The sequence below is a fragment of the Triturus cristatus genome, chromosome 6 (assembly GCF_964204655.1).
Source record: "Triturus cristatus chromosome 6, aTriCri1.1, whole genome shotgun sequence".
Taxonomy (NCBI): domain Eukaryota; kingdom Metazoa; phylum Chordata; class Amphibia; order Caudata; family Salamandridae; genus Triturus; species Triturus cristatus.
Genome location: NC_140589.1, coordinates 1859719364 through 1859791452, shown reverse-complemented (window position 1 = coordinate 1859791452; position 72089 = coordinate 1859719364). Strand labels below are relative to the sequence as shown.

General features: G+C 45.3%; 1 protein-coding gene across 1 annotated transcript; it reads left to right on the top strand.

Moving 5' to 3' along the window:
- Positions 1–24728: 24728 nt before the first annotated feature.
- On the top strand, positions 24729–61999 carry LOC146822215 (uncharacterized). The gene is made up of 5 exons (XM_085613368.1): positions 24729–24884; positions 35186–35323; positions 46405–46563; positions 48987–49142; positions 61166–61999. The coding sequence occupies exons 1-5, from the start codon at positions 24797–24799 to the stop codon at positions 61171–61173; spliced, it is 549 nt and encodes a 182-aa protein (XP_085469494.1). The 5' UTR covers positions 24729–24796; the 3' UTR covers positions 61174–61999.
- Positions 62000–72089: the final 10090 nt, after the last annotated feature.

Below are 72089 nucleotides of genomic sequence, written 5' to 3'. Positions count from 1 at the left end.
CAGTGCCACAGTGCAAGTGCTCCCTATGAAAAGTGTATACATTGATTGGTGTCCATGTTTGGCTTATTTGGTTTACTATCAGCCCCTAGTAAAGTGCACCAGGAGTGCCAGGGCTTGTAAATGCAAATGCTGCTGGTGGGCTTGCAGCACTGGTTGTGCCACCCATAGAAGCTGCCTAGTAAAATGTGTCTAAGGTCTGCCATTGCAGAACCTGCGTGCAGTCTGGTACTGTCATGCTGACTGCGCAAGTGCACCTGCTTGCCAGTCCCTAAACCTTCCCTTAACTACATATTAGTCACCCCTCTGGTAGGCCCAAGGGCAGGGTGCATTGTAGGTATAAGGTAGGACATGCCCTGATGTGTGTGGCATGTCCTAATAGTGAATTACAGCCATTTTCGTTTTTCACTATTGAATGCTACCTGCTCTCCATAGGCCAGAATGGGCTGCTGGAATTACTACACGCTGTATTCCCAGCGGACTCAGAGAGCATGGTAGAAAGTCAAGTTTAGTATGCCTGAACTCAGAATAATAAAATACTTCTTTTAGTAAAGTTTATTTTATTTTAATATCCTGTGTTTGTAAATACTACTTTTAGAGAGTTGGTATTTACTTGCTTAGCCATTTCAGTCCGCCTCTGCTTTGTGTGTGTGTGCTGCCTAGTTTCAGTGAGGGGCAGGGCTGGGGAATTCCAGGAGACAGGCTGGCTGCCAGGTGGTGGGTAGAGAGATTACACCAGGATGGGTGGGAGGAGTACACCTTGACTCCGAATAGACCTGTGCTCTGCCACCACAATGCTGGCTCCACCCCCTGTGGAGCGGCTCATGTCTCTGCCCTGTGCACTGAAAGGAAAGAGCAGAGTCACCACAACAAATTGCTCCAAAACCGGACTGAGCCAAGCACAGGCCCCCTGGCGACAAAGAACAAAAGAAACTGTGTATAAAAGAAGGAGCCCTGCTCCTAAGAAATCAGATCCTGTTTACGCCAAGAAGAAACTCTGCCTGAAGAGAAGGACCTGGGAAAGCTGCATGGAGGACTACTGTCTCTAAGCCTGAGAGACTGGCCTGTGGTGGGTGCCTTGCTGCAAGAAGGAGAGGAAAAGCCTAAGAAAGACTTTTGAATCAACTTGTGCTTTATGAACAATCTCCAATGGCTTGCTGGTGAACTTGCCCCCTGAACTGCGCCCCAGGAACAGTGGGCGCTACCCCTCCCTGGAAGAAAGGAAGCTGCTGTGGGTGGATTGCGAACGCTGACCCCAGAGAACCTGTGTAACCCCATCTCGCCGAGCAACGTGACCTCTGGCCGACTGTGCTGCTGTGAGCACCGTGAAGGCCTGCCCTGCCTGGCCTGAGCAAAGTGAACTGCTGCCCCCTCGAGCCGGAGCTCGCAACGTGAGGAAAGACTGTCTGACTCCAAGCCCCGAGCCTCTGCGACCCCAAGCCGTAGAGACCACTGCAAAGATCGACGACACTCAGTTTCGCCGCTTCTGGACGACGCTGCAGCGCTGCGCGCTGAAATCGCCCCCGAGCCGCCCCTCCTTCCACCAACCTCGGAGTGAGCCGTGAAAGTCCTGAGGCGCCCCACCAAGCACCGTCGTCCTCTGCCAAGCGGGACTGCAACGCGCCGTGCGACGCCCCTCCTGTGACTGCTGAGGCCGCCCCGAACTCCCCACCAACATCTGAGGTACTGTGCGCCCCGAATAATGATGTACGAAGCGTCCCCTCGACTGTACGGCACGCACGGCTCTGTACGAAGCGACCCCGTAAGCTGGCTCACGTCGGAAGCATGAGCTATTGAAGGGAACGTCCGGAAGAGTTTTCGGCACCGTACGAAGCATACCTACGACGGTACGGCCCGTACGGCTTGAATCCCCATACGCTTGCTCACGCGGGAAGCGTGAGGAGTAGCAAGAATCGTACCAGCCTCGTACGAAGCGTACCTATGACGGTACGGCCCGTACGGCTCGAGTCCCAGTACGCTTGCTCACGCGGGAAGCGTGAGGAATAGTATGAAGCGTACCAACGCCGGTACGACGCGTACGGAAGGCACTTCGAAGCGCACAGACCCCCAAAAGGTGCAGATTGCACCCAAATTGACTTTTTTAAAGAACTGTGGCATACTTGAACATTCTAAGCAAGTAACTGGAACCTTATTTAAAAGTAAAGACTGTAACTGAAGCCTGCTTGAAGAAATTATATAAAGAACTTTATTTTCATAACTACAGTCTGGTGTCTCTGTGTGATGGGTTGGTGGTTGTTGTGGGATGCCATAAATGCTTAACCTTATGCCCTCTGAAATTTAGCGTGACTGCTCGCGCCACGTTACCTAGAGGGTGAGCAGGGGTTATTTTTCAAGAGTAATCCTTTGCCCTGACTTAGAGGAAAGGGTCCCTGCTTGTCGCAAGTGCATACCTGCGCCAACCAGAGACCCCGGATTCTAACATTGGTGGCAGCGGTGGGATCTACGGATTTGCATTTTTGGTGTCTGCGCAGTGACTGCTAGCCATTGCACAGTGAGGACAGTCCAGTAGCTTAAGCCACAGAACTTTTTATTTTTGCTTGCCAAGAAAGAAGATCCCTTGTGTTTGGAGTCATGCCTGGCCCAAACAGCATTGAGAAATCGACCTCTGAAACCTCTGAAATAGCAGGAATTGAATGGGATGAGTCAAAACTGGACAGCTACACAAAAGTAGAACTCAAGCACTTCTGCAAGAAACTTAAGGTTCCACATGCAGGATGCAGGAACAAATCAGATCTCTACAAGGCGCTGAAAGCCTAGATGGAATGAAGGGGTGCAACTGAGGATGTTGTACCATTGGAACCATCGGAGAGCATTCACAGTTTTGGCAGATGCCTGTCGCCAGAGGAGCTGGCAGACAGACAGGCCACCAGGGATCATGAAATGAAGTTGGCAGAGCTGAAATTAAATGGCCAATTGGAGCTAGAAAGCAAGAAGATGGCTCTGGAAGAAAGAAAAATTCAGATGGAGCACAACATGAAAATGAGGGAGCTGGAGATAAAAGCCAAAAGTTTGGAAAACCCTCCCTCTGGTGGCAGCGCAACACCGGTGCAGGTAGAGTCAAGGGTGTACATGCCAAAAGATGTAGTTAAGGAATACTTTAAGAATGATGACATAGGGCAATGGTTCAAGGCCTATGAGGTAGCCATGTCTTCCCACTGGGTCCCTGAGAGAGATTGGGGAGCGGGGTTGTGGGGACGGTTCCTCAGTGAGGGGCGGGACACACTCTTAGATTTGCCCTCTGACATGTATAACTCTTACCTCCACATGAAGGAAGCTTTAATGACCAGATATGGGCTAACTCCTGAATTATATAGACAGAGGTTCAGGGGGTGTACCAAGATTGTTGGGAGTACGTATGTGGAGTATGTAACCTTTTTCTGCAGAGCACTGGATGGCTGGGTGAAGGGTAGCAAAGTGAATGATTACCAAGGTCTCTTTGATTTAATTGCATGGGAGCACTTGTCCCTTAATTGTTTTCCTGAGCTAAGCAAACACCTGATTGATAGCAAGCTGACTAACCCTAGGAAGCTTGCTGAAGAGGCGGACCGCTGGGTCAGCACCAGGGTCCACAAGGGTCAAGTGGGAGACTCCGCCAAGGGTGGGCAGGGTCCCCAGCAGAAGAGTGGGGGGGACAGGGGAAAACAGAAAGGGTTCTCAAAAGGCCCCCAAAGTAATACCCAAGGGAACCAGCAGAAAGGTTCTCAGCCTCCCCCACCCCCGAAGCAGACCGGGGCCCCGACAGTTAAACCTGTTCCCAAGGGGCCCCCTCAATGTTATAAATATGGTGAACTGGGTCACTTTGCCAGTGATCCCAAGTGTCGCCAGTATGTGAAACCAGCACCCACTGGTGCTTTCCCCAAGCAAGTGGCTACAGTAGCCTTTGGGGAGGAGATAGAAGCCCAAGGTGGGTGGGACCCCGTCCAGCTGACCCTAGTCTCATTGGGAGACAGTGAAATGGTCCCTGAAACCTACTTGTCCTCCAACACTAAGAAATATGGGCAAGTGGTGACCGTCAATGGGAAGAAGGTAGAGGTTCTTCGAGACACAGGCGCCAGTGTGACTGCAGTGCGGCAGCACCTGGTATCTCAAGAGCCAGTTGTACCCAATGCCTATTGTCGGGTTGTCAATGCTGACAACACAGAGAGCCATTGTCCAATGGCTCAAGTTCCCTTTGAGTGGGGGGGGGTCTCTGGTACTCTGCCAGTCGCTGTGAGAACTGCCATGCCTGTAGACTGTCTCCTAGGAAATGATTTGGAGAGCTCCCCTTGGGAAAAGGAGGAGAAGACAGCTCACCTACGGATGGTGGGTTTACCTGACTGGGCATGTGTGACCACCCGGTCAATGGCAGCCAGTAGGGGTGTCCAAGACATCCTGGAGCCTGAGGGAGAGGCCCAGGAACCGGCCTTAGGGAGAGGGCGCAGGAGGCGCGGGAAACCGGCCCCTAAAGCTCCCACGGCCCAGGAGGAAGCAGACCTTGAGGGGGATGCCCTGGAGCCTACCGGGGAACAGATAGCCGAACTGGGGGACCTGCCTGAGCTGACCCATTGGCAGCAAGAAGGAGGCCCCTCCAGGGAGGAATTCTGCAGGGAGCAGAAACAATGCCCCTCTCTCGTGGGTATGCGGCAGCAGGCTGCAGCCCAGGCCAATGGTGATCAGTCCGGTACACATTTCATCTACTGGGCAAATGACCTCCTGTACTCGGAGCCTAAGGTTGCTGAACCTGGGTCAGCCCATGCGCTGGTGGTACCCCAGAAGTTCAGAGCCTTCCTACTGGGGCTGGCTCACGATGTGCCATTAGCAGGGCATTTGGGGCAGGACAAGCCCTATGAGAGGCTTGTCACCCACTTTTATTGGCCTCAAATGCACAAGAGCTCATATGATCATTGTAGGACCTGCCAGACTTGCCAGGCAAGTGGTAAGAGTGGAAGGAAGCAAAAGGCTCCACTCCAACCTTTCCCTGTCGTCAGTATCCCATTCCAGCGAGTGGGGATTGACATTGTGGGGCCACTGGACCCCAAGACAGCCATGGGCAACAGGTTCATCCTGGTCTTGGTGGACCATGCCACCAGGTACCCTGAAGCCATCCCTCTGAGGACAGTGACGGCCCCCGTGGTGGGACGGGCACTGATGGGAATTTTCTCACGAGTGGGATTCCCTCTAGAGGTGGTGTCTGACAGGGGCACAAATTTCATATCGAAATATATGAAATCCCTTTGGCAAGAGTGTGGTGTAACCTACAAATTCACCACCCCTTACCATCCACAAGGAAACGGGTTGGTTGAGAGATTCAACCGAACCCTAAAGGGCATGATTATGGGCCTTGAGGAACCCATGAGGCGTAAGTGGGACGTCCTCTTACCATGCCTTCTCTTTGCGTACCGTGAGGTGCCACAGAAGTCTCTAGGGTTCAGTCCCTTTGAGCTTCTGTATGGCCACCCAGTACGAGGACCTCTTAGTCTGGTCAAGGAAGGCTGGGAGCAATCTCACAGGAAACCTCTCCAGAATGTATACAGTTACATGCTGGCCTTCAGGAACCAGACTAGGCGTTTCAGGCAACTTGCTGAGTCAAATCTGGAAGCCAGCCAGGAGGAAATGAAGCGGTGGTATGACCAGAATGCCACTCTGGTTGAGCTTCAACCTGGACAAAAGGTATGGGTCCTGGCCCCTGTGGAGCCTTGTGCACTCCAAGACAAGTGGACAGGACCCTTTGAGATTGTGGAGCGCAAGAGTTCTGTCACCTATTTGGTGAACTTGCAGTCTCCCAAGAACCCCTTGAGGGTCCTACATGTCAATCGACTAAAGCCCCACTTGGAGAGGTCCGAAGTGGGCATGCTCTTGGCCACAGGTGATGGGGAGGAAGAGGAGTCCGAGCCTCTTCCTGACCTCCTGGTAGCCTCAGAGCGAGACGGGTCAGTGGATGGAGTTAACTGCCGCCAGCTGCTGGGGCAGTTTCCTGACCTGTTCTCCCTGGTTCCTGGTGTCACAGATTGGTGCGTCCATGATGTGGACACAGGAGACAGCTTGCCTGTGAAGCACAAGGCTTACAGACTGACTGACAGGGTCAGAGCCTGCATCAAAGAGGAGGTCTCAAAGATGCTTGCTCTAGGGGTGGTTGAGTCCTCTAGCAGTCCTTGGGCCAGCCCAGTGGTCTTGGTCCCAAAGGCTGCAGCGCCAGGTGCCACACCCAAACTCCGGTTCTGTGTGGACTACAGAGGACTCAATTCAGTCACGAAGACTGACGCGCACCCCATCCCCAGAGCTGATGAGCTCATCGATCGGTTAGGGGCTTCCCGGTACCTCAGCACGTTTGATTTGACGTCTGGGTACTGGCAGATCGCCTTAACTGATGGGGCCAAAGAGAGGTCCGCATTCTCCACACCAGATGGGCATTTCCAGTTCCGGGTTATGCCATTTGGGATGAAGAATGCCCCTGCCACCTTCCAGAGGTTGGTCAACCAGGTGTTGGCTGGGCTGACCGAGTTCAGCGCCGCCTACCTGGATGACATCGCAGTGTTCAGTGGCACATGGAAAGAACACCTGCATCACCTCTGGGAAGTGTTGATGGCGCTGCTCAAGGCAGGCCTCACGATCAAGGCAAGCAAGTGTCAGATCGGGCAGGGTTCCGTGGTGTACTTGGGACACCAAGTGGGGAGCGGCCAGGTGGCGCCCCTCCAACCCAAGATTGAAACCATCCTGGCTTGGGAGCCCCCAAAGACCCAGACAGAGGTGAGGGCCTTTTTAGGACTCACAGGGTACTACAGGAGGTTTGTCAAGGGGTATGGCAGCATTGTTGCTCCCTTGACAGAGCTGACTTCGAAGAAGCAGCCCAGGAAAGTGATCTGGACTGACACCTGTCAGAAGGCTTTTGACACCCTGAAGACTGCCATGTGCACGGCGCCCGTGCTCTTGGCTCCTGACTTCTCCAAAGAATTCCTAGTGCAGACAGACTCATCAGAGCATGGTGTAGGGGCTGTTCTCTCACAGATGACTGAGGAGGGCTGGGACCAACATGGAGCCTTCATTAGTAGGAGGTTACTTCCACGGGAACAAAGGTGGAGTGCAATCGAGCGAGAAGCATTTGCCGTGGTCTGGGCGCTGAAGAAGCTAAGACCCTACTTGTTTGGGTCTCACTTCCGGGTTCAGACCGACCACTGGCCCCTCAGATGGTTGATGCAAATGAGGGGTGAGAACCCAAAACTGTTGAGGTGGTCCATCTCCCTACAGGGTATGGACTTTACGGTGGAGCATCGCCCTGGCACAGATCACGCCAATGCTGACGGTCTGTCCAGGTTTTTCCACCTTAGTGAAGAGGAACTCCCTAGGGTAGGGTAGTTCCCCCCACATTTCAGCTGGAGGGGACACATGTGTTAGACCTGGCACCTTGGCGTGAGTTTCCCTTCCACTTTTTGCTGATGTGCCTCATGTGTTTTGTTGGTGTTAGCTGCTCAGGGGACTGTGCCACTGCTAATCAGTGCCACAGTGCAAATGCTCCCTATGAAAAGTGTATACATTGATTAGTGTCCATGTTTGGCTTATTTGGTTTACTATCAGCCCCTAGTAAAGTGCACCAGGAGTGCCAGGGCTTGTAAATGCAAATGCTGCTGGTGAGCTTGCAGCACTGGTTGTGCCACCCACAGAAGCTGCCTAGTAAAATGTGTCTAAGGTCTGCCATTGCAGAACCTGCGTGCAGTCTGGTACTGTCATGCTGACTGCGCAAGTGCACCTACTTGCCAGTCCCTAAACCTTCCCTTAACTACATATTAGTCACCCCTCTGGTAGGCCCAAGGGCAGGGTGCATTGTAGGTATAAGGTAGGACATGCCCTGATGTGAGTGGCATGTCCTAATAGTGAATTACAACCATTTTCGTTTTTAACTATTGAAGGCTACCTGCTCTCCATAGGCCAGAATGGGCTGCTGGAATTACTACACGCTGTAATCCCAGCGGAGTCAGAGAGCATGGTAGAAAGTCAAGTTTAGTATACCTGAACTCAGAATAATAAAATACTTCTTTTAGTAAAGTTTATTTTAATATCCTGTGTTTGTAAATACTACTTTTAGAGAGTTGGTATTTACTTGCTTAGCCATTTCAGTCTGCCTCTGCTCTGTGTGTGTGTGCTGCCTAGTTTCAGTGAGGGGCAGGGCTGGGGAATTCCAGGAGACAGGCTGGCTGCCAGGTGGTGGGTAGAGAGATTACACCAGGATGGGTGGGAGGAGTACACATTGACTCTGAATAGACCTGTGCTCTGCCACCACAATGCTGGCTCTGCCCCCTGTGGAGCGGTTGATGTCTCTGCCCTGTGCACTGAAAGGAAAGAGCAGAGTCACCACAACAAAGTGCTCCAAAACCGGACTGAGCCAGGCACAGGCCCCCTGGCGACAAAGAACAAAAGAAACTGTGTCTAAAAGAAGGAGCCCTGCTCCTAAGAAATCAGATCCTGTTTACGCCAAGAAGAAACTCTGCCTGAAGAGAAGGACCTGGGAAAGCTGCATCGAGGACTACTGTCTCTAAGCCTGAGAGACTGGCCTGTGGTGGGTGCCTTGCTGCAAGAAGGAGAGGAAAAGCCTAAGAAAGACTTTTGAATCAACTTGTGCTGTGTGAACAATCTCCAATGGCTTGCTGGTGAACTTGCCCCCTGAACTGCGCCCCAGGAACAGTGGGCGCTAACCCTCCCTGGAAGAAAGGACGCTGCTGTGGGTGGATTGCGAACGCTGACCCCAGAGAACCTGTGTGCCCCCATCTCGCCGAGCAACGTGACCTCTGGCCGACTGTGCTGCTGTGAGCACCGTGAAGGCCTGCCCTGCCTGGCCTGAGCAAAGTGAACTGCTGCCCCCTCGAGCCGGAGCTCGCAACGTGAGGAAAGACTGTCTGACTCCAAGCCCCGAGCCTCTGCGACCCCAAGCCGTAGAGACCACTGCAAAGATCAACGACACTCAGGTTCGCCGCTTCTGGACGACGCTGCAGCACTGCGCGCTGAAATCACCCCCGAGCCGCCCCTCCTTCCACCAACCTCAGAGTGAGCCGTGAAAGTCCTGAGGCGCCCCACCAAGCACCGTCGTCCTCTGCCAAGCGGGACTGCAACGAGCCGTGGGACGCCCCTCCTGTGACTGCTGAGGCCGCCCCGAACTCCCCACCAAGATCTGAGGTACTGTGCGCCCCGAATAACGCTGTACGAAGTGTCCCCTCGACTGTACGGCCCGCACGTCTCTGTATGAAGCGTCCCCGTAAGCTGGCTCACGCTAGAAGCGTGAGCTATTGAAGGGAACGTCCGGAAGAGTGTTCGGCACCGTACGGAGCGTACCTACGACGGTAGGGCCCGTACGGCTTGAATCTCCATACGCTTGCTCACGCGGGAAGCGTGAGGAGTAGCAAGAATCGTACCAGCCTCGTACGAAGCGTACCTACGACGGTACGGCCCGTACGGCTCGAGTCCCAGTACGCTTGCTCACGCGGGAAACGTGAGGAATAGTACGAAGCGTACCAACGCCGGTACGATGCGTACCAACGCCGGTACGACGCGTACGGAAGGCACTTCGAAGCGCACAGACCCCCAAAAGGTGCAGATTGCACCCAAATTGACCTTTTTAAACTGTGGCATCCTTGAACATTCTAAACAAGTAACTGGAACCTTATTTAAAAGTAAAGACTGTAACTGAAGCCTGCTTGAAGAAATTATATAAAGAACTTTATTTTCATAACTACAGTCTGGTGTCTCTGTGTGGTGGGTTGGTGGTTGTTGTGGGACGCCATAAATGCTTAACCTTATGCCCTCTGGAATTTAGCCTGACTGCTCGCACCACGTTACCTAGAGGGTGAGCAGGGGTTATTTTTCAAGAGTAATCCTTTGCCCTGACTTAGAGGAAAGGGTCCCTGCTTGTCGTAAGTGCATACCTGCGCCAACCAGAGACCCCGGATTCTAACAACATGTATGTCAGTACAGCGATTGGATAGTCCCTATAATTGTAGACGGGAATCGAGTGTTCAACACTATCAAAAGCCATTCAATAGTCTATGAAAAAACAATCTACCTGCCATCACCTTCAGTCACTCATGTATTAGCATTGTGAGCCCATGTATGTACATCCCAGGCAAATATGGGCACCCACTTATTCTGCTGGATTCCTGTAAACGAAGGGCATGCTTGACAGATAGTTACTACAATTGCCATATGATGGGCATCCCTGGCATGTAATTGTTCAACATGGGCATGTGAGGCATGTTCTGCCTGTGAGCCAGTAAAACACACACACATGAAAAAGACTCACTAGTATTTAGGGATAATGCCTGGTAAATACACAGTTGGGGTTTGAGCCATTTATAAAAAGGTAAACACTTTACTGCGAGAGGGTTTAATTTATTTAGCTACAATAAAACCTATGTTTGGGAAGAAAAGTTTATCTTTTCAGAAAATGCCAAACTGGTGTTTGGGTGCAAATTTATGGATTCTCAGGATATATTTATAACTGGTGTTAGAGGCATAATTCATATTGAGCTGGGGACATACTTTGGTGATGATGTTTCCTTTGTGCCAGAGAGCAATTGCTGCTGGGCTGCTGTTTAATGACTGGAGGTGCTCAACCATCGACTTTTTATCGCAGTAGCAGGAGGAGTCCAGAGTGTGCAAAGTTATCATAATGCTAAGGATATGTTTGCTCACCGAACCTGCTGCACCTTTGTAACCTGAGCAGTAGGTCTGTGAGATCTCTCTCACTTGGGGGAAATCCATACTCTCCTCTGATTTGACCTAACCCTTCATGTTTCATCCTATCCCCTTCAAGTAGCTTCTCTGTGATGCTGCCAGGACCTGAGCTGAGAGAGGGACTCGACTATCTAACAGAGAGAGCTTGCTTTCTGCATGGCTACAACCATCCAGGGAGCAGGTTTTACCATACTATGGGAATGCATGAGGCTAGGAGAGTGAAAGGAAATGGGCCTGAAAATTGGACCAGGAAAGAACGTACCGGATCCTAAAGATTGGGGAGCAATAGGGTAATGTTTGCAAAATACTTTAGTGGAGAAGAGACTGTAGAGATTACAAGAACCGAGGAAAAGGGCAATAACACAAACAATAAAACCAATATGGCAAGAGAACAATCGACTGATTGTTACATAAAGCTTGTCTGCCCATTTAAAAATACATAATCTCTCTGGAACGGAAAAGTAATCACAATTCGTTAGGGACATGTATCCATCCTTAAAGAGTCCAGGGAGACCCCAAGCAGCTCCGATAAAGGGGAAATGCTTCTCATGGCTCTGTGCATCGGGCACCAAGCCCACAGTCACCTTCTGGTAAGAATTACCACTTTTTAAAAACACAAACACAAGAGAGGACAGAGTGAACAGTACTTAGGGGGCAACACAGAACCAGGAAAGGCTGGACTGGATAGAACCAGAGCTCATGAAAGTCAGGACTGGATTCAAACAGAGATGGACTGAGGAAAACAGGGCACAATACAGAAAGATGACACAGACCAACCTAACTAACTGGGAAAACAGGAAAGACGCAGAAAGCTAGGAAAGGCAGTCATAAGGAGCAAGGAGGGTTATCGTGCAGAGAGAGCAAGCAGCTCTGGACTACAGGACCAGGAATCTGCCCACAAACAAGAGCAGGACTGGAAGAATGCAGCAGGAACAGGGCCTCGAGAGCAGAAGACAAGGAGCCTCTGTTACAAAGAGGAACAAGACCGGAGGTCTGGAGGCAGAACAGGAAACTCGAGATACAGGTCCAAGGCAGCTACAGCATCAACAGAACAGCATCCAAGAGCCAGGGGCAGGAAGAGGCTCAATGTAAAGGCAGCACAGCTGCTGACAAATCAAGAAATAATGAACGTGCAGCTGTCAGGGGGAGTCTCAGCAGCAACACGACTATGATAACTGGGCTCTGACCTCATTGGCACAGCTGCCAGGTCTACGTTTAATGGCATAAACATGACTAAAAGTTCCAGGATCCGAAAACAAACCTGTACCGGAGCAACACACCATGCAAGGACCTGGGGAACTTGGTAGGGCTGCATAGGGAGAGAGAGCGCCAAGGGAGAGAGAGCGCCAAGGGAGAGAGAGAGCCAAGGGAGAGAGAGAGCCAAGGGGGAGAGAGCACCAAGGGAGAGAGAGCCAAGGGAGAGAGAGAGCCAAGGGAGAGAGAGCGCCAAGGGAGAGAGAGCGCCAAGGGAGAGAGAGCGCCAAGGGAGAGAGAGCCAAGGGAGAGAGAGAGAGCCAAGGGAGAGAGAGAGCAACGGGAGAGAGAGAGTCAAGGAAGAGAGAGAGCCAAGGGAGAGAGAGAGCCAAGGGAGAGAGAGCGCCAAGGGGGAGAGAGAGAGCCAAGGGAGAGAGAGAGAGCCAAGGGAGAGAGAGCGCCAAAGGAGAGAGAGAGCGCCAAGGGAGAGAGAGCGCCAAGGGAGAGAGAGCGTCAAGGGAGAGAGAGAGCCAAGGGAGAGAGAGCGTCAAGGGAGAGAGAGCGCCAAGTGAGAGAGAGAGCCAAGGGAGAGAGAGAGCCAAGGGAGAGAGAGCGCCAAAGGAGAGAGAGAGCGCCAAGGGAGAGAGAGAGCCAAGGGAGAGAGAGAGCCAAGGGAGGGAGAGCGCCAAAGGAGAGAGAGAGTGCCAAGGGAGAGAGAGAGCCAAGGGAGAGAGAGAGCCAAGGGAGAGAGAGCACCAAGGGAGAGAGAGCCAAGGGAGAGAGAGAGCCAAGGGAGAGAGAGTGCCAAGGGAGAGAGAGCGCCAAGGGGGAGAGAGAGCCAAGTGAGAGAGAGAGCCAAGGGAGAGAGAGAGCCAAGGGAGAGAGAGCGCCAAAGGAGAGAGAGAGCGCCAAGGGAGAGAGAGAGCCAAGGGAGAGATAGAGCCAAGGGAGAGAGAGCACCAAGGGAGAGAGAGCCAAGGGAGAGAGAGAGCCAAGGGAGAGAGAGCGCCAAGGGAGAGAGAGAGCCAAGGGAGAGAGAGAGCCAAGGGAGAGAGAGAGCCAAGGGAGAGAGAGCGCCAAGGGAGAGAGAGCCAAGGGAGAGAGAGAGAGCCAAGGGAGAGAGAGAGCCAAGGGAGAGAGAGCGCCAAGGGAGAGAGAGCCAAGGAAGAGAGAGCCAAGGGAGAGACAGAGCCAAGGGAGAGAGAGAGCCAAGGGAGAGAGAGCGCCAAGGGAGAGAGAGAGACAAGGGAGAGAGAGCGCCATGGGAGAGAGAGAGCCAAGGGAGAGAGAGCGCCAAGGGACAGAGAGCCAAGGGAGAGAGAGAGCCATGGGAGAGAGTGCCAAGGGAGAGAGAGCGCCAAGGGAGAGAGAGAGAGCCAAGGGAGAGAGAGAGCCAAGGGAGAGAGAGCGCCAAGGGAGAGAGAGCCAAGGGAGAGAGAGCGCCAAGGGAAAGAGAGAGCCAAGGGAGAGAGAGAGCCAAGGGAGAGAGAGCGCCAAGGGAGAGAGAGCCAAGGGAGAGAGAGAGCCAAGGGAGAGAGAGAGAGCCAAGGGAGAGAGAGCCAAGGGAGAGAGAAACCCAAGGAAGAGAGAGCGCCAAGGGAGAGAGAGCCAAGGGAGAGAGAGAGCCAAGGGAGAGAGAGCGCCAAGGGAGAGAGAGAGCCAAGGGAGAGAGAGCGCCAAGGGAGAGAGAGTGCCAAGGGAGAGAGAGAGCCAAGGGAGAGAGAGCGTCAAGGGAGAGAGAGCGCCAAGGAAGAGAGAGCGCCAAGAGAGAGAGAGAGCCAAGGGAGAGAAAGAGCCAAGGGAGAGAGAGCGCAAAGGGAGAGAGAGCGCCAAGGGAGAGAGAGCGCCAAGGAAGAGAGAGCGCCAAGGGAGAGAGAGAGCCAAGGGAGAGAGAGCGCCAAGGGAGAGAGAGAGCCAAGGGAGAGAGAGAGCCAAGGGAGAGAGCGTGCCAAGGGAGAGAGAGAGCCAAGGGAGAGAGCGCACCAAGGGAGAGAGAGAGCCAAGGGAGAGAAAGAGCCAAAGGAGAGAGCGAGCCAAGGGAGAGTGAGAGCCAAGGGAGAGAGAGCGCCATGGGAGAGAGAGAGCCAAGGGAGAGAGAGCGCCAAGGGAGAGAGAGCCAAGGAAGAGAGAGCGGCAAGGGAGAGAGAGCCAAGGGAGAGAGAGAGCCAAGGGAGAGAGAGCGCCAAGGGAGAGAGAGAGCCAAGGGAGAGAGAGCGCCAAGGGAGAGAGAGCACCAAGGAAGAGAGAGCGCCAAGGGAGAGAGAGAGCCAAGGGAGAGAGAGAGCCAAGGGAGAGAGAGCGGCATGGGAGAGAGAGAGCCAAGGGAGAGAGAGCGCCAAGGGAGAGAGAGCCAAGGAAGAGAGAGCGCCAAGGGAGAGAGAGCCAAGGGAGAGAGTGAGACAAGGGAGAGAGAGCGCCAAGGGAGAGAGAGAGCCAAGGGAGAGAGAGCGAGCGCCAAGGGAGAGAGAGAGCCAAGGGAGAGAGAGTGCCAAGGGAGAGAGAGAGCCAAGGGAGAGAGAGAGCCAAGGGAGAGAGAGCCAAGGGAGAGAGCCACGTGTAAGGAGTCAGACAGGTGCTGGGACTCAGAGCTCTACCATGAGAGGGAAGGCTGCACCGGGACTTGGAGAAGCAAAGACTAAAGAAGCCAGAAGCCACAACAAGACAAACAAGGAAACCAGGACCGGAGTGTGGATCAGAGCTCAGGCGGAGGACAGTCCGAAAACCATATATGGATCAGTCCTTGGATCTGTAGAGTCCAGGAACCAAGATCAGAACCAGGGCTCCATCTCCAGAAGGTGGTGTTGGCAAAAACCAGAACTCAGTTTGGCTTCCTGAATACCAGGACTGGAGTTAAACAGTGGACTGAGGATTGCCGGTGTCTGGTGGCATTCTGTTGTAAACTGTGGCAAGGGAAGGACCTAGAAGGGCCTTGTGGTGGCCAGATGAAAGAATCCTGACAGGTAATCCATGCTAAAGGGAAAGAGGCGAGATGGGAAGACAGGAGTGAAGGAAAACGAATACGGGTCTCAGTTTATGTTGGAAACTGTAGAAGACCAGGCAAAGTTATATACCAGTGAATTCAAAAGAGGGAAAGGCCATGAACATCTGGGAAGACAGGAACCTGTCTGCTGCAACAAGAGTATTCAAATCCTTCTTTCCCCGTTGGTAAAGAAAATGGTGATGTACCATTCTCAGCGTGAAGGAGTGACCTCTGACCTCTCTGGGAAAGGTCAGCTTCAATGTGCGACTCTTGGTGGTTCCGATTATTCCCTGGGAGTCCACACTCAGCTCCCATTAGTGAGTGATTGATTGATTTTATTTGTTGATTAATTTAAACCATTACAAAAAGGACAAAAATAAATACAAACCAAACACTTTACCTAATTGAACATTCAAGAATACAATACATAAAATTGACCACAATCAATTAACTTTTTCCAGTTCAGGATAATTCCGAGTTATTATTTCATTTTTAAAATAATTTACAGGACGTCAAAATTTTCAGGGATAAAGTGCACGTGTGCCATTCGATAATAATAAAAAACCTTATAGATGGAACATTATCTAAGAATAGTACACTAAAAACAAACAAGTAGTACTTTATCTGAAAATAGTACTATAAAAGCAAATAATTAGAAAGTGCCATAAAAATAATTCATCATCACCTTAAAAACAGCAACATCGACAATTCACAGTCTTAGCAAATTTAACATATACTTTGGGTGTCAACCTTACATAATTTCTTTTCTACTATAAGCATAAATTTTACAAATTGGTGTATGATATAAACGTTGACACCACTTAAGCAAAATATTAATGCCGATCTACAAGTCCCATTTCTTTAAAAATAGGTTTTAAAATTATTTTCCGTTCCTTCATCATTTTTGGGAATAGTGTTACCATATGCAACAAGGTTTCGTCATACTGCCCACAAAGCCGACAAATATTTGATGCCCATTTGGACTCCCATTTAGGGGTTCCATCTTTGGTTGGATAAATGCCAAACCTTAAGAACATAAATTTCTTCTTAATTAAGTGTTTTTGGTGATAAAAAAGTAAATAAGGTTGGGCCATCATTTTGTCAAAGCAATTGGCAATAGACCAAAAGTGTTTTTTTTTTCTCAACTCATATTTATCCAACAATACTGACAGCAAGGCGACGGTTGAATTAATTATTTTTTTATAATCCATTTTACTCCTTGTTTCGTCTTCCAATTTGGGACAATCAAATTTTAGGAGGCACTCAGCTAAATAATCCTGCCAGCTTCTAGAGTATTTACTAGTCGAAATCTCGCTCCAACACATATTGGTCAGCGTGCCCTCCGTGGCTCGAGATAATGCCAATAGTGTTTTTACAAATGATGCATTACGCACCAAGAGCTGATTCCGTAAGCCAAATTCCAATCTTAAATTGGCACGGGAAGTCTGCCTAGGAATCCTAAAGACTGATTTATATGTCCTTGCAACTATGGCCTCCAATACTTTCACGTCTCTACCCTTAAAAATAATAGACCCATAGTCCAGGGAGGGAATAAGTTTTGCTTTCATGACTTTAAGTAGATGATCATAATTGGGGCATACTAATTTATCTCTTAATTTTCGAAATGCGAAGGAAAGCGAACTGCCTTTAGCCTCTTAGTTATTAAAGTGCTGTCTGAATGATAGTCGATCATCAAATGTAATTCCCAAATATTTGTAAGTTTTTACACAGACCACAGACAAACCATTGCAACTCAAATCCTTTACCCCAAGTTTGCCTTTTCCTATTAACATTATTTTTGTTTTTTTTATATTAATTGTTAACCCATTTTGGGTTACATATATATTAAAAGAATGTATTAATCTTTTTAGTCCTATCATAGTTTGGCTAAGTAAAATAGTATCATCAGCATACTGTAAGTATTTAATTTCTTTACCCATTACAGAAGGGGAATGTGAATTTACGTCATTAAAATGGATTGGGAGATCAGACATAAATAAGTTAAAAAGACAAGGAGCGAGCATGCATCCTTGTTTTAAGCCAAAATTTGTTTCAAGGCGGCGGATAGTATGTCTTCCATTGCCAGTTTTGACCTGCACCCAAGTATTTGAGTACAATAATTTATCATTTTTAAAAGAGTTTCTGATATACCCCAATTCATTAGCTTTTTCCAAAGAATATTTCTGGGTACAGAGTCAAATGCTGCTTTTAAGTCGATAAAACAAATATACAATTTTTGTTTCCTACATATTGCTCTTTCTCCTAGTAATGATAATAAAATCAAATTGGTTAGAGTCGATTCTCCCTTCCTAAATCCAGTCTGAAAGATTAGAATCAATTCTTCTCTTTCCGCCCAAGACTCCAACTCCTCTAACAGACATCATGCAAATATTTTAGCATCTACGTCTGTGAGGGTAGTTAAACGATAATTTGCAGGGTTCTCCTGGGGCCCACTTTTGTAGATCGGTTGTATTTTACTTCCCCTCCATGAGTCCGGAATACAACCTGTCTTACGAATTTAATTGAAGAGGACCGTTAATAGCTCTGGCCAATACTCAATTTTGAGTTTAAATATAGCGTTCGGCATTCCATTAGGGCCAGGTGCTCAATTTGATCTAATTTTAAGTAAAACTTTTTTGACTTTGTCTACCGACCATAACTTAGTATTAGTAGAGCCCGGTGTATCCCTTACACCAAGAGGGTCACACCCTTCAACTGGGTCCAATTTACATTTGGGGTCAAGACATTCAAACTCCTCTATCAGTTGGCTTCGGGGAATTAACTTATTATTAATAAAATGTATCCAGCTTAATTCATCTATATTGGCACTTGTATTTCTATTTTCTAAATTATTAATAATGCTCCAAAACAATCTCGGATCCTTAGATTTACATGCATAATGAAGTTTAGCCCAGGTCTCTTCATAATATAAATATTTAGCCCTCCAGATTTTATTCTTGTAACCCCTCTTTAAATTTCTGATTTTGAGCAATGTTAAAAAGTAGAATGAACCCTTTACTTTTCTGTACACCGATCTTATTGATTTATTAAGAGATCGTTTCAGATATAATAAGCGTTGGGAAAACCAACCTGGGTTCCTAGGATTTAGAATTCCACCCCCAGATGGTCCCCTATTGGGGAATTTATTCAATAGAGATTCACATATGGTGGGCCAAAGGGCAATCATCGAAGTTCTGTCAGAGTATTCGACCCGCGCATCAAGGATTAGATGAGTGAGAAAGTCAATAATGTCTTTCTCTGTTTTCTCATTCCATATTAGCCGTTTTAAGTTTAAAGCGACCGGGGCCATTCTTAATATTTTAGTCTCTGGTAAATACTCGAAGGGTAAATTAATCGTAATAACTTGCGGATTATGGTCGCACTCAATCCTTGGCACAACCTCATAACTTTGAACACGGTCTGCGAGTTTATCTGACAATATCGTATAGTCAATTATAGAAAGACAGTCGGCTTTATTAAATGTTGGAAAATGCTCCCTATCGTACAACATCGGTAGATTGTATTTAATAAATTCACACTTAGACCATTGGGATAAAAGATCTGATTGGGTTTCCCGCTTTTTATACGATAAAAGATGGGTATTAAAATCTCCCGAGATGATCATCTGTGCATCCCTATGATCATAATATAGCACTTTCACCATCTCCCATAACTCAATAAGTTGAAGTGATCGCACCTTTTTTTTCGAACTTAAATAAACATTTAAAATGATCAACGATTGACTGGCTATTAATTTAACACATTGAATCCATTTAACTTGAAGGTCTATTTCATAGTGTTTAACATTAAGATTTAAAGAAACATATATTGAGAGTCCCCCACTCGGTCGACCATATGCAGCTTCCCTGCACGCTGAATTCAAATATTCGTAGTAGCCGATCAGCGGCGTGCTAGCCAAATTCCACGTTTCTTGTAGAAGTAACATATCAAACAAATTTAAAAATCTTACAGCATTTACATCTTCTACAAGTGTATTAAAACCATTTATATTCCAAGAGCAAATTCTGACTGCTGTTGGAGCATTAACCCCTTCGCCGCGGCGGGAATTCCGCCGCGGCGCGGGAGGGTGCGGGGGGGCAGCGCGGCGGCGCTGTGCTCATGACGGAGCGGCTCCGTCATGAGCCACGGTTGAGCTGTGCTCATGACGGAACGGTTCCGTCATGACTCCGCCCATTTGCGTTGTCCCCCCGCACAGGCGGGGAAACATCGCCGCGTAGGCGGAGCGGCCGCCAACGGCCGTGACATGACGGAACCGTTCCGTCATGAGCACACGGCAACCGTGGCTCATGACGGAGCGGCTCCGTCATGAGCGGGGAAGGGGTTAAACAAAGTACCCCAACATCAATCAGTCTTTGCTGAATTTTTTCCAGATAGAATAGCCGGGAGCCAACTCCAATCATCAGCTGCAGCATGAACCCCTTTTGATTCCTCACACACTCGTGACCCTGGCTGACAGCTTTTGATTTTAATGCCACCTAGCCTATTTAGAGTGATGATGGACCTGAGGCACCTTTCAATACTCTAAATTGGTTAACAACGGTTTGTTTTGAGGCCTCCTTCTTCACAATGGGTATTAGTGGGGTAGGGTATTGCAGACCGTGTAGTCTCCATACTTTAATCCCCCAACTTTCAAAATTGTTAGAATTCGCGAATATTTTCTTTACAATATCATCCTTTAGCCAAGTCGTGATGGTTGTCTCCCTATTACCACCATCTATCTTAAACTCTATCGAATCCAGGTCTTCGGTTGCAACATCCTTAAGATCAGGAGTTGCTTTTAGTAATTTCAGAATATTCCCTCTATTCAAGATATCATGTGAACCCCGAGTCGAATATTGAGGGCAGAACACCACTTTTCGATTTTCAACTTGCAGTGATTCAATATTACTCCTAAACTTTAGACCGGATTGATCAATATTACTCCTAAGCCCTAAATCCGATCTAACCGTATTCCCAGAAGTCACCTACAGGGGACTATCCTGCAATTTGGGGGATTCAATATTACTCCTAAACCCTGGACCGGATTGATCAGTATTACTCCTAAGCCCTGAGTCCGATCGATCCGTATTCCCAGCAGTCACCAGCAGGGAATTATCCGGTTGATTTAAACGATTAGACTGCCCTGGCTTAGATTGAACCAGAATACGGGGACCCTCAACCTGTTCATTCTTATTAGGATGCAAAGGAGGGGGATTTACTAATTTTCCATGAGACAACTTCTGGTCATGTACACGGGGCTGAATCCTCTGACTAATCTGGTCCCTGTGCACAGGGGAAAGGTTTACAATTGTTTCGATGGCCATATGTTGTTCACTTTTAGAGACTTCTCCTTCGTCTCTGGACCCAACGGGCCCTATTTCTTTTGAATAGGTGTGTATATTACTATTAATTCTTGAACTGGGATAATCTCATTCTGGAAGAAGTTTTCAGTACCCTGATAAAAGAGTGAATCTTGCATAGGCTTATCTTGACCTACCTGGTTCTCTTGGATTGACAGTATCTGGGTTTTAGTCCCCACATTTAGAATAGACCCATCCTTTGACCCTTCACTTTCAGCTTTACTGCATGGCTTAACCTTTTTCTTGGCTTGAGGTGCAGTCGAAGATGTAAAAATTGGGAAGACAGCTATAGGACCAGAATTCAAATGTAATGGGCCGCTATAGTTTGCAGCCCCATTAGCTATTTTTTTTTTCTTTTTTATCCCGGGCCGCCTTGTTATGTGTTTTTCTCAATCTTTTCCTCGCCCTTTTTGATAATACTTCAGGTAATCCTGTTACTTCGGTGACCGTAGTTACTATTGAGCAACTCTTATTTGACTCTAAATTTATCTTTAGATTAGGGGAGTGTAGTGCCTCTAAGGGTACCTCAGTATTACCTGCTACAGGTCTGGGGGCCCCACTTTTAACACTAGCCTTCCGCGGGGGAGAACATTTTAAGACCAAAGGATTTTTTTCTATGGTTCCAGTCTTTCTTATGTCATCTCCCGTCCTAACTTCCCTACCGGATAATAATTTTACTTCGTGGACCATAGAGCTAACAATTGATGGCAGATCAGAGATTTTATCAATCAATTGAGCACACGTGCAGGATATTAACTGATTTTCTTTATCAGCTTGAACTTTAGAAATCAGCTTAGTTAGTTGAAAAAGCTTCGCATCAATTCCTACAACGTGAGTTGCTAAAGTATTTAAAATATCTACCTGAATGTCTAGCTTATCAGAGTGGAAATTTAGGGCTTTTGTTATAGAATGCATAGTATTAAGCATACAATCCCATACTCCACGCTCAGAATTACTAACATTATTTTCCAAGGTATCTGATTTTACCTGAAACTTTCCATGAAACTTTGTTAGGAAAGATAAATCTGCGGAGTTAAAAGACTTACATTTCTCATTAACATCCGACTTAACCTTATTACTCCTACTATCCACACCTGGAATCAATACAGACTTATTGATACAAAAGCAATTTTCCAAAATTATACTGGATTTATCCAAGTTAATAGGACGAGCCTCCCCAGTTAAGGGAAGATGTTCAATCGGACTTAATACTAACTCATCTCCGCCCCCCTTATTATGCGACTTAAACATGTTATAATCAGCCTCTACGGCCACATCACTGACGTTATGATTCAAACCCGAAGAGATTTCAATTACCGATCCTACAACAGTTCCACTTTCTGTAGATCTTTTGTTCGACTCTTCCGTTCCTAAATTTTGTTGGTTCTCCATCGCAAATAGATCAATAGGCTGTTCAATTAGCTGATCCACCATATTATCGCGGTGAATTTGTGCTTGTGCTTGCAGCCTTCCAGTATATACTGGTAAATTTTTCGATAGAATAAGCACAGGGTCTTGTGAGTCTTTAACCGGCATTGGAAGCTTTTCCATAGGGATACTCATTTCCAATGCCTTAAATTGTCCCGAAATAGCTTTAGAATCTTTCAATGGGGATGAATGGTCAACAATTAGGTTCAAAACCAAGAACACCGTCTCATCCCGGGGCCTTGGTGGAGACGGGGCAAAATTGGGCTCAAGGTCTTCACCCGGTTGAACACTATTTAAACACGGTGACAATACAAGAGAAGTAAATGAGGATGATCTGCAATCGACACCAGAGTTGCCATTATCCTTCTTAGGTTGTGTTCGATCTTGCTTTTGAGTATGGTACTTAAAAAAGTAACTCTTAATTGACGGTTGGACGTCAATGTTGGCAATCTTCTGAATCTTCCCTGGGACTACTGGGGATAAAGGTGGTACGCTCAGCTCATCTGATTCCGTCAAGCAGACCCTTGATGTAGTAGCCCCCTCATTTTTTTTTTCATCTGATTTTGGCTGTATCCACACTTTAGTTAATGCATCAAGATTCTGACGCTGTTTTAACTTTGGCAGAGCACCGCGTTGGCGTCCGGATCTCATCGTTAACCAGCGCCTTGGTGTGACTTCAACAAGTTTCAATGACGTAAATTAAGTTATAATTAAATTATACCAAAGGCGTCTAGGGGATCCTCACGCCCCCCAAACAGGACCCGTTGTTCCTTTGTTGCTCTTTTTGGCCACGTCCACTTATACTTTGGGGGACGCCCTTCACCACCACTTTACTTTTACTTTTATCACCACTACAGCTCACCTCCCAGGCCTCCCAGACCTGACCGCACCAAATCCTGCCGCGCCCCGAGCTCCGAAGACACCGAAGGCTCCGAAGACCCCGCAAACCGCCCAGACCTTCCACAGGGAAGACACACCAACAGCAGCGGCAATGCGATGGCAGCAGACAAGCACAGGGCCGGCGGTAGCAGCCGCCAGGGAAAGGCCGCAGCAGCAGCGAAAGCGGCAATGGCAATGGCAACTGCGGGCTGTAGGACCGCCAAACCTCACGGCGGCGGTGGCAGCAACACAACAAAACGGCAACACAGCAACACAGGATCCCCCGGCCGACCAGCCGCCCAGGTAGGGCTGCCCAGGTCTGCCCAGGTCAGGCGTACACAGGCTCTGGCCGCTGGGGAAAGAGTATTCGCGGCTCCGGCCGCTGAGGGGTATCGGTTGCTGGTCTGGCAAAAGAGTACTCCGGCCCGGCTCCGGCTACAAGCTCCAACCACGTGCTCCGAGTGACGAGTGAACGGAGCGAGCAAAGCAGTAATGTCAACAATGCCCAGTCCTGCTCCCAGGAGCCCCTGGGGCCTAGGGCCCATCTTCAGAGGTGGGCTGAGAAATGCACCAAGTGGAATTATTGTTCTAAAAATGGCTCCAAGGGGGGCAGAGAGAGGCGACCCACCAGACTGTACTCGGAAAGGCTGGGCAGGCTCTTTCCCTGCTCAGTGTCATGCAGTGAGCAGGGAAGTGTTAATGTATTGATGCATATTAATCCATATGTGGCTATAAAGTTCAATACAATCAGGCAGTGTCCTTATTCCAGAGTAACGCTGCTGCCTCCTCGTGTCCTGGGCTCTGTGCACCGTCACCTACGACAAGAATCTTTATTTAATGCTTCCTGCCACAGCTGTAAAGAGTTCTAGGCGCTGCACGTGGTCGCTGTTACTTTCATGTGTGGCTTCCAGTCAGAGTGTGTGTTGTATTGCCTGGCTGTCACTGGGCATGTTTTTGTGAACATGGCATTGGGTTCACAAAATATAAGAGCTGGTGGGCCCGATTCACAGAACTAACTTAAGACAAAATCCTAAACTTACTACCATTTTCGTATTCACAGAAGGCACTTACGCATTTTGGTATTCACAGAAGACACTTACTCATTTCGGTATTCACAGAAGTTTGTAGTCCTAAGTTTAGGACTCCTAAATGCCTTCTGTGAATACCGAAAGTCTTAAAATTAGGATTTTTCTCAGTTTAGGAGTCCTAAAGTTAGGACTCCTAACTTTACTACTACTAAACTGAGAAAAATCCTAATTTTAAGGCTTTCGGTAGTCGCAAAAGGCATTTAGGAGTCCTAAAGTTAGGAGTCCTAACTTTACTACTACTAAATTGAGAAAAATCCTAATTTTAAGACTTTCGGTACTCACAGAAGGCATTTAGGAGTCCTAAAGTTAGGAGTCCTAACTATACTACTACTAAACTGAGAAAAATCCTAACTTTAAGACTTTCGGTATTCACAGAAGGCATTTAGGAGTCCTAAACTTAGGACTCCTAACTTCTGTGAATACCGAAATGTGTAAGTGCCTTCTGTGAATACCAAAATGAGTAAGTGCCTTCTGTGAATACCAAAATGGTAGTAAGTTTAGGATTTTGTCTTAAGTTAGTTCTGTGAATTGGGCCCAGAGTCTCTCCAAGATATCCAGTAACTACACCTTCAGTTCCCACTGAAAAACACAACACAGAGAAATCTGGGCTGTTGCCAACTTTTGAGGTTTTCTTGCAGGCACTGGAGAGAGGGCATGGAGGCCTGGTAAACTGCTAATCCGAGAGTAGGGGGTGGGAGTGGGCACCAGAGGGGGCATTGCCAGGGTCCTGGAAGAATGGGCCGGGTGCAGGTGCCCTCCTCGCCCGTGCCTGTGAACACCTCTGGTTTGGGGGCCCAGCCTGTTTTCGCAGCTCTGCTCCCAACGTTTGACCCATCAGTAAACATGCGTGAATGCTTTGAAGGTTGCGCAGTCACTGTCTTCATTTTCTCATCCAAATCTCTTGAGCAATTTTAAAAGAGGGATATCCGCCATTGCAAAACACCTGTTCCTGCTGCAGGAAGGTACAATAGCCAACAAGAGAGATGCGTCGCCAGGAACATGCCTGGGGCTGTGACATGGACAGTCATTAAGTCATGATTGGAGGATGCCTGTGCTCCGTAGTGTCACATCCCCCTCCTCCCCCACCTGTAATAGCCCATAAATACCAGCCACAGGTGCAGCAGAGATTCAGATATCACTGGCCAGACAGGATGAAGACTGCAGCCGCCATCTTGCTCTTTGCCCTCGTCCTTTTGCTCTGCATGGCGCCCCTAGTGGAGGGACAGGAATCTCTTGCACGTGAGTCCACAGTCTTTGGGCCTTTAGGCCTCCCAGTATCTCTTTGGAGATTCTATTTCTTTGTTCAATTCCCAGAAATAATTGTCTTGTGTTCAGGCCTGGATCAAAGGTGGGGTGTGGGGGCTGTTTGGAGCAACCGCTCACAAGGTACTCTGACACCCACACAATGTCAGTTCACTATTGGAAAAACATCTGTTGTTTTTCTTGGTAATGAAACACATGAATACTTTTGTCTATTTCAAGGGTCTTGGATCGGTGCGAAGTCAGTGGGGTTGGGGCTATTATAATGCACATGCAGGGCTGCCTGTGGCACTCATTTATAGACTGCAAGCTTCCTTCACACACCATACAGTATACATATGTGTCTGATATATGTGTGTGATTGTGTGTGCATTGTGTGTGTGTGTGTGTGTGTGTGTGTGTGTGTGCGTGTGTGGGTGTGTGTGAGCATATTCCATGAAAAAAATAAAAGTTAAGAATAACATAGTTAGGAAACCTTTATTTATTATTTCAATAAAAACTCAATTTTAACAACACAAATATCAGAATGTAAGAAGTTATAGTTATAACTAAAATGTATAATTTACGCAGCACATTCAAGGTACTATAAGTCGCACGCCTCTGTGCACACGTTTACTTGTAACTTACGTTTGTACTTTACGCACTTTGATCAAATTACCATACATTGCGCACCTCCGTACACAGAATTGTCATCTCACTCGACATACTACATTAGCTACAACTCGCGACTCTACCGTGCACTGTGTTGATCAATCATTTCCTTTGAGATGTCATAAGTGTTGCTATGAAAGCTATGATTTCATATGCTCAAAGTGATGTAATATGTGCATGGAGAAGGGGCGAGGTATAGTTAATGTACATGAGGTTGTACTGGCACTAAACAGTAGAAATGAAGGCTATCCCCCTGGTGTGTGCCAGGTGAATATTACAACCCCTTGCTACATGTAGCTCATTAAAGCCCATGTCGAGGTAGCGCCAATGAACTCTCCCAGTGACACATTACAGTGTGAAATCGAACGTGCCATCCATCAGTCAATAAACCCGCACAAGACACGTATTACCAGAAAGAACAGTCCAGCAGAAGAAAGGATTCACAACTGCGCTGAACACACAGCTCCACAATGACATTCTACAAGTGACATTTTCCGCGGAAGTGTTTCTTTTAAGGTATCTCTGTCCAGGTTATCAGTGCAGAGAGAAAGTAGGGTCATTTAGATGCCCCCCCCCCCCCAATACACAGTGTATGAGTAAAAACGACCAAACGGTACACCCTGGGGCACCATATCTGAAATATGTTTGCAAATGAGGGATGAGTTTTAGAGATTATCCAGAAAAGTTCGCATGGCATATTTCATGCTTCAACATGAGGAGGGATGTCATGTTTTCAGCGGTCTAGTGACTTTCCACAAGGTCACAGGGTCACCCTCGCAGAACGGTCAGATTCAGCTCTTCACCATGCGCTATCTCTGCTCTCAGGGCTCCCTGTCCTACTGTTTGAAGGTTCTGAAAGAAGAGGAAAGAGCATTAAAACTTGCAGATTGGGGGGAGGAAGAAGAACAGGGACTGGGAGCAAAGAGCGAAAAAAGAGGCAAATAAAAGAGACAGACAGAGAAAGAAAGAGAAGAGGCAAGCAAACTCAGAGAATAGATGGAACATAAAAGGAAGGAAATGAGAACTGTGACAGAGTAAAGAGAGGCAAAAAATAGAGGCACATAGAAGGGAGACAGAGAGTGTTTAAGGACAGAAAGTGTGAGTTTGAATGGTAGAGGGGAATTAGCAGAGAGGCTGCTGAAAAAGATAAACTGAGAGAAGTATGGGTGAGAGGTAAGAGAACGGGAGTCAAATAGAAAGAAGAGAGGTAAGAGAAAGGGAGCAACGAAGAAAACTAAGGACTTGAGACACAACGCAAAGAGTAGAATAAAATAGGAGTAAAAAAGAAGAGAGGCACAAAGAAAGGAATCAAAGAGTGGAAGATAAAAGTAGACAAAACCAAAGGAAAGAAAAAAAAGACAGATAAGGGCAGACATGAATATAAGGTAACAGACAGGGAGGAGAGGGGAAGAGGCCCCAATGTCAAGGAAAGGAGTAACTCTAACGGCTAGACCTCATAGCACTATAAATGCATAAGTCACCATTCCACACTGTGCCAACTAGGATTCAATTCTGTGTCTTTCTGGTGTCACTCACTCACTCACGCACTCACACATACACACACACTCACCCACACACGCATATACACACTCACTCACCCACCCACACACACACACACCCACACATACACACACAAGCGCATACACACACACACTCACCCACTCACACACACACACACACTCACCCACTCACACACACACACACACACACACACACCTGCAGTAATCACATTACCCAAGGGAGGTTTCATATTTTCCACCAGTTCTTTTTTTTTTACCTTAAGGAATTGGGGCCCGGTGTATCCTCATTGTTATGGTCACAAACAGGCCAATTCGCAGAATCATCCTATATGCGACTGGGAAAATGCATATGTAAACTTTAACTTGTTACAGAATCGCAGTTTGGAATTGTGCATGCATACTAACTCAGTATTTGAAAAGGGAAGTGTCCTTTCCAAATACTGAATCTGAATGGCATATGTGAATGTTTTGTGGCCAAATTACAGTCACAAAACATTCGCACATTACCACTAACTCGAAAATAGTAGTACCCCATTCACAAATGGGAAGGGGTTCCTTGGGACCCCTTTCCCTTTGAGAATGTTAAAGAAAAAGATTTTTTAAGAAAAGCAGTGGTCCCAAATACTCTCAGAAATAAAAATGAAATTTTTCCTTTAAGGAAAACAGGCTGCATTTATATAAAAAAAGAATTGCTTCATTAAAATGCAATCACAGGCATCATGGGCTGCTGACCCCACCAGGCCCCATCCCTGCCATTCCTAATGGGTCGCAAATTGTTACCTACCTAATTAACATGCATGAGGTAGGTCAATTTGCAACCCACTTGGAATCACTAATGAAACTCAAAAGAGCCTAATACATTAGTAATACTGATTTCCTAATTGTGATTTGGAGGGAATCCCAATTAGGAAATCGGTACTCCTAATGTTAGTACATATGCCCCTTTGGAGTGCTTACAAGAGCACCAGTTACCTCAGTCATGGACGCATCAGTTTTTGGGCATGGGGAGATTGTACAAAGCATTTTTCTGGTCACAACCAGAACCAAGCTTTTTAAAATTTGCAAAATGCAATTGGGTGACTTCCGTATTTGTATAGGCATATTAGGGTAACGCATTCGGACCCCATCCCCTGTGAGAATGTAAATAATTTTATTTTTAAGAACTTGAAGTAGTCGCAGTGACCTCAGCCTATGCTTAAAAAATACAACTTCATGGGTTTATTTTTTTGTTTGTAAATGCCACATATTGTGCTTTAAGAAAATGGGCTGCACTGTTTAAAAAAAGATAGTTTCAATATAAAGCAGTCACAGACATGATGGTCTGCTGACCTCGCCAGCCCACCATCCCATTGATGGCTGTGATTCCTAATGGGTGCAAACTGCAACCCACCTTATTAATATTCATGAGGTAGGTCAATTTGCGACCCACAAGGAGTCACCAAATGAAACTCAATTTGTTCCATACATTAGTACTACAGATTTTCTTATTGCGATTTGGAGAGAATCACAATTAGTAGATCAGTATTCCTAACGTTTGTACATCTGGCCCTTAGTGATTTGCAACGGATCACAGGATGTTTAATTTGCATCATTTTTTCATTTCACTGTGTGCACATTGTATTATGTACAAAAAATAATAAAATATTCCAAGAATACTTTGTTCTTTTTAGCCTCGTCTTTGACTCTGTCACCATAATCTATGACCCCTGTGGCACTCTAGATCACAGTTCCCATGCTTATATGCACTTCAAGGTCTGTTTGTAAATGACAGTGGCCTGTAACCGGTCTTGCTTAGGCATTTGTGCCCCCCATAGGAAGGCAGATACGGACCACAAGGAGGATGCACCCATCTGTGGCTCCGCTGTGTGGGTTTGTGAATTCCTGAATGACGGTGAGGAGTTCCTTGGAGTTGGCGAGGATTTTGGTTTGGCTGAAGTTCCTCTTGGTAGTTCTGATTTGCTTGTGGTAATCTGTCATGGCATCCTTGTAGGTGGAGTAGTTTTCAGTTGTCTTGGTGTTTCTCCAGTTCTTCTCCAGGCGTCTGCAAGTGCACCTGGCTTCTTGGAGATTGGTGGTGAACCAGGCGACTTTCCTGGGGCGCTGTTTGTCGGGGTTGCGTAGTGGGCCGAGCTCATCTGCACAGTTGAAGATCCAAGTGTGGAGTTCTCTGGCTGCGATGTTTGTGTCGGATGCCCAGGTGTGGTTGTCTTGGGTGAGGGTGGAGCTAAGTTGCTCGTCCGTTACCTTGCTCCAGTTCCTTCGTGGTGGGCGTGGGGCTGGTTTGGGTGCCTTGGGTTTGTCGACGGCGAAGTGTACGCAGTGGTGGTCAGTCCATGGTGGTTGCATTGTTTGGCTGAAGTGGACACTGTTCCCTGCCACGAAGATGGGGTCGAGGGTGTGTCCTGCTCTGTGGGTCGCTGTGGTGACGAGTTGTTTAAGTCCAATGTTGGCGAGGTTGTCACAGAGGATGGTGGAGTTGGGGTCACTGGCATTGTCGAGGTGGAAGTTCAGGTCTCAAATGAGTGTGTAGTTCATTGAGGTGATGGTGTGGGGGCAATGAAGTCGGTGATGATGGTGGTGATGGTTGTCCGGGGGCCAGGGGGTCTGTAGACGAGGGTTCCTCAGAGTGTGGTGTTGGGTCTGGTCTGGATCTGGAAGTGCAGGTGTTCGGCGTAGGGGAAGGTTTCACTGGAGGTGGTGAGGCGAAGGGTGCTCTTGTGGGCGATGGTGAGGCCCCCTCCCGGGTGGTTGGGGTGGTCCTTCCTCTGGACATTGTATCCGTCCGGGATGACGGTGTTGATGTTCGGGGCGGAGGAGGCATTGGTCCAGGTCTCCGTGAAGAAGGTGATATCGGGTGAGAGAGAGTCGAGTAGGTTCCAGATTTTTATGGCGTGTTTGTACAAAGCGCACGTTGAGCAGGATGCATCTTAGGGTGTTGCCCGTGCTGGCGTCGGTGGTGTTGAAGGCTGGGGTGGTGGTGAAGGTGTGGCGGCAATGGAGGCAGGAGAACTGGCAGTGGGGCAGGTCCAGCGAGGCCTGTTGGCAGTCTCTCAGACTTCTGGGGTTGAGTGTGTGGAGGGTGGTGGGGTCGTAGTGATGGATGGTCTGAGATCCAGAGTTCCTGGTGCTGGCCATGGTCTGGTAGTAGACAGTCGCAGACAGGCTTGCCTTAGGAGCACCTCATGCTCCCGCTGCGTGCGACTGCACAGCAGTTGCCATTAAGTAGGGGAGGGGGGCGGGAGGCAGGTCGGGAGGCGGGAGCGGGCTGTGAGTGGGGAAGGGGCCGCAGGGGCAGCAGCGGTGGCGGGAAACAGGCGAGGAGAATAAGCTTGAATTTAAGCTTAATGTGGAAGTGAAGTAAGCTTAAGTAAAAGTAAAAGTAAGCTTAAGTGAGCTTAAATTAAATTTAAGGGGGACTAGAGGTGTCCAATGAGGACGAGGAGGGGACACAAGGTGGGAGGAGAGCAGTGGTAGTGATGAGGCTGGAGGGCGGAATGCTGGAGGCTGCCGGCGTGAACCCCCACCAGGAGGAGGACAAAGCGCTGCGGCAAGACGACTTGACTGCACAGCTGTGGGGGAAAGAGTTAGCCCAGACCAGAGGTCAGGGACTTGCTTGCGCTCCCCTGCAGCAGTCGCCATTAAGTAGAGGAGGGGGCAGGACATGGGTCGGGAGGCGGTAGCGGGGTGTGAGCAGGGGGCTGCAGGGGCTGCAGCGGCGGCGGGAAACCGTCGAGGAGAATACGTTTGAAGTAAGCTTAATGTGGAACTGCAGTAAGCTTAAGTAAAAGTAAAAGTAAGCTTAAGTGAGCTTAAAGTAAATATAAGGGGGACCAGAGGAGTCCAATGAGGGCGAGGAAGGGACACAAGGTGGGCGGGGAGCAGTGGTAGAGATGAGGCTGGAGGGCGGAATGCTGGAGGCTGCAGGCGCGAACCCTCACCAGGAGGCAAAGTATGAGATAGCGTGCAGACATACAAACAAAATAGTGTCTGAATTTCTAAGCAATCACAGCATGTCTTCCATATATCCATATCTTAATTAAACATTGTCTTTTGAAAAGTTTACTTTTATTTGGTGACTGTGTGCAATGAACTTCTGATGACAATAATGTGTTAATTAATAATGTTCGCCACTTCCTGCTCAACCATATCTAAACCCACATTGCCCACTTCAAACAAAGCCTCATTTAGGAGCCAAGCTAAAAGGGGGATGAATAAATGGCTAAATATTTGGATTCTTTTCTAAGAAATATTTATGTGGTACAGCAATACTCTACAGAGACCTATGCGAAATTCCTGCAGCACTTTGTATTTAAAAAAACAACATATAACCTTTCCAAAGCTTATTCTCTACATATCACCACTATACTGAACTAATAATTATTCAAAGTAGAAGAGGCAATTTCTTTTTAAAGTCATTGTTCAGGTGTATTACAAAATACTGTACAAAACAAAATGATTGCTTTCATGTTTTGCAAAAGAACACATTAGCCAATCAGTTAATCCCTTGTCATCACTATGTACCAAGGTAATGCTGCAGTACTACACAATAAGCATGCCTCATTAGTAAATTAGCTTCCTACTGGGAGAAAATGTGACACAGTGATGAGACTTTCTGAAGTATGTCTCCCTGTTGTTCTGGATAGGTATTTTTGCATTTGAAGAACTCAAGGATGAGTCGCGTAGTACTTCACGGTCAACCAAAAAAGTTAGCGTAAACAGCGATAAAAGTATCCCTGGAAGGGATCTTGATTCTTGAACAATAACCACCCACCCTGGAAGAGAATGGGTATTGTGGGGTTCATTGAGCTCCCCACAGCCCTGGGCCTAGCCGTCACTGCACTTGTTACACAAGTGATAGCTAACACTGGACATTGGGGTATGTCATTTAGATACCTGAGATGAAGTAACCCCATCGTCTAATGGAAGAGCGGTTCAATTGCTCTGCAACAGCAAGCTGTACAGGAAGCTAACTCCCAAAGTAACTCGAGTAAATGCATGCAATTTTTAGGTCAAGCATTTGAGACCTCTTGTATATACTTTAGTATATACTTATATGTGTATGTACTTTGTTGGCTCTGGAGATCAGCCCTAGGACTTGTCTGCTTCTGTTTAGGGACTTTTATTCTGTTCAACTGCCCCTATTTAACTGTCTTTATAGAAAACAACCATTAGAGGTCAGTAAAATACCAGAATTGCAGTTTGCTTATTTAACTGCCTCTATTTAAATGTCTTTATAGAAAACGCCCAGTAGAGGTCAGTAAAATACCAGAATTGCTTTCTGCTGAGGGGCTTTCTTTTTTTAATTTTTCTGGCAACTGCCTCAATTTCACTTTCTTGATAGAAAACGCCCAGTAGAGGTCAGTAAAATACCAGATTTGCTTTCTGCTGAGGGACTTTCTTTTTTAAATTTTTCTGGCAACTGCCTCAATTTCACTTTCTTGATAGAAAACGACCAGCAGAGGCCAGTAAAATACCAGAATCACTTTAGCATTCTCTAGATTCCAGTCCATAGGAATTGTCTTCCACGAGCACCCGTAGACAATAATATTTTTTCCAAAACTTATATTTTCAGTGATATGACCACAGAAGGGCCTGGTTTTATATTAAAAACAGAGCTTTGGACTATACCATTTACCCGCTGAAAGGCAATATTTCTTCCCATGTGTTCCCACACCTGGTGAGTCACGCAGTTAGGTGCTTACTTTCCCTCCATGTTAAAGTACAGTGGATGTTTCAGCAACCAGGCTAATGTGCTGCATAGTTAAATACATATAAGGTCCCAAAGGTGAGACCGATTGTATTGCAAATGCTTGTTTCTTGTTCACATGAGTAATCACAATATTCAACATTAACCACCAGATCAACTACTAACCACTCGCCCTATAGCGTTTCAACGACTCATCAGGGGTAGTACTCTACTCGCTATATAAATAGAAATTGCAATTACACAATCTAATTTTCCAAACATTGGATGCAGAATTCCACAGCAGATAGAAATCCTTAGATCGGGACTACTGCAACAGTTGGATACAGTTGCCCCGTCTGCATAGCTATGCCCAAACAGTTTGAGCACTCTAGCTGCGTGACAGCCGCATAATATTTGTGCTCTGATACTTTATGTGTTATACCTTTGCGTCACCAGAAGATGTTGTTGTACCCAAAACAATCATACACATGTTGAACAGTGTTCTTTCAACATTCAAGCTGAAAACACTTGGAGAATAACTTGCAGGCACTAGTGGGCCCAAAGAGGATTTCCAGTAGGATGCAAAAAGCCATTGAGTCACCAAAAGGCCATGTGTAGCAGAACTGATAGCACCCACTCTCTTTAACCATCTATGGCATCATGGTATTGACCCCTTGTCAGTAAAACCTTCCTCTTCGCTACTGAAGAGCTCAGTGTGCAAGGACTGCAAATTAAAGCAGAGCCTTGTTTACCATTTTCCTGGTGCTGCCTTCATGACCCATGTGGTCAGGGATACAAAAGAGCAAGTCAAGGGTAGTGACTGCTGTCCCTGACTGCCCTTGGCTGGTGTCCTTTAGAGAGACAGTTGGGGTCCAGAAGGCTCAGGCCAAGCAGAGATGCACGTAGTGGGTGTAGTCACAATAAAAATGAATGAGTTAGGTTTCAAACTGAAAGCAATTTCTCTCAGTTAAAATATTGTACTATTCTGCATTACACAACAACATAGCTCAAGGTGTGTTTTCCTTGAGCTAAAATAAGCTGACAATCTTCTGTGAAGCAGGATAGGTTGACACTGTGATAGAAGAAAGAGGGTTTAGCAGTCCTTGTTCATGGATTTTGGGATTAATGCACAAGTGTGGGTGCACTTGCAAAGCCTGAAATGCGCATGGTCACATGCTTTGCGATTTTATGTAGGAAAGGCATTTCTAACTTAGAATATAGACTTGCGACTCACTCCCACTCCTCTTACGCTAACCTACAAAGTAATGGAAGTTCAGGCAACAACTTAAAGCCTGGATCTTCAGTTTTTACCCTCACATTTTTCTGTGCGTTCCAGCATGCCTTGGCTGAGAGCTGTGTGCATTATAAATCTTATCTGATTGATTGATTCCGAATTGCAAATAGGAAGGCTCATTCTTCTACTTTAGAAAATTAGGATTGATTTGGAATGGTGGGAGTCAGTTTTTTGTGACCTCAATTCTGATTGCAAACCATCAGCTACTGTTCCCTGACTTGGGGATCTAGGAGACGGTCTCATCTTTGAAAACTGCAGCAGACGGTATCAACTGGGGCATAAAGTTGGTCTAGTGGTGCCTACTCATTTCTAACTTTTAGACAGAAATGTGCAACAAGTTATCATATGTCACAGTCAAGAGGTAAATGGCTAGCCCTTGGTTGCACCTACTGGGTGAAGTGATCAACACCCTCTAGGCATACATGATTTTTATAGCAATGGCCATGTTACTTGCAAAGAAGGGGGTGCCAATGGGCTAGGTACATGGTACCCCTCCAGATAACAATGGGTGGCTGCAGGGTATGGTCTATTACAATGGCAATTTAGGAGGATCCATGTGTAAGTAATATCACTGCTATCACTGTACATTTCTGGAACCCACTGCCAATTAGTTATTAGGTGTTCATGCCTATACAGCATGTCTACTACCTCGTAGACCAGTAAATTATATCACTCTTCCATATGTTTGGCTTGCCTTGCTACATTTTTTATTCCAAAGTTTGTCATCCGGCTGACTTTGGCATGTTGCGTACATTTTTCCCATATGCTCATTGTAAAACACCCCATATGCTATGCAAGGTGACTTGCTCTACATTACACAGAACTACCTAACCTCAAGGAATCATACGTGTGTGTGTTGTCTAATTCGTTACAAACACATAAGATTTAGTATTTCTCACCTTGTGTGATGTGTGTCCTTTTCAGTGTTAATGAAAGAAATAATAGTTGTAAATAAAAAGAAAATGAGCAAGGATAGAGAGAAGAGAGACAGTGAGGCAATATAGGTTGAACAAAGTCATGGAATCTAGTGACTTTTGTATGTAGAAATTGGTTTGAGAAATGCTAAATTGTATAAGTAACGTATAAGGTACTCTTGATATAAAGTACATTTCTTTTCTTCTTGTTACAGCTCATACTGGTCTCTGTACAGTGCCAACACCTGCTGATTTGAAGTGTTCTGAGATTGAACCAGCCTGCCAGGATGACTCACAGTGTCTCACTGATCAGAAGTGCTGCATGAGCATGTGCAAAAGAAAATGTGTAACAGGTCTACTAGCATCATTAAATAATGTATCCAATCAAATGCTTAATTCTGCATGCATATGTGGAATTTGTCCATGAACAGCTTTATAGGGGCTAAGGCAGCAGTGCAGCAAATACAGCAGTAACTAGATGAACCTAGATGTACAACAGATATCAGATTACACGTATATACAAGTGGAAAGCCTGGCATGGAATCAGCGCTCCATGGGGGTAAGGCTAAGGTGGCTGTGGAGTGGGATGGACTGAAGCTTAGACAGTATCAGAATGGGATGAAGAGAGGCTGGCATGGAATCATGATGAGACGGGGTAAAGCTAGGCTTGACTGGAGTGGGATGGAGTGAGGTTGGCATGGGAGCAGAATGAGATTAGGTGGAATTACAGAGGGATAGAGTGAGGCTGATGTAGGGTTGGAATATGATGGGGTAAAGTTAGGTGGGATGGGAGTAGGATGAAGTGAGGCTAAAATGGGTTCAGATGATATAGGATACAGCTAGATGTGATCCGAGTTGCTGCAGAAAGGGCATCACATTTAGAGGCAAGAACTTGAGGTGAGTGACTCAAGCCTGATGAGGACTACAAGCTGCATAAAGCCTGTTATGTTCTGCTTCTGATGCTTGTTTAGTCCTGCCGGCCACTGCTATGGCCTCCTAGCACTTGCTGGCTGTCTGGTCATATGTTGCCACTCTGTACATTCACAGGAAAGCTTAGTAGGTGTGATGGTCTGGTTCTTACAAGAAAGCTGGTGCAAGCAGGGTGGTGAATGAAGTAAAGATTTGTAAAGTGCTAGGGCTAGAGAGATGTGGGTTAGTAGCTTGAAGGATGAGGATGATTAAAGGTAGTTAAGTCATTTTAATGTGTCCATTACAGAGTTGGTGACTCGAGGGGGTAAGGGGTAGAAAGCAAAGAGTCAAACACAGACAATCCGCCTTGCCATCCATTAGTTTTTCATAGGTGTAAAACCATGAATGCCATTCATCTGCCTCCAAGCTAACTGCAGTCATTAAAGCCTTTCCCAGCACTGCTGCCTCAACAAGAGCAACACTAGGAGGAAGGCCAGGGCGTGGAATGATTACCCCTAAATACCAGGGTCATTGCCTCTTCACCCCAGTCCTAACTGACAGGAAGATGCACCCAATCTCATATATGAGGCAGACACTGTAACAGAACAAAAAGTTTGTAATAACCAGTGTAAGGTTTCACTGAGGAATACCAAAATATAGGTTTCGCTATTCAACAGAAGCTAGCACCTGAGCTCGAACATATTCACCTATTTGCAAGAAGTGTGCCTTAAATATATGAGAAGACCAACTTGTTGCCAACAAATATCCTTGACTGCAATCCATCTAAATGTTTCCAAGAAGTAGCTATTCCCCAGGGAGTCCTAACTTGATCAAGACCCAATGAGGCTCCCCCTTCGGAAGACTAGGCTAGGGACATTGTAAACCACAACTGACCACTAAGCATCATTGAGGATGGCTTAAGACTCCATTTCTATGGACCAAACGTAAAATATTATGGTGCCAATATTCATGAAAGCGGCTGTATACTCTAAATAAATTGACAGGACTCTGTGAACGTCCATTATATGAAGGGGTTTCTCTTCCTCAGGTGAAAGAGATAGGGGGAAAACGTGATGATACAGATCCTAATCACTGTGAGAAGTGGATAGAACTCAGGCCAAAATGACAGACCAAGCCTGAGAATAACTTTGTCCCAAAAAAAGAAAATGCAAAAAAGGAGAAGTAGAGCGAAGAGTCTGAGTTCTCGAATATGGCTTTCTGAACAAATGGCTACTAGGAAAAATACCTCAGCAGAATGGTATTTCAGATCAACTGATTTTTGACAGGCGAAAACCTACCAATCAGTTTTGAATCCAACTCTGAAATTGATCCGACATCTGCACCTCAAAAGGCTTGAATTGCTTCCTATTGGCATTTTAGCGTCAACACTTAGGGACTGATTTAGATCTCAGCGGATGGTGAATTTAAATCCCATAGGATGTAATGGGATTCATATTTTGGTGTGCGGGATATCAGTCACCATTGTGATGGAGTAACTCATCCGCCAAGAGATAAATCAGGCCATTAGTGGGACTCCATCATGAACAAAATTACGGAGGTTGAAAAGTTTGCCATATTTGAACAATTTTCAATGAACATTACCTATGAAATTTCTCTAATGCCATGCTTACACCATAACAGAGTGGAGCGGCATGATAACTGTTTATTTGATACTACTTTTTCAGTGTCTTTCAGCATTTATTCTTAGCCTAACAAACTCCATACACCCAACTGAGAGCCTCTGCAGGACTGTGGAGAGAGGGATATGCGGCTAGATTGACAGTTGAATGAGCAACAATTAACAAGGATAGTAATGCCAACAAGTGCCCTCCACATGATCGTCCTCCATTTTTCAGGAGAATCAGTCACTTCAGCATTGCAGAAATAATTTTAGCTATATCCTACACTGTTGTGGATAGGTTTAAAGGACACAAATTTTGGAGTGGCAACTTCTCTGTTGCAGCAATTTTGGACACAGACACATGATGACTGTTGAGGGAAATGTTTTGCTTAAATGATGTGCAAACACATTCACCCTCCCATGCAGTTTAATGGCTGTAAGAGGCAAGAGATGAGTATTTGCCCAAATACCGATCTCCTGTGTTAGGACTGCTAATTGTGGGGATTGGGCACCTGCTAGGCGAATTATGTAAGTGATCATCAATTTGTTGTGTTAGAACACAAATTGGATGTTTATCTGAAAGAGGGGCACAATCTCATAGGGTTTGAAGCAATGCTCGCCTAGCCTTCTAGTTGCAACAATTGGTCTTTTGTACATGATTCCACAAAACCTGACTGAAACTTCCCACAGCGTTGTTGCCAATGATAATACAACTTGCATCTCTTAGGATCAATGGGGGGTGACAGAACATCTAGGAGAAAATAGATTGTGTTGGTTTGACCACCACTGAAGCTCTTGTCTATCTGTGGTGTTACTGGAATCATGCCTTTCTAATCCTCCTTGCTGGATGACTAGACGTTGAACCAACGGCTGAATGTACAGACCGGCCCATGGAACTACTATCAAACTGACTGAAATCTCAATGTATCCATAAGAAATCTTGAGTTGAAGCTTCAATTTTTTTGAGCAGATAGTTTTTGTCTTTTAGACAGAAAAAGAAACAAAAGACCAAGGTTTGTGCAGAATTTTGCTCTAATGTATTGTAACTGCTGAGTCAGATCCAGGTGGGTCTTCTGCAGGTTGGGAAGAAAAAGGCTTTAGTGAAAAGTGGTGCATACTTCTTGAGCATTGTCGCATCAATTTGAAAAAGAAGAGTAGCAAATTAGCCAGTGAGTTAGGCGTAGATTTTTGTATGGATATACTTGCACAGCTTTAAAGAGTAGAATACTCACCAATGGTACTAGAACATTGGTGAACATCCTTGGTGCAGGCGTTATGCTGAGTGGAAGAACTTGAAACTAAATATATTCCCTCAGGACTTAAAAACATAGGCACGCTTAGAGTTTGGGGGAATTGCCACATGTGGCTATACATCCAAAAGGTCCAGTGATGTTAGAAAATGTATTATAGATTGGAGAGTATACGAACAATATAGACTAGAGTGCCTAGAAAGGCAGTGATTTTTTTTATATCTAGCACAAGTCAATAATCCGGAGGAAGTTACTGCACATGTAGTGGTTCTTGGAACTAAATTCGTGAAAAACAACTTATAATCTGCAGCGCACAGTTGTCTAGAACTATGGATACTGCAAACTTCAAACAACGAAAAACCTCAAGAGCCTCAGTTGCTTATGTGTTTGCTTTCATAGCAACATTTGTAGTGGAGCACAGCCACCTGTAGCTTCCAATCCACAGAAATGGATGGCGATGAATCCTCTACAGTAATAGTAGGAAGAAAGCTAGCTCACACAACTTCTTTCCAATCTCGAGCCAGAACATTATGTGCAGTGGAATTAATTCTAGATCTTTTCTTCTGTAACACTGAAAAAACTTCTTTTTCATCCTGGATTTGGAAAGGATAAGTGTTTGTGCAAATTGTATAGTTCCTCTATTAAAATTAATTCTCTGGGAAAAAAGTGTCCTCATGCTCCACCTCCCCTCCTGAAGGATTACCTTTAGCTTCCATAGGAATAGGAAACTAGTGTAGTAACTATTTTGACTTTTAGGGCTTCTGTTGCAAGGCTTAAGTTCATGATGTAAGTACTGGGCGAGGAAGACTAGGACTTGGAGTAATCAAGTTTACCAGTAAGAAACTGCGGCATTCTATTTACTACCATGACATTCCTTACCTGTGCAGCATATGTCTTTGTTTGTTTGCTAAGCACAGGTAAAGAAACCTTTGGACTCATGCTTGTTGCCCTTCCTGAGTTTATGCTGATGACAATATTGAGAGCAGCCAGGGGCATATGCAACTCTATTTCACTGAAAACCGAGCAGTGCTTAGAAGCAAATGTGTCTTTCTGTGCACAGACCAGTGATTTAATGTGTTCAGTGTTTCAAGAATATGGAGCCTCACAAATGTTTCAGAAACAGGCATCATGTGTCATCATGAGCTATCCCTTGAGTTCAGGTTTTGGATTTGGCTGAAAACAATGAGAGAAGGAGGTTCCTTCCTTATCTGTATTTTTGAAGATAACAACAGCAATGAAATGTGCACAACCTCATTTCATTGCTGTTGTTATCATGGAGGTGATTGACCTAATGGACATCGAAGAAATTGCAGGAGGGCTGGTGGGCAGAGACACTTCACAGGCCGTTAGGATGCATGCTACTGGAGTTCCTTAATGAACAAACCTAAAAATAACATTGAGTTTGAGGCTTGTGGGAAAGATACATATGTGTGGGGATTTGATGTCAATGGAGGGGAGGTGAATAGTGGTGAAGTTTGGTGGGTAAGCCTACACAGGTGTAAGTTGGGTTAGAATGCAAACATGCATGGGCTTACATGATTATATGCACAGGATAATACATTAGAGTTTCATAAATATAAAAGGACATGGCACAGGGAGAGGTCAATCGTCTTTATTTTTTGTGATTTTCTCTATTTGTTATTTCAAAATGTACAGCCAGCACATTTCGACTCCTGTTGGCCGGAGGCCTATGGCTTTTTGGAGGCTGAACACAATACATAATGAGATATTTGTTAGAATTATTTACACATCAGTATAAAATCAGCTTTTTGTAAAAATATTTGAACTAACTTGTATGTGAATACACACTGTGATTTATACTCAGTGAAGCATAGCAAACATTGAATATTCATGTAGGAGGTGAGAGGAAAGACAAGGCGATTGTGACTGGGTGAATAATGAAAACATGAAATTGCTTTCAATCCAGGTTATTATGACTTTGAGAAAAGCCTTTCACACAAAGAGAGGACGTGGGCAAAATAGAAGTCACCATAAGAAACAATGGCCCAGGAGTCATAGGTGGCTGTGATTATGACTTATGTGCTTGGTTCTAAATAGAAGATCAATAAATGAGGACATCATAAGCAGGAGGATTTGAAATGGTGAATTAGAAAACTGCAAGTGCTGGCAAAATATATAGTTAAACAGATAATGTATCATTCCAAATGTTTGGTGGCATTTGTGGTGGGTACGAAGTCATGGTGTTTCTTAAGGAGTGGATCACAGTAACAGCTATCAATATGTGGCTTTATAGGTAATGATATCCCAGACCCTGCAGTGTGGAATGTGCAATGGTAAGGTAGGATGGTTATCTAGCTCCCTTGAGTGAGTTAGCGCATGTGAATGCCCTGTCTACTAGAGGTTTAGGAGTTAGGACTAAGGATCCAACAGACAGGGGAGCAGATTCACAACTTGTGGTTTGTAAATGTGAGGCGGTAATGGTATTAATTTAGAACGCACTTGTGCGTAGTGGGGCCCGAAGGAGAATGTAGAAAAATAGGAGTTGTTAAATAAAAAAAGCCCTAAAAGGAAAAAAGTGGAAGGAGAATCAATCAATAAGTATAAACTAAACAACAATTGTGGTTGTTATGCTCACTTAAGGGTGCAAAGAGCATACCTGCTGTTCCTGCGGTCACGTCCAATATGCAGGATTAAAGTTGTAAAGGTCATAAATGCAGTCTGGAATTGCGGGACTACAGTGATGTATTCCATGTTTAGGACGTCAAGTCATTTTATGAGTTTGAGGTGCTATGTTAGAATTCTATGTTAGCACCAGAGGCTCCGGTTATGCTTTTTTTAATACTCCATTTCTAATATGTCTATCAGCCAATCAGGGGATCTAAACTCCTCTTTCTTTGCTGCTGCAGCCAACAGGGTTTCTTTTTTACAATTTTTTTGCCTGTTAATGCACTCTTGGAAGTGTTATTTTATTGATGTGGTACTGCTGAATGCTGCATTCTCCACATCCTGTTTTTTCCCAGTGCACCACCTTTCTTGCTCCTCCCCCTTCAGAGGGCCAATTCTTGTACCTGCTTACGCATGTGCTAGCCTTGTCTCCTCCTCTTTGCCGCATCCTTTCAGTTTAGGGGCCCACACAGTGAGATCAGAGCTCCTTTTCCTCATGTTGTCGGCTCTGTGCTTTAGACGATCCTGTGCCCGCAGCAGTGTGCTCTCCCGCAGCGTAATCGCACGAGCACCTCATGGGTGATTGGCTTGTGAGATTGACTGGTGTAAACTGTTGGTGGGTCTGTCTTTCCTCTCCCATCCTTCCCCCCCTTTCACATTGTTCGATCCCTGAATGGATTTTTCTGGTTTTCACTTGCCTGTTCCGACTTTACATCCCTGATATTGAGCTGAGGTCACGGTCCTAATTTTTGGAGCCACAGTTGATATGATGAGGTGCTGACCTCTAGACAATCCACAGTATTGGGATACCTGCTACCCTCTTGATTGTACTTGGTACACCTTTTTCCCTCCCCTTATAATTTTGGCACTCATTGTTATACTCAACTATGGATATGTCAGGCTCCAGAACTTCGGTGTGGCTTATATGGCGGAGAATTTCAGATTGAGAGAAGTTCTGGCTGAAGCTTTGGATTAATTGGTTCAGCATTCTATGAACGAAGCTCTGGTTATTGCCCTGCAACCCTTCACTTGTCAACTGTGCATGACTGTGGAGTGTGTCCATATCTTGCTCCTGCCTATCCCTCTGCATCTCTTTGAGCCCTCTCCAGGCCACTCCCTGTAGCCCATGCCCCAGACCCAGGGCACTGAGCTTCCTCACACTGACACTCTTGCCCATCTCTCACAATCCTCTTTGATGAACCACATTTACAGCACCCCCCGTCCCAGATCCCTCCTCTACTCCCTCTTTTAGTCCTCTTGCCCAAGACAGCAACACTCAGCCTGATCCTTCCACTCCCCAGGATGACAGCTCAGTCACAGCCAAGAAGAGCTGCCCTGATCCCTCGCAGGACTGACCTTAAGTTTGCCCAGGAGGACATTGTTCACCCCCGATTTAGTGATTGGACTTCGCGTCATGACGTTGTGGCATACCTACATACACACCTATGCAAGGGGTTTGACAAGAACTTTCGTCGTAGGCTCAGGTCAGAGTGACACCCGACTGAGCTTAGATGACAAGATCTCCAATACCCCAGAGGTGGATAACAATAGGAATACCTTCCTGAAAAATATATCTCTAAATACAGGCATTATTAGCGCTAAAGAAAGGCATTAATAGGGCCAGGTGGTATTATCAGGATCACTTGGCAGATTTTAATGGCCCGATAGCTTAGATCCTTGAGATGGTGGTAGACACTGTAGAATTGGGGAGTCCTGTTGATCCAGAGGTCATGGGGGGTGGGCCCAACGTGCCATCTGCCAATTGAAGAATGTTAACTGAGCATTTTTTGGAGTGCAGGAAGTCAATTCTGCTGTGTATTGACCCAAAGCTTTCTGAATAGGCTTCTGCAGAGGAGTACCCTGTGGCGAATTGTCTCCTTTTCTGGGATCCCTTTATCAGGGATCTGGGCAAATCTGTCAATATGTTTACAGCCTTGTACAAGGCCAATTCTCCCTCAAGAAGATCTTCCACTCAAACCTTTTTGTCAGGGTCGTCCTCCTGGCAGGATTATATCAGAGAAAATATCTTCTATTCTTCAGCAGAGGCAGGTACTACAAATTTAACTCCTGTGATGAAGCGCAATAAAGGAGCACAACTTTCAATTACCTGATATCCCCTTTCAATGTCTCTTTGGTGGATCGGATTTGTGATTTTTCTCATAACTGGACTCCAATTACTCAGGACTCTTGGGTCCTTCAGATGGTTCCTGTTTATCATAAGGAGTTTTTTGGGACCCTCTCTCAGCGGGTCCCTCCTCGACCTGTGTTTTTCCCTTCCAGACCAAGCTTTTATCGATGAGATTGGGAATCTTTTTTCCAAAGGTGCCATTACCCCCACATATACACATCCGAGGGGGTTTTGCAATACTGTCTTTTTGGTTCCCAAGTGGGGAGATAGTCACAGGTTAGTTCTCAACCTTAGAGATCTAATCAGATGGGTTTGTTTCTGCCACTTAAAAATGGAGGGCATCAATTTACTCAGCCATCTTCTCAGGCTGGATTGACCAGCTTGATCTAAAGGATGTCTATCTCTTGGTTCCAATCTTCCCTCCCTACCATCGGTATCTCCAGCTCCAATGGCGAAACTCCTCGTTTAAGAACTAAGCTCTTCCTTTCAGTCTGACGATCTTCTTCTCATGGCTCAGGAGCCAGACGTTCTCCTGTCCCATTTGAACATGGCTGTTTCACTTCTTCAGCAGTTGGGAATCCTTTTGAATATAGCGAAGTCTAGGTTGACTCCTGCACTGACTATAGTGTTCCTGGGGTTCCAGAAGATTCAGTGATGGACCATTTATTGTTGCCTCCTCACAAGATTAGGGAGGTCAAGAAGGAGCTGAGGTCCTTTATTTCCAAGGAGTTAGTATCTCTGAGATAGGTGGCTCGGTTTGTGGAGTTACATGCCTCCTCCAATCAGACCATTTTTCTGGGTCCCCTTCATTATCAGTCTCTCCAATGGCTCAAAATTTACTTCCTCTGGAATGGCCTGTCCTATTCAGACTTGGGGCCTGATTTAGATTTTGGCAGATGGGTTACTCCATCACAACAGTGATGCTTATCACATCCGGCGAAATATAAATCCCCTAATTTCCTACAAGATTTATATTTCAGAAAATAGAATTTACATCAGCGTTGTGATAGAGTAACCCATCCGCTGAAATCTAAATTTGTTCATCTGTCCCAGCACAAAGAAAGTGGAGAATGGAATGATAGTTGATTGAAATGGAGGCCTGGAACGGCCAGGCGATTTTCAGGTCTTAGCCAGACATAGTCATCGAGTCCAATGGGAGAAGTTGGGATCTGGTTTGGAGAGTGGCTAATTGGTCCTTTGACTCTACTTTCACACATTTCTATTATTAACCAATTGTAAATGTTGCGTCTGTGATGGTGGATCAGCTTTAAACAGGTATAACTGGAGCCTCTGGTCCTGACATAGAATAAAGAATTTTCAAGCATTTGCTCCAAGAATTTTCAATTCTATTAAGGACAAGGAGGCGAGGATTATCCCACCCATTGATCAATTGTGTTATAATGCTATAAGTATGTGAAGCTGTTCCCACCCTATGTAAGTAGTTGTTTGTTTTTGTGAAGATTACTCCTTTCTTTTTCTTGACAGGTTCAGACCAGATGCAGAGTTGAGCATTTTTGGAGCAAAAGGTTTAAGGTCTGGTTCCTGTTGGCAATGTTTTGTCGATGGTCAAGGTTTTGTGCAATGGCAGCTTCCTCTCTAGCGTTGGTTTGTTATGGAGGACTGTTGGAGCTTTTGCTGGTTGCAATCATTGGGCCTGTTCAGAGTACTTTGAGCTGTTTAGACTAGTTCTGCAAAGAAAGTGGAGAAGTCCTTGTAGGTTGTCCATGGTATAGGGTTTGGTGGATCCTGATAGGCTCATGGACTTATTGGAAATATAGTTTTTGTGTCTACTGTGTTTTGATTGGCTGCTGAAAGTTTTGAAGTAAAAATATAGAAGCAAAACCCTTACCTCCATGGCCTTAATTGAACTGAAAATTATTAACACGACTGCTTACAACGTTTTCTTACTCGTTTAATCAGAATTGGATGTGATATTAGTCATCAATAAAGTATGTTTAAAAAATAAAAATAAAACAGAGCCTTAATAATGAAGAAGAACAATTGTTCTCATTACAGTGGCCAGATTGGTCATGTCAGGGAAAGTATTTAATTTATGGATTTATTTCAGTAAAAGTAATTCCTGTGTAAGGAGCTGAGCGGGAAAACGTTTTAAGTTCATATTGTATGCGATGAACTGCTAATAGTATTTAGAGCAAGAGTTCTGTAGACGAAGGGCATGGATATTGGGTGAAATAGCGTAATATTTGATGACATGCACATCTGGACCATGATTCTCTTGTCAGCAAGAAAAGCATGCAGGGATCTACAGCGATCCCTGAAAAAGACTGAATAAAGGGCTGATCCCCTGTGGAGCAAGATATGCCAGATTATTGCTACTTTAATGAGGGATCAGGGATTATGAGCCTGATTTAGAGTTTGACGGAAGGGTTACTCTGTCAAGACGGTGACAGATATCATGTACGCTGATATATAAATCCCATAAAATAAAATGGGATTTATATTGTGACGGAGTAACTCCTGCGCCAAACTCTAAATATACTGACAAAGAGAAGCAGAGAGATGAAATAGGTGCATGTAGGAGAGAGATTAAAAAAACACAGGAAAGCACAGAGAAAAGCAAGATACAGAGGGAAAAGGCAGAGTGAAAGTGAGGTAGTCCAAACAGTAGAATAGAGAAGCACAGACGTTAGAAACACTGAGAGGCGAGGAAAGACACACAAAGCAGAATGAAAAGAGTAGAGTAGAAAGCAAGAAAGAAAATGGAGTGAGAACGTAAGCAAATAGAAGAGATGCTAGAGAACCAGGGTAGAAAAGGTAGAGGGAACAGAGCAAAAGGGACATAGCAGATAGAGAGTTCTGGGTATAGTATTTGTTTTATCGGTATTTGTTCAGGACATACAGTAATATACAATTTCCCTCCCTTTTTTCCTCTCCTTACAGTTCATGATGGTTTTTGCCCCTATCCTGGGAAGGATTTTGGTCTATGCTTTTTGCAGACCGAAAAAGTACAAGTCACATGCAACGATGACTCCAATTGTGCTGCTGACGAGAAATGTTGTTATGAAATGTGCGACAGGAAATGTGTGAAGTCTCTGCCAGGTGCGTGACTGGATCCTTCTCCATTCATTTATTTATTTATTTGCGTGTTACCAACTTTTTGCTAACCACTTCCTAAATCTTAAATTAAAAGTTCAGCAAATACAGATGCAGTATGTGAACCTACATGTGAACCAACATGTGAACATATATGTGAGCCCACATATTAGCCTACATATAGCAAATAGCATATTGTCTTAGAGCAGGAAATTCTAAGACAATATGTGAGGATGATGTAACACAGAGTAGGTTGGGATGAGGTTGACGTGGCTTGAAGTGGGTAAGGAAATGTGTGGGATTAGTGGGGGTCAAGGTGACGTTGATTAAAGTGGGTTAGTAGGAAGTAGAGTGAATGCGGGCGATGTGGGATTAGAGTGTGTGAGAACAAGGAGGAATCAGAGTAGGATGAGGTTAGGTTGATGTATAATTTGGATGGAATAGATTGAGGTATTATGAGGTTGATATAGGGGATGGGTGAGGGTAGGTGGGGTAAGGCTGACATGGGTTGGAGTAGCCTGGCATTAGTATGGACTGGAATTGAGTGAGGCTGAATGTGGATGGGATGAGAGTAGGTGGAGTAGAGTAGCTTGAACTGTCAGTGGGATGCAGCAGGATGGTCTGACTATGGTGGCAGCAGCTGGAGCCCTACCTGAGTCACTCTAGCACGTATTCAAGCTTGTTCAGGTCTCATACTAGCTGCAGTCTCTCAAGCCCTTGATGATATCAATTATTCAAAGTAAGCCACAGTGGTGACTGCCAGATATCCATCAAGGGATTAATCAGAAAAATAACTTCCCAAATGGCACTGAGCAACTTAGCTCAGCAGTCACTTTGGCAGACTGATCTTCCTGAGGGTATTCTTAGATCCTTTCTTTCTCTCCATCCTTCTTCCAACATTTTGTCAGTTTCCTTATGCCCTCCTGCTGTCTTTTGTCAACTTCATTTATGTTCTTCAAGCTTTACAACCTTCTTTCTGTTCTTTCTATATTCCTTCACCCTTCCATGTCTCCATCATTTTCCATCCATCATCCTCCATCCTCTTCATCCATTTAGCTTCCCATTTTTCTTTCTGTCCTGTCATCTATTTTTTCATTTCTCCATCCATCCACCCTTCCTTGAACCATCTCGCCATCTATACTTTATCCACCCTTCTCTAAAAAGTCTGTCTTTCATTGATCCATCCATTTCTGCTCCAATGTATCCATCTCCTATTCATCATCCCTCTATCCTTCTCTAAATCCTCCACCCTTCACTCTAATTATCTCTGCAGCAATACATTCATCTCCCCAATATCCTCCATCCATCTTTTTCTAAATCCATCCATCTATCTTTATCCATTAATGCATCCATCTCCCAGTATCTTGATTTTGGGGGGATGACAGTCTGTCCCAGTGTGTGTCTCCATGTCATCTGCAGGAACAGACAGCATGTGCTCAATGCTGTCCATGCCCAGGAGATGTGACTGTCCCACAGTAGGTGGGTGTATTCTTGTCCTTGCATCTGTGCCTCAGACCTCATTGTCTGGATTGATCCTGCCCTTCTGTGGTGCTGCTTCAGAAGAGGGGATCACTGGCGCCTTCATGGCACCTGGGACAGCTGTGTGAAAGGACTGGTCCGCACTCATCCAAGAGTGGTGCTTGCAAGTGTCTCTGAGTGTTTGGAGGGCAGTGTTCATCAGCCTTATTCGTTAGTTGGATTTCATTTATTTTGATTGTATTGTCATTGTTTGTATGCTCCTCCATGTTTTCCTTTGTAACTAGCATTTCCTAGTAATTTACTTCTTTTTGCAGGGTGTGTTTAACTTGCAAATTGCAGGTTTTCTCTCAAGTCATGACACTTTGTCACTGATGTGCTTTTAGTTGGGAATGCTCAAATGGGGTTACATTCTACCTCATTTGTAAATGTTTGCCCTGCTTCATGGGGTATTAGTATGTTGTCCTGGATTAGAACCATATTTCATTCAGGCAAAGAAAGGCAGAGAGGTGAAATGGTTGTGGAGAGGTGAGATACAGAGCTGATAGGCAGAGGGAATGGATGTACAGAGAAAAGCAAGAAGGAATGCAGAGGGAAAAGCATGACAGAGAATAGAGGAAGAGTAAAGGGGAAAAACGGCTGTAGGAAAAGAGGTAGCGCGAGTAGTGGTACCGAGACCCATGGGAAAAAAGAGACAGAGGGGTGGCAAAAAGACAGTGACGAGAGAAGAGGGAAAGAATGAAAAGAAAGGGAGAGGGTAGGCAAATGGAAGAGATGGAGAGAAGAGGCAAAGAGGAGCGAGCCAGTGAGGAAAGAGGCAGAGGGAAAAGAGGCCGAGAAGGGGAGGGAAGAGAGCCAGTGAAGCTAGTGAGTTCTGAGTCTGGCATTGGTTTTACTTGGTTTTGCACGAGGCACACAATGCTCACGTTTTATCCTCTTCCTCTTTCCTCTAGATACAGACCATGCTGGAGTCTGCCCATTCCCTATTATTCCATTTGTATGCTTTCCAGAGCTCCAACAAGACATGTGTGGCAGTGACTCAAACTGCGCTGCAGACGAGAAATGTTGCAATACAATGTGTACTATGATATGTAGGAAGTCTCTGCCCGGTAAGTTACCTTCTTCATTTATTTATATCATTCTGCTTGTGTGTGATGTTTTGTAAATCACTTCTTCCACCTTAAATCAACAGAAAAAACTGCTGAAATCTATGAACCTATAATGTGAACCGATGTGTAAGCCTACATGTAGCAAAGAGCATATTGTCTAGGAACAGGAAGTGAAAAGAAAAGTGAGGCTGAAGTAGGTGATGGTGATGTGGATTAGGGAGAGTGATGTGGGATTAGAGTACAGTGGCGTGGGACTTGAGTGGGTGAAGGTGAGGAGGGTTTAGAGTGGGTGAGGTGGGATTAGAGTGGGTGAAGCTGATGTGGGATTAAAGAGGGTGACACAAGATTGGAGTAGGGTGATATTGGATTAAAGTAGGGTGACATGGATCTAGAGTGGGTGAGGCTGATGTGGGATTTGAAAAGAGGAGGGTGTGGTTGATTTGGGATTAGAGAGGGTGACACAAGATTAGAGTAGGGTAACATAGGATTAAAGCAGCGTGACATGGATCTAGAGTGGGTGAGGCAGATGTGGGATTTGAAAACAATGAGGTGGAAGTAGAGTGGGTGTGGTTGATTTGGGATTAGAGAGGGTGACGCAAGATTGGAGTAGGGTGATATTGGATTAAAGTAGGGTGACATGGATCTAGAGTGGGTGAGGCTGATGTGGGATTTGAAAAGAGGTGGGTGTGGTTGATTTGGGATTAGAGAGGTAGACGCAAGATTAGAGAAGGGTAACATTGGATTAAAGCAGGGTGATATGGGGTTAGGGTGGGTGAGGCATGGGAGGGATCAGAGTAGGTTGAAGTTAGGTTGGCGTGGGATGAGTCTTGAGTTGGGCAGCATGGAATGTATGAGGCGACCATGAGATGGTCTGAAGGTAATTGGTGTGATGAGGCTGCCATGGAGTAGCCTGACGTGACTATGACGTGGAAGCAATGGAATATGGCGACGTGAGGCTATAACGATATAGGGTGAGGATAGGTGGGGTGAGACTGGCGTGGGGCTGAAGTACCCTGGGGATGAGACTGACCTGGGGTGGCACAGGATGCAGTGAGCCTGACATGGGATGGGGTGAGCTGCCAGGGTGGGGTGCAGCAGGATGCAGCAGTGGAAGTGGACTTGAATGATTGCATCACGCATTTGGGCTTCCCAGACTATCTGCAGGCCCTCAAGACCTCAACGACACTGTTGACTCAGGAGAAGATCAGAGAGAAGGTCCAGATGCCCATCAAGGGAATAACCAGAAAAATACCACAGACCCCACTTTCAGCCACATCGCAAATGGCTCTGAGCAAGTGAGCCAGGCTGTCATTCAGCGGACTGCTCTCCCTGAGGGAAGTTTCAGACTCCTTCCTTCTTTCCTTCCTTCCTTCCCTACAAACCAACAGAACCTATTCAGGCGGGAGACTCGCGATATTTTAAAGCAAAATTGTTTTTTTTGCTGTCTCCTGCATAAAAATGACTCTGCTTCAATATAAGTAAATTTTAAGAATAACCAATTTGTATTTTCAAAATATTCCATCTTCCTATTCTACAAAGTTTGTATGGTCTTTTGTTATTATTTCTTTCCTTCCATCCCACTGTCCTTTTCCATCCCTCTATCCTTTCTCCCTTCTTTCCATCCTTCTCTATGACTTTTCTATCCATCATCCCTGTTAGAAATGGCCCTCTCTGCAGGGTTACCCCAAACATTTCACCTCCTCACTGCCCCACTCTTTCCTGAATTAATTGTTGTTGCCCTTAGGACTCTCTGTACTTTCCCACTGCTAACCAGTGCTTAGGTGCTTGTGCTCTCTCCCAAAAACATGGTTTTCACTGGTATATACCTAATTGTACTGATTCGTTTTTAGGATGCAAGGATGGGATTTTACGCCATTTTAATAATTCGTTTTTAGGGAGAAGAGTACTGAAAATTGATACTAAGGATTTTGTAGGCTCTGGGTTGTGTAGAGAATAATGGTTGTATGGAGATTTTAGATTTCAGGCATTGGTAGAGAATAGAGCTAGTAAGTAGTTTTTAGGGCTCAGTGGTAGGTAGAGGATAATGGTAGCAAGGAGGCAAAATTAGTTAGGAATGAGTATTGTTTGGGTCCAGGGGGTGTCAGTGGGGGAATATTTTTTAAGATTGATAAATGGGTGTAAAAATTGTGGTATCGATATTTGTGTACCATGTGGTTTGTGGACTCACTCAGTAGATTTGGGAAGGGCGCAGGCTTTAGAGACTTGTGCTGGGATGATGTGTGTAGGGTTGAGGGAAGCAACAGGATGATGCAATGTATTTAAGTTTAAGGATTTATATGAGTCTGTGAGACGACAGGGGCTAACATATAACATCTGTGGCTTGCACCCTGCCTTGAGTATAAAGTGACCATTTAAATAAACAATGTTTACAGCTCCACTTATCTAGAACAGCGACTCTATTCTGCAAATAAAAGCTCAGGAATTCTTCTGTGCCAGAATATCAAATGCAGCTGTGGAGTAGGGGAAGAATTACAGGGATGGATGGAATTAGGGAAGGGTGACGAGAAGGTGGATATCGAGATACTTGTATGAATGCAGACATGGATGGAGGATTTAGAACAGGATTGAGGTAGGATGGATGGGGAAATTGATGAATAGATGCAGAGATGTATTGATCAATGAAGTTTGAATAGACGTAGAGAGGGCTGGACAGAGGATGGGTGAGTTCAAGTTTGGATGAATGACTAAAAAGAAGGATACATAGATAAAATGAGAGAGAGAAAGAAGTGAAGTTAGATGAAAGAAAGGATGAAGAGAATGAAGGAAGATGGATTGAAAGGAGAATGGAAACACAGTCAGAGGGATTTTTAGAAATTGGGTTTGGCAGATATATGGACCCTGTCAAAGCAGAAACCACAATTTTAGGTAGGGTAAGTTACGAATGCACACTAGGTTGACCTGTGCTCGGATGCTGGTAGCTTGATACAGAGCAGTAAGGCTTAACTTAAGAGGTAAGGTTTAAAGTATTTGTGCAATGCTTCAAACAGTAAAACATTAAAAATATACCACACCTAGGTTCACACATCCACTAAGGAGAAAGTGAGTTATACATTTTCAGAGAATAAACTGTAGAAAAGCACTTAGAAGCAAGAAGCAGCAATCAGGAATATATGATTGTGTCGGACTGTGACAACGTCAAGAGTTCACACTGACTGCGCTGGACCGTGGGCAGGATACAGGGATGCAGTTAGGCCTGTCTATCAAAAGTACCTTGTGTCGATGTCAAGGACGTTGAGAAGTGCTGCCGAGACAATGCATTGGTTCCAATACTGCAACAGAAGATCAGCTGTTTTTCTCCACGCAAAGTTGTTAATTCATCAGTTCTGAGAGCGATGCCCTGGGCCTAATGTGATCCGTTGGGTCTGCTCCTACAGCAGAGTATGCATCAATTCTGTGGGTAATGCTCTGGTTCAGAAGGCAATGGTTTGGGGCCACTCCATGAGGCGACGAGGAAGCACTGGTTCCGGTCCACACAGAGGCAAAGGTGCATCGGTTTTGATCCCTGCAAAAGCAAAGATGCACTGATGAGGATACATGGGTTAACTGAAGAAGCACCTTTGCCCTCAATTCCAAGGGTCCAGTACTGAGGTGGTACCACTTGGCAAGGAAAATTCACAGATGGTAGAGTCCAGGTGACAATGCAGGTAGATTGGAAGTCTTTTATGTCCCTGGGACTTCATAATACAGGAGACTAGTCAGCTGGCCCTGGGTCCTGGGATAGAGAGATGCAGGTCCAGTCTTTCTCACTCCCAGGCAAGAGGCAGCAGGTCAGCACAGCAAACCAGGAGTCCAGCAGAATAGCAGTCCACCAGAGTGGCAGTCCTTGTAGCAGCATAGTAGTCCTTCTTCCAGGCAGAGTATCCATAGGGTCCAGAAGGGTAATAAAGTGGTGGTGTCAGAGATGCAATGCCTATACCCAGTTGTTCCTTTGAAGTGGGTCTTTGAAGTACACCAAGGTCCTCCCTTCCTTCCTTGGTTCCAGACTCACTACACAGGAGTATGCAGCCATTTGTGTGCAGACAGGACACAGTCTATTCAGGTGTGAGGCTGTGCCATGATCCTCCCTCCTATCCTGCCCAGGATGGCCCATCAGGAGGTGGATGACCCTTCAAGTCACACCCAAGCTCCATTTGTGTGTGGCTGTCTAGAAGAAATGCACAAAGCCCAGCTGTCACCCATCCCAGACTTCTATTCAGAGACTAGCAAAATGCATAAAATGGCTAAATTAAGAAAATTTCAACTTTCTAAAAGTGGCATTTTTAGAACTGCAATATAATATGTGACTTCACCATACGTTGGCATTTTAAATTTTGCGTCCAGAGACACCAAATTCGAAGAACTAACCTCTTCCAGATTATGAATCACAAAGATGAAATAAGGTAATCCCAATGTCATCCAATGGGAGTAATAGGTCTTGTTGAAGTGAAAAACGACTTTAGGCGTTTTTCACCAACAGGACATGTAAAACTTAAAAGTACATGCCCTGCCTTCTAAATACATTGCCCCCCGGCCTCTGGGCTGTCCAGGGCCTATCTTTGGAGTGAAAAATGTTTAAAAAGGGCAGGTTTGGGCCCAGCAAGAGGCTTATTTTGGCACGTCAAAATGGCAGTGTAAACTTCACAGATGGGCTTTGCAGTTGCAGTCCTGGGCCATGGTTAGAGGGTGACTTAAGTGGGTGGTACAATGAGTGCTGCAGGCCCCCTAGTAGTATTTCATTTGCGGGCCCTGGGCACATCTAGTTCCCTTTATTAGGGACTTATAGGTATATTTAATTTGGCAATTAAGGATGAGCCATTATTACCATGTTTTAAGGAGTGAGCACAAGCACAAGCACTGGTTACTAGTGGTAAAGTGTACACAGTCCTAAAGCCGGCAAAAACAAGATCAGAAACATAGAGGAGGTAGGCAAAAAGTTGGGGAGAAGACCACCCTAAGGATGTCCGGTCTAACAGCGCTCAATTTTGCACCTCATATAGATTGATTTCTCACTCATGTTTAACACTGAGTCTTATTAATTTTGTCTATGCTGCTCACAAATTGGGTGCAGAGAATAAGGGTCTATGTAAAAACCTCTCCTGTTTGTCAGGCTTGTTTCCTTTTTGCTTTAAGCCATCTCTAAAATGTTGAAGGAGACATCAGTGCACTAATCATCTTGTCAGAATACCGTCTAATCTAGGGACAGAGTCTGCTGAGCCTTCACAGTAACCTCTCTATTCAGCACCTTGTTCATCCAGAAATGGGGAATGACACAATTCTCCTGCCTAATTAATTAAAATCTCTTAATAAAAATTCCTGTACTCTCGTGTGGTGTGTGGTCTAAAACCTTCACTAACAGGCACTCTGGGTGCTTACCTCAATGCTCAGTTTCAGCATATATCAATAGCTTTACTTGCAAAAACCTTGTCTTGAAGCTCCAAGACCCATGGAGGAGATGCAAATCAGCATGCCGTCATGTAACTGTTGCATATTTTACATTTCAACCTTTATTTTTGTTGCTTCTTGCTGGGTATATGAAAGTGATCACTTGATTTACAGAGCAACCTGCAAGAGATCTAAAAACAATATTGCAGCACTTTATCCCCATAGTGTGTGACAATTAGTGACCAATTAAAATGTGCCTAATGTCACACAGCTCAACTAGGATCCAAGCTCTACACCTGCGTGAGTTTTCTTCTATAGTCTCCTTTTTGTTCTGCATCCAACAGACCTAATTCTCTTCTTCACTAGTCCCCTCTTAACATTCTGATGTTACAGCAAGATCAATCCCATGCCCACAACAGCACCAGCCCTCCTGCAATTCAGGAAGAAGCTGAAACATCACCTCTTCTTTTAGATTGACTTCCCACCCTACCACTATTTATTTTATTTTTTGGATTTATAAAGCGCGTAGCTACCCGGGGGCATCCCAGCGCTGATGCTTAGCCTGCTAGATCCGGGAGGGGACCGAAAGGGGAGTAGGCAAATGTCGAGATACAGAAAGTGTTTTAAGGAAATAACCAAGTTTTCAAACGCTTACGGAAGGACAGCAGGTTCATTTCCGTTCGGATGGAAAGGGGAAGTGCATTCCATAGCTTAGGGGCGTTAAATGCGAAGAGATGGCCTCCTGAGCGTGCTCTTCTTATTCTAGGGGTGCTGGCCAGGGAAAGGGTATTTGATCTCAGCTGTCTAATGGATTGATGGGGAGTGATGAGAGGTCTCAATATGGGTGGGTCTCTGCCGTAGAAGATTTTATGCGTGATGCAGAGGGTTCTGAAGGCAATTTGTTCCTGAATTGGAAGCCAGTGAAGTAATTTGAGGGCAGGTTTTGCGGAGCACCTGCATTCTGGACTTGCTGCAATTTATTGATAACCGAGGTTGGGGCGCCCAAGTAGAGGGCATTTCCAAAGTCCAGTCTTGAGATAATCAGGCCTTGAATTAAAAGCTTTCTGGACTGGGGAGGGATCAGGGAGAAAATCTTCCTCGCTGTCCGCATAAGGCCGAAGCAGGTGCCAGCGGTATACCTTGCTTGGGCTTTGAAATTGAGATCTGGGTCCAACCAAATGCCCAGGCTCTTGATTTCCTTTTTTGGAGTGGGGGGAATCCCCATGCAAGGCGGCCATGAGAGAGAAATGGGGAGTTTGCGTGGATCCCCGAGTAATAGTATCTCAGATTTCTCTCCGTTAAGTTTAAGGCGAGAATCACACATCCATTTGGAGATGCTCTGAAGGCAAGAGGCCAGGTTCTCCATACAGTGGGCTGACTGGTTTAAAGAGACGACTAGTTGAGTGTCGTCGGCGTACATGACTACCTTTATTCCAAAAGGTGACACGATATCTTCAAGAGGGGACATGTACACGTTAAAGAGTGTGGGGCTCAGGGAAGAGCCCTGAGGAACCCCACACTGGAGGGGGAGCGCTCCAGAGTGTACGTGTCCATCGGCTACCTCGAAGGTCCTGTGTTCCAAAAAGGATTTAAGCCAGTCCAGAGCGGAGCCGATGACTCCTGCCCTGGAGAGCCGGTGGACAAGGATGTTATGGTCCACAGTATCGAAGGCAGCACTTAGGTCTAGGAGGATCACTGCCACTGATCCTCCTGTGTCCAAGATGGTTCTCGCTTCTTCGATCACGGCTAGAAGGGCGGTGTCAGTGCCCTGACCTGGTCTGAACCCTGTCTGGGAGTGCCGGAGGAGGTTGTTGGACTCTAGGAAAGACGAAAGTTGCTGGTTCACAACTTTTTCAGCCACTTTACTGATGCCTGGGAGGAGAGAAATTGGCCTAAAGTTCACCAGATCAGAAGTGTCGAGATGAGGTTTCTTCAAAAGGGCGCGAACTATGTCTCTTTTCCAATTTGAAGGGACGATACCTTGGGTAAGGGAGGCATTGATGAGTTTGGTGAGAAGGGGGTATACAATGGGGGCAACCAATTTTAGTTTATTTATGGGAGCTGGATCTGTAGGAGCTCCACTCTTTATTGAGAATAAGGTGGTAAGTAGTGTATCTGTGGATACTGACAAAAAGGAGCCGAGGCGAGGGGCGTCAGGACAAGTGGGAAAGTGTAGCGAGTCCGGTGGGGTGAACTGGGAGGGAAGTGTTTTTAAAATATTAGTGATCTTGGAGGAAAAGAACTCGGCTAATTGATTACATCTGGAGCCTGAGAGATCAATGGTGGGCAGAGGATCTGGGGCTTTCATCAAGGAGCGGATGATCCGGTAAGTTTCTTTGGAGGAGTTGGCTGCAACTCGTATTTTACCTTCATAGTAGGAGGCCTGGGTGTTTTTTAGTACTCTCCTTTGCTCTTTGTTTCCCAGTCTTTTCTCCAGAGGCGCTCACGTTTTTTACAGCTCTTTCTTAATTCACGCAGCTCAGGTGTAAACCAAGGAGATTTAAAAGTTTCCTTTTTACCAGGGAGTAATTTTTTTGGGTTGAGCTGCGTTGAGGGAGTTAACGATCCAGGAGCGAAATTGGTGGTCTGCCACAGTTGGGTCTGGGTCAAGGAGAGGAGTGGTGGATAATAGTGTGCTGCTCCAGACTTCTATATCCAGTTTTGACCTGGGGCGGGAATGAGCCTGGGGAGGGGAACTGGTTGGGGATTCCATGGAGATCAAGTACTTGAAGGGAACCAAGTGGTGATCTGATCAGGGAATAGGAAGGGGCTCAGAAGCAATCAGTTCGGGGATGTTTGTAAAGATGGGGTCCAGGAGATGGCCCTTAGTATGAGTAGGGTATTGGTTTTTCAGATTAAAATTCCGGGAGATTAAGTCTTCCTTGAGGTCTGCCGCTAATTTGTCTACCGAGTCATCAAAGTGGATGTTAAGATCTCCTAGAACCGTGAAGTTGGAAGAAAGGCAGGCTAGGGACATAATAGTTTCCACTAGAGAATAGGCGAACTGACCTTGTGGTCCTGGCGGCCGATATACAAGGATGCCTGAAAGTGTTTTAAGCGGGGAAAGGTGAATAGAAAAGTGGATATTTTCACAATCCTGGATAGGGCTGTCTCTAAAATGACAAGATATATGTGTTTTAAAAATGATGGCGACACCACCCCCTATCCGGGATGGTCTATCATGGTGTTTGATTAGATACCCCGGTGGCAGTGCTTGGACTATATCAGGGTCCGAGGCAGTGTTAATCCAGGTCTCTGTAAGGAACAGAACCTCAAGGTCTGTCTCTAACAGAAGTAAATTAATTTCTGCGCAGTGTTTGGGGAGGGATCTACAATTAAGTAGGGCCATCTTAGCCCAGAGTTTTTTTGGGGGGATGGGGGGTTTCAAGCTAAATGAACAGTGGTGGCAGCTTGTGTGTCGGTCGGTTGGGGAGAGCGAGTGGAGGCATGGGACCAAAGTGGGCCTCCTAAGTTGGAGAAGACTCTTTTGTGAGTAGCTAATTGGTGCAAGAATAGAGGATACCAGAGTCCCAGACCCGTGGCCCGGTCTGGTGCGGACGGGCTCAGACGGGCTTACCTTAGGCGCGCAGTCGACGCGCCCGCTGCGCTCGTCCGCTGCGCTTCCTGAGGGGTGTGGCCATTTATACTGTTGATTCGCGGGAGGGGCGAGCACTAGACTGCTGACCCACTCCTCCTCCAATATGGCGAACCCCACCCAACAGCAGCCCCAACTCGACTGCGTCAGTAAGAGGGAGGTGACAGCGCTTGGGGACCCGTGCGGCAAGACAAGGATGCTGCAAGGATCGTAGCAGCAGGTAGGATTTGAGCAGTACAAAATATTAAAATGATGGTGGTCAAAATGACAAAGCTTCCCCGGCTTCCGCCTCAGGGATACAATGCGGGCAAGTAAGAGCGCAGGTCAAACAGCGCGGCTTTTGTACTGTTGATTGGCGGGAGGGGCGAGCACTAGACTGCCGACCCACTCCTCCTCCAATATGGCGACCCCCACCCAACAGCAGCCCCAACTCGACTGCATCGGTAAGAGGGAGGTGACAGCGCTTGGGGACCCGTGCGGCAAGACAAGGATGCGGCAAGGATCGTAGCAGCAGGTAGGATTTGAGCAGTACAAAATATTAAAATGACGGTGGTTAAAATTACAAAGCTTCCCTGGGCTTCCGCCTCAGGGATACAATGCGGGCACCACTAGTTCTATGTCCTTCCTGCCTCTTGTACCCCCAAGAGAACCCCTGAAATATTGGATTCAGTGTAACTGATACATTTGCACTGCCGCTTCCTATGGTCACACCGCATTCACTGCAACATTACATTAAATTGATAACAAGTATATTATATATTTTTACAATAATAAGCATCAATTGATAATGCATTGTGCATTTACTTCTAAGGCCTGGTTTGCCTGAGGGTTAATGTTGAATATTATGGGCACAGTGTTTATGTAGAAAACTACACAAATATGCTAACCCTGTTCCCTCTCAGTTGAATGTTTAATTTAACCATGGCCTCTAGGTTGGAATTCAGATGTTGCCAGATGATGAGATCTGTTGCATGGTGGGTTTTGGGTGGGCACAGTATGGAGGACAGGGACCCAGAGAGTCATTGAGGATGGCAGCGTGCATGGTCCAGTCCATAGGCATTGGCAGTTGGTTGCTGAGGGAGATGTCATGGAGAAGCAGATAAGGCTCAATCGGTTGCTCGCGCTGCTGTTCGTGTTCTGTTGCATTTAGTGCTATATTCTTAGCGTAACATGCAGTGTCAAGTTAGATGCAAAGATGCATTTTCTACTAATAAACTAGCGCTAAATGTTAAGAGTAAGTTGGAGTAAAATTGTGCCCCAGGTGCACAGTTAGTAGGTGTGAGTGGGTGGACGCACTGCTGTTCATATTCTGGTGCATTTAGCACTACTTTGTGACGAGCAATGCATTGTCCATTACTTTTGGGCTCAAGGGGGGCATTTCTTCATTAAGAAAATAGCATTACATGCATAATTACTCTTCTTGAGTAATTCCACATATTCTTGCAGAATGTTTTGTTAATTCTACATGGTCATGCTACACAGAATTACGGGAGGTACACCTACCCCTCAGTAGTCATTGCCCACTATGAGTGGAGGTACTCTTTGACTGTGTCCCATTTCCAGATTAATGTAGTGCTCTATGGGAGAGAAGGAGTCAATCTAAAAATGCAAACCCAACTAAGCGGGCAAGATTTTATCGTAAACAATCCAAAGGGGCATGTCACCCGTAGCAAATAAAAAATACGCTTAAACCAGTTGGTAGGAAATGTCCTGCAGGCAGCTGCACAACAAACACTTTTAAGGGGTGTCAAACGAGTCGACTTCTGGGTAGAATTGCTTGGCTTTGTATGTAGAGACAGTAGATGGCATGTGGATTTTGTATTAGGTGCAGTCTGTATCTTGAAGCTGGGGAAGATATTCAGGTTAGAAGCTTATGGATTTGGTGCTGTCGATCAACTACGATCTCTGTTAGGATCAGCTAGAGAAGGGAAAAATACCACTTTGACTTGGAACACCATCTACCCCATTAGACTTCCTTGTGCCATCCTAGACAAGTCCCCCTGGGCTTATTTATTGGGAATTGGCATAGGGCAGCACCACAAGTCTTCTTGCTGCGCTGCTCTAACCAATGTGAAAGGATAGGGATCCACCATATTTAAGCAATACGTTGTATTCCTGTCCTTTCTCCCTGCGCTGGTGCTGTTTTGGATGCCTAGTGCCAATGTAGGCACCCTTGCACCAAGGTGCAAGAGTGCCTCCGTTGCATTCTGAATTGTGTTTGTGCTGCAGGAAGGGGCACCTTTCTGCGAAAAAACAGTCCTGAGCGGCATTTTTCTTTTTCCATGATGCATGGTGCAGAATGCAGCACACATGTAAAGAGGAAAAACTAGGTGAAATAAAAATATTTCTCCTTGTTTGCCTCACCCCTGGAGGCTTAAAGTTTTGACTCTTTTGCCCAGGATAAAGTGATTAAGTAAATCTGGAAATGTGTCAAAACCCATGGGAGTTACGTGCGAAAACCCACTGTAACACCCATGGAATCCCTCCCTGGTGCAGAATAAGGCTACGCAGCAATTTGCGCTGCTGTGCCTTACTTCATGTCTATGAGAGCATTCAGTGCCAAGGAAAGTGGCTTTGCATGGCCTCATAAATATGTTTGAGAGGTTTGAGCCCTCGGAGGGACATAACAATTGATGCTCCAGCAGTGCAAGCCTCTCATAAATATCCCCCTTATGTATGAGTCACATTATCTCTCAGAACTGGGAGAGCTTAGAAGCAGGTCACTCTCCCATATCTAGCACTATAGAGGCAATCCGTTTAGTTCTTGCAAGTTACAAAAAAATTGTAATCCATATTTTTATCCTAATCATGTCGATATTGCAAGAGTTTATGTGGCTTGTGACAAATATTAAAAGAAAGTATCAGAAAAAAAGTTTTGAAGAATGTTCTCAAGTGCTTTAATACATTTGGCTTCTAGTATTCTGTTTATTCTAACTTATTACAAGCCTATGTGTCAGGAAAGTTTTACAGTGAGATTTTATGGGTGTGTTGCTATGCACATTGCTAGATTTTCAACTCTTTCACTCTTCTTTTTTGTTTCCTGTAGCCCCATAATCTGCATCCAGCCACAACTGAAGTTCACGGTGCACTCATTGGTCCAGAAGGGTTGTGGTCCATCGTGTCCTTCTCTGCCGCAACAGGAAATGCACCATCCACAGAAAGAAGTCATGGCCTCCTTGGGATTTTGAGGGTGGACTTTGCTTTGAGTATCACACTGCTTCATAGGATAGAATTATGGAAGGATAATGTCTTAGGGATTTGTTTATTCATATGCTTGAGCAGGGGAGTGCAGAGTGAGGATGTGAGCAACATAGCATGGGTATTCCTGGCTTGGCCTTGTGATTTGCTGGGACAGTACCTATTAGTATGACATGATGTTCTTTTACCCATATGCTTCTGTCTTCCCTATGCTGTGTGCATGCATGCATGTATTTATGATGTATACGCACATATACACTTGTTATTACGCCAGTGGCTCACATTCTTCTTCAAATACTCTAGGACGACTATTACAATCGTAATTCGCCCATTCCTACAGTAATATTTGAATATGCATGTGTTTAGTATCTTAATATAGCAAACATTGTAATCATTTTAAAGATGTTTTTCTTATTTTCAGGGAGACCAGCTGAAGTGGTAGACAAGTTTAGAACACAAACACAGGCTGCCACTCTATTGTGTTTTTGTCAAACGACAGTGCATGATAGGTTAGGTCTAATGTTAATAGCATGAGTAACATATATTACTAGCAATCACCCATTCCATTGTCAATCTTCTCTAATAGTATTACTTCATGTCAATGATATGGCTTTGTGTGTGCACATCCTCTCAAATAAAAGGTGAATAAAGCAATGCATCGCAAATAAAGCTCTTACAATGGATACAACTTGTATTGTCTTAAATTTTCCGAAACTACTGCAGTTTAAAACACATTTAATACATCATCTATCAGTTAGGTAACAAGCACTGGCAAACCCAATAGGTCTCACTTGTAACTGAAAGCGTGTCTATAGTCACTGGTAAGTGTAGGCTCTTAATAGCTCATCGGACATGCAATTTGTTACTCATCCTTGGCCCTGGTCATCCAGTCATTAACCATAGGGTCATTTTTTCATTCACCCATTCATCCATGCAGAACAAAATGCATACAGCAACTCAATAAGTATATGCAAAATACATTTAAAAAGAAGACAAATGGGAAATTATTGGTGTTTAAACATGGTGATCCTATCATTGCAATCAAAATAGGTTAAAAACTGAACTTAGCAGTGAGTGTCCATCTTGCAATGGTATTGTGCTTAGTATATAATTGTTTTATTTAAAGTTCCATCATGGCCACTACATCTGGAAACAACATGTCGGCCATGGGTGGAGTGGATTAGAATACAAAAGAGAATGAATCACTCGTCCTGTTTATAGCCAGGGCCTAGGGATCTTACCTTCTTTAAAAAAAAACCTTATTCATGTGAAAGTCGTAGCTGTGGCATATCTTGGTTTTCCGCAAGGATCATTTCGTGAGAAGCATCATGATCGGGTCTTTGACATGTTTCAGCCCTTGGGTGCCCAGACGGGTCGCTGGGCTTTCTTCAGGAGCAAGTGGTTGCACATTTACTGTTTCGTAACATGCATAGGTAAGTAATCCACTCACCCTTCTTCTTACTTGTGCTTAATAGTACAATGACTTGTTATATGTGAGTTATACCTGTAACTAGAGAGGGAAAAAGACCATGAAAACAGTTAACAAGAGTTGCTCTCTCATCCTGTGACATGTGATGCTCAAAACGGTACGAAAGCATTTGCTGAAAAACGTTCACAACCTATGTGCCACCATGCTCCAAATGATCATGTGGGAATTGGAAGTATACACATCTTATGTTCTTAAGAAACAATGCAGTAAGTCATTTGCAAGAGGAATAGGTTAATGCCAATAAATTGTCCACGATAGCTAGAAATTACGCTTCGCAGTGAGGCAGTACGTTCTCGTACCTTCTTATTGGTGCTGTGTATTTGAGCACCTAACTAGTGCAGCTGTTATTATAGTACAGGTATTTCTAGAGTTAGCAGTTGTGGTGTTTTTATTCTGTAAGCCGCGCTTTTGGTACTGTCCGCTTACGGTATGGACAATTTCTTGAGTAGAAAATAATCAGTAATGTCTTATAATTGTAAAGAGGCGCTTTCGTTATTGTCCCCACTGTTCATCCCGTAAGTATGAGGCACTACGTTTAGACGAGGATTGTATATGAAACCAGGCTTTCTGAAAATCATAGGCGGCAGTGTTTATTGTGCTCGTAACTTCCAAACACTTTTGTCGTGTCTACGTGTGCTTAGATAGGTTTGTAAGCTTCCCGTCTGTATCACTGCCAGAAATGACACTGGTGCAGGGAACGTGTAAGGCAGTCATTAGGTCTCGCCTAGCAGCAGCATGCGCTGCTTGGAAAAAGACCTTTAGCCATCGATGCAGCTTTTGCCCTAAAAACGTGCACGCATTCCATTGCCTTCAATGGCAACGCGTGCACGTCTGGCGATTTCCTTGCGGGAGCGAGCTTGACACCATATGTTTGTAATTACCTTACAAACACATGGTGCCCCTGGCTCGCTCCCGCAAGGGAAACACTTCGTGTGCTCTTGCACTCCCCCCACCCCTCCCACTTGCAGCACGAGGCGCGCGCTTTTTAAGTGGTGCTATTGGTCTCAAAACGGAAACCAGAACAGAATCTGCTTAATCCTCTGGTAAGTGGCCTTCCATTGACAACATGACGTAGTTGCCTCGGACTGCTCTGCAGCACACACTCGCACATTACACATTTCAAGAATGAGTTTAGTCCCTCGTACAGTCAAAGAGGGAAGGGTAATTACACATACAGGAAGGGCTGACTTAAACATATTATAGGGGGATCAGCGGCGAACAGGGTTTAAGTCGCATAGAGCAGAGCATCTGCAGGATAGATGCCCGGATGTCGCTCTTGTATCGAATACTTGTATTCACAAAGGGACACGCTCATTATTGGGAATACAGAGAGGATGTACAGACAGTGCGGCCGGGAAACATTTCTCGTGAAATCCAAACATTCTCATAAACAATACTGGCACCTAGGCACACTACATTTAGAAACAAACTAGAAATCTATTCCCACAAAGGTGTATCGATGTAGGCAAGGATATATATATATATTTTTTTTTAATGTGCTAAGTTCCAGAAGTATACGTTGGACAGAAACGCATGCATGTTCCCGTGACTGTAGCAGAAAACCTTTATCCCCAAAAAGAGACACCTTCTCGTCCAACTGCTTACTTAACATTTCATAATTGAACCTATGAAACACCTATCTTACAAAAATATATTTTTTATTCACTTTGCGCTAACATTGTATTTTTCTCTGTGAATGGGGTGACCAATTTTGAAAACCCAAAACGCGTACGTTTCGCAAAGATAGAAGTAGGACCATAGCTTTCCATGGACTTAGGACCAGATAATGACTTAACTGACAGTGCTCATCACCATGGAAACCAGTATTGTCATAGCCAATAGGTCTCGCCTTTGGGACCTTATAAATGTTTAGCCATGCAACAGTTAATGTTGTTGCAGTAAGGATATTGTGCTGCATAACTAAATACTTAAAGGTCCCAAAGGCGAGACCTATTGGCTATGCCAATGCTTGTTTTGTCAAGTTGTTAGCACGTGCGGTGCTTGGTAAAATGTCAATGCAGGCGACGCGAGCGTGCGGCTATACTCTCGACTTTAACTATTTAACAAAGTCGTTACCTTTGTTGTTTGGCAAGTCAGCTCTGCCGGGGGACGGGCGGTGAGAGTCTCTCTATAAAGATTGAAAGATATGAAGAGAGGTTACTGCGGTGAAGCCGATATGCGGTGTGCGGTCTCCCCGTCGGCTTTGAACATACCTCTGGGACGTCTTCCCAGCGATTTATGCAGCCTCAGTCTGCCGTGCGGCGGTGACGGTACCGGCAGAGCCCCAGAGGAGTCTATTAATAGTGAAGAACCGGGAGGTGGCATAGCAGAGAGAATCTGCTTTTTAACAGACGTATTCTTTTCTTTTGGGTGTAAATTTTCTCCTCTTGTCAAAATACATTAATAACGCTTCAGTGATGTGGGACAGGATTAATGTGCCCTGATTTTTGAAGATTATATCCGATGTCTCTTAAATCGGATGGGTGTTTTTTGGTTGACATTGTGGAAAGACTTCCTAAATATTATCACGGTTCTTTTGTGTTTAAGAGAATTGCTTTTATTCGTGTGAGGCTTCACACTTCGGTTTAAACAGGGTTGAGAAGCTGTCTTGTGTTTGCAGCTCATGTGTCTTGTATGGTACATTAGTTGCAGCGGGATCTCTTCACCCCATAGTAGTCGGCTACATCTCCTGATTCCAAATATTTTCTCAATCAGTGTGGAATTGCGTGCCAGGGTGTATTATCGTTCAACCCTACATCATAGGTTTTCAGATGGCGAACCCATCTCTGTTCCTTTTCCAACAGAATGCGTTCTGCATTCTAATTTTTTGCTGTTAGGTTTTCCTGGACAACCCCGTTTATTTTTTCAATCATATGTTTTTGGTTAATGACATTGGTGCTCATTTTTGTTGTCATTTTTTTACACTTAATGTTGCTCCTGTGTTCAATAATTCTCTGTTTGATCTTCCAACAGGTCATGCCTATGTATTTAAGGCTGCACGGGCATGTGATCATGTAGATCACATGGGTCATGTTGCAATGCGTGTGATATCTTAATGTCCATTTGAGGTCAGGTTTGAGTTGTAGAGTTTTGGTGACTTTCGTTAGAGCAGGACCCGCAGGGGCAGTGACCAGTAGTGGGTGCAAGGTTCCATGTGTTCATTTTTTATTCTGTTCTCGGTGTGTTCGTCTGTGGTCTTGTGTGGTCTAGGAAGTCACAGATGTTCTTCGTTCTTCTGTTGGTGAATCTTGATTTCGGCCATTTAAGGGTCCCTGATGTGAGAATGCGGCAGTTCCTGTTTACATTTTTTTTACTGTTTTGGATGCTGTATTGTACGTTGTGACGCAGGTGACTATGTCTTCAGTTGGTCTTTTTGCAGTGGTTTCTAAGAGACTGTCTCTGTGTTGGTTCCTTGCTCTCTTTTGGCACTTCTGTATTATTATATCTGGATAGTTTCTCACTTTCAGTTTTATTCTCAGGTCTTTTGCTTGGCAGTTCGGGCTGGACTGTTCCCATGAGGCACAGGGTCAGACTGATTTGCATATGGCCATGTCTGAACTGGGGTGGCAGAGTGGGCTAAAGAACGGTGATGGATTAAACCCAGATCAGTTGACTGGGGGTGAGTGCTTGCAATGTTCAACACTCCGTCCATCATTTCCTTTGGTTTTGCCAGGTCTTTTTCTTGCCTCTTATAGTCCTGGCTTTCGCTGCAATTTTGTCTGATCCGCAGAAATTGACTTTATGGTAGGTTTTTCCTTAGGGGATGTGGGTGAAAGCTGTAAAAAGAGAGGAGACTTTTCTTCACAGTTGGTTTATAAAATGTTTTTGTGTTGATGTTGTCATTTTTTATGTTTATTGTGATGTCCAGGAAATCTAATTGGTGCTCATCAGCTGTATATGTGAATTGGAGGAATTCATCTCTGGTGTTAATCCAACTGTGGAATTCTGGTAGGCTGTCTGGGATGTCATTACAGATCATGATGACATCGTTGATGTAGTGTTTCCACAATAGTATCTTTCCTCTGCTGGGATTAGTGTTCTCTTCTACCCTGTGTGCTCTCCTCCTTATCTGCCAACCTTTTATTGCAAAGAAGAAACCATTGTAGTATTCATCTAGCGCTTCATACCTCGAAAGAAGTCGAACAGCTCTCCGATTTGCAACAGGATTCAGGGTGACGATAACGTAGTACGTTGGAGACACAGGGTCTTATTTGTGGAATGACCTGTGTAGGGGATACTGGGGCCTTGAGCTTGAGAGATGTGCTGGTGAGTGTGAGGGCTTCGCAGCACTTAAGCAAGAAGTGTTGCTGAAAGTGTGAGAGTGGAACATGCAAGCAATTACCAGAATATAGCAGTGCTTAATTTGTAAAACATATAAGTGCCAGGGCCCTCATCAAGGGGCCACTGCAGCTAGAACCACCCATTACCCCTGCCAGTGCTGTCACTGAGAGTACCAACACAACACTAATCATCAAACTCCTACAAGTGCAACAAAGCTATAAGAATGCCATGGGTGGCAGGTATGAGTGATATTTTAGGTCTCGCCTAGGCATCCCTCTGCATGACGGGGATTGAGTTTGCTCTTTCACAATGGTAGTATGTCACCCCCCACAATTATCACCCAGCGTGATAATTCAGACAACTGCTGGAGACACTCTGTGTAGAGACTCCATAAAAACCCCTGGAAAGAAAATCTCAGAACCCACCCCTATTTAGATTCCCTTTTGGTCTACGAAAGTCCAGACAATTTCCTTCAATACATCTCCCTTCTGATCCCCTTAATCACGCCATACTCTTTGGCACTCTTTGCTCAGTCTACATGCTCCCTCCAAGCTACAGATGTAGCCCCTTTCCAACTCGGAAATCAATATATGTCCACACTCCACCTTCCTCTTAAAGTACACTGCACCAGCTCTCCCCACTGCTGCACATGCACAGTACAGACGCTCCCTGCCCAAATGTTTTGTTATCTAGTCTTCATATCCCAATTGGGTGTTCCATAGGTAGGATGCTGCAAGGAGTTATAGATACCAGATCGCGGCAATAAAAAAGTGGACTGAAAGTGTTTTCCCATTGACACAGAAATGGAAAAACACTTTGGTACATCAGGCTCTTCAATCTTTAAGTAGTTGTTTAACTTTCAGTACTTGGGTTGGCTTGGTAGATAGGTATGCACCAGTGCCTGGCACCATCGCAGGCCATTTTTTGGCGTTGGTTCTCTATTGCGCTCAAGTCCCACCCGGTTAGGTCCCGGAGCCTAATTTAAAACAGCGAGCATCTTGTTATCATGTTGCTGTGCTGTAACTATAACACGTACCTCTGAAGTGGAGGGTTGTTGTGGCACTGGCAGAAGTTCCCAGCTCCACTGCAAACTCACTGACTGCTCTGGGGCATGCCCACATGCACTGTGGTCCCTGCAGGCTGGCAGAACTCTAGCATAGGCGGGCTTCTATGTGAGTGGCGAGTTGGTATGGCATGTAAGTGTGTTACAATTTGTGCACTGCCCCAGAGTGTGTGTGTTTGGAAACAATATGTGCTTCCGAACTTGTCACACTTGCAATCTTCTTCAATCAGGTAATCTTTCCAATTATCTCCAGATCTCCCATGGTTTAGGGTGGGACACCTTTCCATTTGTAATTTGACTAAAAAGGGCCACAATATGTTTTTTTTGCACCAAAATATTTATTATTTACCAGTACCAACTTACCTAATAGAGGCATACATTGATTTTCCAAAAAACCATAAATACAATAGCTACACAAGCTTAGGTGTGTCTGACCCATCACCAGTGACAGGAGAACTAACAGTAAATGTTGTAGCTCATAGGATAATCCGATACTTTGCTAAAAACTTACAAAATCCAAAAGGCAAGACCTATTGGCTATGCCAATGCTTGTTATACATTGATGTTGAATTTAAGGCTATACAAGTTAGATGCCAGGGCCATACAAAAATACTAAAGAATGCAAACAAATAAAGGAAATCTAAAAAAATAACAATGGGTAGAGATAAAACGACTTCAAGCTTACAGGTAAGTGAATATAATGATAATAATAGACAGTGACAAAACTTCATCGCATTACAAGTAGATTAACTCAGTAAAAATGCATAGAAAGGTTTGGCATCCCCAGATTAATCGACAATATGATCATTATACTTGACAGGTAATTTCACCTGTCTGCCCAGACCCGTAATCTTTGCTCCACCTTCCACATCTGAAGCTCTCGGTGTACCCAGCGGCAATCGTGACTCACTCACACCCCTAGAAACACAGCACTCCCCATGTGTACCATCAGTTTGTGTATCGTCTGTTGACACCCAAGGACTCCCATCACTGCACTCCATATTGGAATTGGTCCCGTACTCACGTCATCCAAGATGTTCTAAACCCAAATCCATGAGCCCAAGGAATGGTGACAGCCCCTCTTCCATGACACGATTTTGTTGCATTTGGCCAGTTTGCTGAAATGCCAAACCTTGCCATCTTCCAATTCAGCTGAAGATGCGAAAACTTTCATCACTCTCAATGGTTCTGAAAAATGTCTGCTCTCTTTCTTAACCAACCAATAAGACTTGACCTGCACCCACTCCCCTTCACACAAGGGTACAATTTTGGCACTCCTCTTTTTGTCAACATACTCCTTGGGCTTTCTCCAGATTAGTTTTGACCACCTCTGGTGACCATTTGGACTGCAATTCCTAAAACATCCATGACAAATTCTCTCTGGTGAAAGGATCTCTACCCCTCACAATCTTAAGAGGGCTTTACCTCATTACCATAGGGATGATATGATACGCCCACACCAACACATTAAGTACCAATATTATTAACTGCTTGAATACTGCGAATGATGACTCTGTTGATCTTCTTTACAGGACTATTAGAAGCAGGATGATACACAGGAGTCTTTTTTCCTTAATACCAACAAAGTAACAACAGTGGCAGCATCATAAGACTCACAGATCCTCAACCTCAGCCATTTGGAATACATGTCAAACTACACTAGGTTGTATTTGGCACACCCCTACTATCCAATATAGGACCCAGGGTGTCAATAGATAAATCCTTCCAAGGATCAGAGGGTATTACTCTAGTGTCCGAAGAAGGTCTCAGCACAACCAGCGACTTATCCGCATTGCCGCAATGTTCACATGTTCTGACAAATGTTTCCATGGCAGTGTCCAAACTGGGCCACCAATATTAATTCTTAAGTCTATACTTTGAGTTATAAATGCCTTGATGTCCCTCATTTGTGAACTCCAGTATTTTCTTCCGCAGAATCTGTGGCGCAATTACTCTATTATTCCCCAGAAGGAATCCTGAACTTATGATATATACTTCACCTCTGAGCTCCCAAAATGTCTTACATTCTTCATCAATCATCTTCGTATCAGGTCAACCTTGCAATGTGTAATCTTTGACTTTGCTCAAGGTAGAGTCGTTTTTGTAACCAGTTTCCCAATCGGCCTCAGCAATGCTCCCAGCATCATACGCTTGCTACACTATAATCATCCCAGTCACACATTTCTTTACAATCTCCTTGCAAAGGTGACCTGCTGAGATAGTCAGCTACTCTATTCTTTTTCCTTGGGATGTTGTCAACATTATACTTGTAATCAAGTAAGCGAAGGGACATTTTAGCTATACTGGAAGTAGCAATGCTTGACCCCTCGGTGGTTAACACTTTCAGAAGTGGCTTATGGTCTGTGCATATAGTGAACTCTTTCCTCCACACAAACTGTCTGAACTTAGGCGTGGCCCATACACATGCTACCATTTCCTGTTCTATCACCAAATATTTCCCTTCAAGAAAGGTGAAGGATCAGGAGCCAAAAGAAATGATGCTTTCTACCCCATCACTTGAACTCTAGGAGAGGACAGCACCAAGGGGCATATTATCAAGCACAGCGTTAAAATTATCGCCGCTTTAGCTGCAGAAAACTGCCACTAAAACGGCGATGATGGGCTTGATAATATGCCCGTGAGAATTCCAATAGAAGCCCATGTTGACACCAGAACATGGGCCTCTATTGGAATTTCCAAGAGCATATTATCAAGCCCATTATCGCTGCTTTAGCAGCAGTTTTCTGCCACTAAAGCGGCGATAGTGTTAACGCCATTTCTTGATAATATGCCCCCAGGTCCTTTGCTGCTGGCATTAGTGGTAATCAATGTTTTAGCTCTATGATCAAATCCTTGTAGAGGTATTGCCCCACAGATGCAAAGTTTAATCAGCTCAAATTGCTTGTGACACACCTTACTCCATTCAAACTCTTGTTTTTTGCCTAGGACTTGCCTCAAGTGATACGTTTTCTCTGCAAATCCCCCAACAAAATTGGCATAAAATTCGGCTAAGCCCCAAAATGACCTCACTTCATCTTTACACGCCGGAGCTGGGGCATCCCTAATAAATTCCAGAATTTCTTTTTTGGGACTGATACTGCTACCACCCAACTTGTGCCCCAAATAAGTCACTGATTGTTTTCCAAAACTAAACTTGTTTATTTCAGCTGTTAAACCACAGGCTTTCAACTTATCAAAGACACCATAAAGTCAACGTTCATGTCCTCTTTGCTCTTGCCCATAATCAGCAAGTCATCCTGGAAGTAGGCTACACTGTGATATGTTTGAAAAGTCTATGCAAAAGTCTTTGAAAGACTGCAGCTGCTCTGGCCACTCCGAATGGAATGTGCATAAATCTGAAACACCCAACAGGCATTTTGAAGGCAGTTAAATCTCTGCTGTCAGGATGTAGGGACACTTGGTGGTACGGTGACACCAGATCAATAGTAGAGAAACACTTGATACCTTTGGTCAAAGCCAGCAATTCATTTATCTTGGGCAGCGGGAATTTGTCCACAACTATATTTTTATTGATGTCCCTCAAATCTATACATAACCTCAATTTACCATTCACTTTCCTGGCCACAACAAGTAGAGCCATCTACTCAGCACACTTCACTGCCTCTATGATACCTTTGCGTTCTAAGTTCTCCAATTCTTTCGTAACTTCTTCCCTCACACTCTAAGGATTACTCCTCACTTTATGTATAACGTTCTTAAGATTGTCAATCATTCTTGAAATCATCTCTGGATACAGTTTTTTAAGCTTGCCTACAAAACACACTCAGGGGGTCATTAGGATGGCCGGTGGATCGCCACTGCCGTCTCGGGGGTGGCGATGAGCCCTCCATCCCAACTTGGTTAACCGCCGCCATGTTATGATGGCGGGGTGTATTGCGGCAGACGCAAAGTGCGTCTGCTGCTTTTCCGCCGGTCGGC

Excerpts from the sequence above, each read along its gene's own strand:
- LOC146822215 (XM_085613368.1), top strand. The coding sequence starts at position 24,797 with ATGAAGACTGCAGCCGCCATCTTGCTCTTTGCCCTCGTCCTTTTGCTC. Across the intron at positions 24,885-35,185 it reads GGGACAGGAATCTCTTGCAC|CTCATACTGGTCTCTGTACA; the intron begins GTGAGTCCACAG and ends TTCTTGTTACAG. Across the intron at positions 35,324-46,404 it reads CAAAAGAAAATGTGTAACAG|TTCATGATGGTTTTTGCCCC; the intron begins GTCTACTAGCAT and ends CTCTCCTTACAG.